Source organism: Thermobia domestica, chromosome 9, assembly GCF_964235325.1.
Source record: "Thermobia domestica chromosome 9, izTheDome1.hap1.1, whole genome shotgun sequence".
NCBI classification, from domain to species: Eukaryota; Metazoa; Arthropoda; class Insecta; order Zygentoma; family Lepismatidae; genus Thermobia; species Thermobia domestica.
Window position 1 is genome coordinate 220,327,368 of NC_137462.1, and position 72,089 is coordinate 220,399,456.

Sequence of the window (72,089 nt, forward strand, 5' to 3'; positions counted from 1 at the left end):
CTTCTCGCGCTACTGCGAATCTTGACAATGTCACAGGCGCTACTTAGAAATATTGTACTAGCACATTAACTGCTCACTTTACCAAGTAGAGAAAAGAATTACGAACAAATACGTGAAAACTACATCTTTCTATGTCAACTGGTTGTCATGATAGACGCTTTGAAAGGTTTCCATATAAAACAATTAGTAAAACGAGCGTTGAGTCCCGCGTCTAATTTCCAGTGGATTTTGTTTCGATTTGCAAATAGAACTCACAACTTTTATTACAGGATAATCAGGGGTGTAGCCAGCAAGTTGTTCTAGGAGAACATTACTTTCAGGGGGAGGCAAGCTTTTCACATATTAAAAGCAAAACAAATTACCTCTTTCACAACATGAAAGCATTTTAACTTACCATACATACATACATACTATGCGCATATTATATTTTCACAATGCTTCCTTATCAAAAGACGGATCGTGACAGTACTGAAGTTAAAAACCGAAGTGTAAAAGATGAATCAATAAGCTATTCATAAGAAAATAAATGCTGTTTATAGCAGTCTGTTTATTTGACTTTGTGTTTATGTAGGTTAAAATACTAAAGAGGAAAAAAAAACGAAAAAATATTAACTCCGATATTATTATGCAATAATATAGTAGTGAGTTCACAGTGCACCCAGTTAGGGAAATAAGAATATAAAGCATATGATTAATTTTAGTTGATTCAATTAGGTATAGAAACCATATTGATGATGATTGATTTTTTAAAAATAATTTCATATTTTATTATAAAGTCCTTCATTTGCATTAACTGTTAAATAAGTTTATTAAACATATACCAGACGAACCTCATTTTGGAGCTGGAAATAGTTCGGAGAGACAGAGCCCCCTTTTCCCCCGTGGCTACATACCTTTGCAATCTTTGCCATCATCGTAAGAATAAAGCATGGGAAGTTTGTAATTTGTTTTGAAATTTACTTCAAGATAGACCCTTTCTTATTCGACAGAAGGAACGCAGTATGTTTTCTGTTTCTTTTTTTCTTTCACGTTCCACTGCCTTATGTGCGACTTTTAACACCCTCTTTTCTCCTCTATAAGGGAATCAAAAGCATCAGGCGTCTGAATGGTGTCATAAATTATCGTAACCCAAAACAAACTCGAGCATATCGAGTTGCTTAGGAATCAGATGGATTACTTTCGTAACACCTACACGAAGAACAAGCGTGCTACTTGTTATGAAAATGGAGAAGGAAAGAAAGGGGCTAGTTGTGTAGAATTCATCAATGTCTCGTTGCTTTCTTTCGTGGTAGTTCGTTTATTCTCCAAAATTATAGTTGACAATATCTTTAAGCATACCGAGTACAGCAGAAGTTTTATTTTATGTCTTCCTTTTTTTCTTTTTCTTTCAAGTGCTACGAAGTCAAGCTCGAAGAATTATTTTTTGTGCTTACAGTTTTTGGAACCCATAAAAATAAATTTACAAGAGTCAGATTCAGACAAAAACGAAATATTAACTGACATAGATGATAGTGAAAGTAGTGTTGAAGACAAGTGTTTAGCATTTTCACTGGAAAAGTTAACATGTAAGTAATTTAGTTGCTATATATACTTCTAGAATGCACAGTCAAAATTCTTGAGTTTGCTGGAATAGTACATTTACATTGTGAATAATGTTGCGAATGTATGTGTCATAATCAACCACTCTTTCATCCACACCCTCTTCTTCTTCTTCTTCTTCTTCTTCTTCTTCTTCTTCTTCTTTTTTGGTTTCGCGGGTATTTCCGCTTCCAAAGCACAAGCAATTACTATCGCTAAACAAGCTTTTTCAGTGGACATGCTTACGCGATTAAACTCAAAATTGAACTGAAGTTTGTGCAAACAATTGTATCGTGTGTGGCCGAGTGTTTGCGCAAACACGATGTTTGCGCAAACCGTGGACCGTGTGTGGGCCCTATTAGATGTTTTAAGCGTGCACGTTGCCTTCATTTGGATTAAAGGCCTGAACAAAAGTGTTTATTCTGGTTAACTAGCCTCTGTATGCAGATCTTTGCCTTAAAAGACGCTGGTGTGATTCAGTCATGATTAAATACTACCGAGAAATATGAAGAATAAAAAACTACTGACCAGAAGATGATGGTTTTTTTTTTACCTATGTAATTTACTCCAGAAGCCTGGTTCTGGTACAACAGCTGTCCGCCTACACAAAAAACGTGATTATTGTTCAACGTACGTGATAGCACCACATACAGGCCGACACAAACACATTTCTCTTCACAACAGCACAGAACAATTCTCAGAAATCTTTGCACTCATGTGGCCCGGATAGGACCAAATGTACAATATGGATGTATATATTTGTAACTTCACTAAAGTACAATGACAATGCTAAAAACAATGTTCAGTGGACTGTAAGGCTTGATTCGTATACCACATGAATGCAACCAAATATTAATTCACTGTATTTAATGATTACAACTTCAGTTTGCACACAAAAATAATACACGAGAATAAACATATTCACAAAGTCTTTAGTTGTAAATGATTGTGATACGATGGCTTATTGTTTGTGCTATATTGTATGATCTTCGACCATGATATATGGTCCACCAAAAACTGCATGTCTTTTGCCTCCACACTCCCACTGTAGAAAAACGTTAAGCAACTTGAACACTGTTGCCAGCTAAAGGCACACAACACGGTTAAATACACAAATAATCCCAAACACCCGTCATACATTAAGTTGCAGCCTCTCAAATAGTGGATTACCTTCACTATTTTCACCCCAAGTCCCATATGTTTATAACCAAGGTGACCAGACGTCCCGTTTTAGCCGGGACAGTCCCTTATTTTCAACCGTTGTCCCGTTTTTTTCTGATTCTCAAACGTGACGCCTAAATGTCCCGTTTTTAAGCAAACATGACCCAGGTGTCCCGTAATTATTATTCAAAATATAAATGGTCAATGCTAATTCTACACTCTTCCGTACCAACACTCATTGGGAAGATTCAGCCGTGCCTAGAACTTCTGAATATTCAAATGAGAATTGAGTGTTCTGTGGTTCAAGTGGGAATTCTGAGTGTTGAAGTAGTCAAAAGTATTTTTGGGTAGTACTTAAGTTAGAAAGGCTGTGTTATCATTCTTACTTGTGTATTTTGTAAATTGAAAACACTGCTGAGTCCCAATATACAATGTGAAAGTCATATCCCCCACCCCCCGTCGCCGATTCGTATGCGTCCCGTTTTTGAAAGTAAAAGCTCTGGTCACCTTGTTTATAACATAGGGTGCTGGCTTTTTCACGACGCCTGGCACCCAGGCAACTGATCACGTATTAAATGGTGGAATCTTGGGCCGTCCAACTAGCCAGAGCTCGCCTATCACGTATCAAATGGTGAAGACGCCGACGTTTATCGATGCCCAGGCGTCTCTCACGTAACATTAGAAGGTAGCAGTATTGCTAACTGTTATTCAGTATAACTGACGAAAGCTACTCTATAGACTAAATATACTTAACTGACGAAAAATCAACCTATTTTATGAAAGGGATATTGCTTTCCTATTGGTAAAGTAGCTCTTAATTTATACTCAAAATCAATATTAAATTCAGTTTATAGTAATAAGCAAAAAAAAAAAAAAAATGATTGATTGCCATAGGGCAGGTAGTACAGTGCTTGAAAGGAGACAAATATATTCTTAGAAGAATAATACGAAACGTGACTTTATTGCATATGCGTACATAATGTATGACAGTCACCAAAATGATAAGAGAGAAATGAATAACATTTAAAGTAAATGAGAGTGTGAAGAAAATAATAAACAATAATCCAAATGGGAGTCCAGAGACCGGCAAACTGGAATGATTTGAAGTAGTGCCGGTTACATACCATTCAGGAGTTTGCACCAAAGGAGGTAGCATTACAGGTTCACCTTTTCCTTGGATTCCGCAGGAAATGGAACTGCTGGGAACAAGATTCTAAAGGAACTGGAACGACTGGAAGCAGGATTGCTGCATCTCTCCTTGGGTTCTGCAGGAACTGGAACGACTGGAAAGAGGATTGCTGCATCTCTTTTGGTTTGTACAGGAACAGGAAGCAGGACTGACTGCATCTCTTCTTGGGTTCTTCAAAAACTGGTACGACTGCACCAGGATTGCGGCATTTCTTTTGGTTTCTGCAGGAACAGGAAGCAGGATTGGCCGCATTTATTCTTGGGTTCTGCTTTGGTCGACAGTAGCCCTCGTCCGGAAATTGATGTCCATGGCCAGGTGAAGAAAGGGTCCAGGAAGTATGATGAAAAGGAACTCAAAAGACGTAGATTATGAAATGAAAGTACGCTTGCGCATGAGTAACTCTGTCAGATTGAAGGCAAGGCTTTTCGTTATTTTCATATCGCATTATAGGAGGAAAGAAAAAAAGAATTTGGAGAGAGAAGTAAAAAGGAAATGATGAGACATATTTGATACCATGTATGCACCACAAGAATTACTGTTGACAAAGGTCACGGGTGAAAAAAATGTAATCGGCGACAGACAGAAAGAGTGCAATTTGTTTGTAAGAGGCAATAATTATTGCAAGTAAAAATTTAAGGAGAAAGCCGTGATTGAAACTAATCGGGAGTCGAAGGGAGGAACTCGTGGAACGAAGGACAACACAATAAACTGCAAGGAGGAAAAAAGGATGGAAGTAGGAGTGAATATTATTATTATTATTATTATTATTATTATTATTATTATTATTATTATTATTATTATTATTATTATTATTATTATGTCAGTCCCTATAATCTGGTGTAGGTTGTCTTCAACGGAAACAAAATATGTTTTTATACTAGCTATTGGTGTTCGTATCAAATGAGTAACGGGATGAAGAGGCTATTTTGTCCACTAGTCAAAGTAGGTCACACTGCATCATAGAGAATTCAAGGTAAATGACCGTGCGGAAGTATTCGCGGAAATTATACCGTAATTGTGTGCGAGTTAAAGGAGGGTTCAAGGGTGAAAGTTTAGTACTCGTTTGGTTTGTGTGTGAACGGGATACTATGCTGTAAGAGTCTGGAAGAAGAAATTTTGTATTACCTAGAAATCTTTTTTATGTTGTGTTGAAAATAAAGGAAACACCTAAAGTAAGCCGTATGGCTATGCTGAATTAGTGAGTGATTTTGATGTAATGAAGGCAAGGGGTCGTAGGGGAGGAAAGGGCATAGTGGTGGAGTTAGTATTTCGTTAGGATGGGTCACAAGGTAACCGTATATCTAAATCGAAAAAATGGAATTTAGTCACTTTGTATTAAGATGCTATAGATGAAAATGGGAAAGGGTGGGTATGTCCTTTCTTATATAAAGAATGTCTATTGAGCGTGAGTTGAATGAAGTATTCAACAGATTTCGTTCGTGCATCTTAAGGCGCCAATGTTTGAACAGAACCAGCTGTTCAAGAGTAAGGTACAGGAAGGAAATAAGTGAATATAAACAAGTACTTTTCCTTGCATGCTTAGGAAAAGGATGTTGCTATTGTGACCTTACTTAACAGGGGATTTTAAAATAAAGCTCCTTTAGAAATATGAATGCATGGCAGAACGAGAGACAAAGTCGGAAGTTTTGCCAGCTTGAAACGTTAATGAGATGATTGAAAAAAGCGTTTGTATTTTATTTCGAACTCCGGATCAGGTGTTGTTGGAGGCACGTACTGTTTCAAACGAGTCTTTCCTATAAGGGTAGGTTTACCATCTATGTCAACAAGACTTCGTTTGTAGAATTGGTATTGTTGTCTGAAGTGGAATTCATGGTGAGGGGTAAAAAAGATGCTTGTCTACGAGTTATAGGCATATCATAAAAAAAATGAAATATGAAAATAAAAGTCTTGTCTTACAAGTATATGAAATGTACACAAGATAGCCTTAACAACGAGAATTTAAATTCCTCGGGGGGAGCCATAAGACGTTAAGGAAAACATGATTGATTGCCATAGGGCAGGTAGTACACTGCTTGAAAGGAGACAAATAGATTCTTAGAAGAATAATACGAAACGTGACTTTGTTGCATATGTGTACATAATGTATGACAGTCACCAAAATGTTAAGAGAGAAATGAATAACATTTAAAGTAAATGAGAGTATGGAGAAAATAATAAATAATATTTCGATTTACACGGGGTTACATGTTCTCGTTCTTATGTTGAGACTGCCATATGCATATTTCATTGTAATAACGGACAGAGTTCATGGTTGCGTACTTACACTTGGCTGAAGTCCATGATCAGGCACAGTCAATTGACAGCTGAGTCTGCACACCACTAACGCTAAGATTGTAGAACGCCACTGTAAACGATGTTGTGCGAATGCGTTGAGGTTGAGTTGTGACTGCGATGTGAAGTGGTGATTTTTGTAAGATTTCTAGAGTATATATATTTATTTTCCATACTTTCATTTTCTATTTCGGATTTGAAAAAATAGGATTGTTCATTTTCCCTTGTGAAAGTCTTCCGTGTATATTTGCTTTTAACTTTCACTATTTTTACCAGGATGTTTTTCGATACTTTATTTAAAATATTTCACTTTTACTTGTTTATTGTTTGATTTCCCCGAGAGATTAAGAAACTATTTCAGTTTTTAATATCACAAAATAAAAGAATGTCTTAATAGGTAATAATTAGTATGTGAACGTTACTTAAAAAGGGCATAGCAGCCACAAAACTTAACTGGACTGAATGATATTCTAAATCTTTTGATTTTTTGTCAGAAATAAACCAAACGTACTATACTATTTTAACAATATCCTGCTTAGCATGTACCTTGGATTATCCTACAACTTCACAAAACTCAATTTTTGTAAGATTTTAGGTTGGACACACAGATTACTTTTTGTATCAGGATGATAATAATGTGGTATAAAACTTTATTTAATCAATCTTAACTTACATGCAAGAAATCACGGCAATTGCCTGAGTAGTAAGTGAATTACGATAGTAAGTATGAATTGTTCATAACAAAAATGATGCGCAGGTCGCCATATTGAAAAAGGTAGTGTATATCAAAATGCCCAACAATGCCGATCCGGCACCCTCCAAATTTCGAATTTATGGACCTTGAACTATCAGAAACTATAAAAAAAACATTGGGCATACCTCCACGCAAGGTATGGCCCAAATTTGGCCAATTTCTGCTAGACTACATTGCACGGGGCGGCAAATTGCCTAGGGCCGACCCTGATGATATATACGTACAAGACATGAATATAGAATGATATAGTTTGAAGCAATGCGAGGTGTTTCAAAATGAATATTAGGGTTTGAAATTCTGTATTATCTATTACAATTATAAATATTACCAAATTATATCGCAACTCAGTCTTGTAAGCACGCATGAACATGCACTGTTCCTTCTATCTGCCGTTAGAAAGAGCTAGTAACAAAGATGGAGACTAGAGAGCAGAAAACTTTTTGTTTTTTTAATTTTGCACAGACTGACTCTGTATTACAGTGCAACCGTCTGTGGGAAGAATATTAAAGAGACGCTTACAAATACGTTTTTACCGTTTGCAGATGCTAAAGGTCTACAGACTACGGTTTACGTTCCAATATTGTAAATAAAATATTGCTGCATGTCAATGAAGATTTTCTGGATCGTGCCGTCTTTAGTGATAAATTGACACTTCACCTAAGTGCTAATGTGAACATTCATAATATTCGAATCTGGCGGTCAGCAAATCCTCAGTAGATGGTTCAGTTACAACGAGACTCCCTAAATTGAACGTGTTTTGTGCCATATCCCGACGGAAAGTTTATGGGCCTTTCTCGCCTGTCGATACGATATATGCTGTGTGACGAATGATGCTTACATTGAACTCTTGTAGCAAAAACTGTTTGTGGTGCTCTTTTACTTGATGTAATGCTTATATTGTACGTTAAAAATAATACGTACTACAAAGCCTCAAACCCCAGATATTCATTTTGAAACACAATCTATTTCTCAGCAACAGTATTGTATTGTATTGTATTTATTTCTTTTGTATGAACTTACAAGTATGAGGTATGTACTCAATTAAATGTAACATGCGTCATATGTACAAAAAATTTACATGAGTAAAATACAGTAAAATTACCTTGTCATGATATTTACGTACTCCTCAATCGTATAACAAGAATTTTCTAATAGAAATGATTTTAACTTTTGTCTAAACCTTTTCATATTTTCTTCATACTTTATATTAATAGGCAACATGTTGTATAACTTAACACCACCATAACTTACACTTTTTTATACATTGCTGAGCGGTGATTACACAAATGAAAATCATTCTTATTTCGCGTATTATGATTATGTACATCCTTATTTGTTAAGAATGCCGATGAGTGTTCTTTCAAATACAAAGGAGACGATACAAATATAAACTATCCAGTGGAAGTATATTGACCTCCTTAAACAAATGTCTACAAGAAAAACCCGGCTTCTTATCACAAAGCATTCTTATGGCTTTCTTCGGAATTTTGAAAACATTAAATCTCTGACTTGAATTTCCCCAGAACATGATACCATATTGCAAGATAGAGTTAAAACCCGAATGGTACAAGTTTTTAGCTAATTTTAAATTTACCTTCTTTCTAATAATCCTTAGTGCATAACATATTTTATTTAATTTATTAATAACTGACTCTATATGAAATTCCCATGTCATGTTATGATGTATAGTAAGACCTAAAAACGAACAGTGCGTTGTATAGTTAATTTTATTTTGGTTCAGATACAGGTTAGGGTATATAGGTTTACTGTACTTGTTATGAAAATTTATAGCAATGGGTTTTTCAACATTTACAAAAAGATGATTATTCTTCATTCAAAGGGATACTTCATTTAGTGTTTGCCTAGCATTCTGTTCCGATAATTTTTCATTTTTTCCACTCACTAGCAGAGTGGTATCGTCAGCTAAAAGTGTAACATCTGCCGAAGAAATGTTTTTTTTTCAAAATCATTAATATATAAAAGGAAGAGCAATGGCCCTAGAACATATTCTTGTGGAAATTCCGTGTGTTATATATAATTCATCTGTTAAATAGCTTTCTACAATATTATTATTCCTGTGTGTTATTACTACGACCTGCCTACGATTTTTAAAGTACGAGCCAAACTAGTACCTTGCTTTACCACGTATTCCACAGTTCTCCAGTTTGTTCAAAAGTAAACTGTGTTGCACTGTGTCGAAAGCTTTAGATAAATCAAGAAAGATTCCTATACAGTTTTCTTTCTTATCTACAATATTTCTTACTTTCTCAATGAAATTAAATATTGCCTTGTTTGCAGATCGATCTTTAAGGAAGCCATGTTTTGTTCAGATAGCATTTTCTTTCAATAAAAATTAATTACCCGGTGATACATAATTTTTTCCAAAACTTTTCCAACGACAGGTAGGAGAGATATTGGTCTGTAGTTATTTATGTTTTGTTTTCAGCTTTTTTAAACAAGGGCTTAACTTTCGCAATTTTTAACTTTTCTGGATACTCGCCATTTGTAAGTGATCTATTTGCTAAATGACAAAGTGGCTTCCTCACCTGATGGAAACATCTTTTCAATAAACTATCTGAAAATAAATTAAATGAAGTTATTAATTTAATGAATTAAATGAATGAATGAATTAAACGAATTTAATAATTAAAAATAAATTAAATGAATTTTCATCAATTCCATCTGTATTTTCGTTTTTGAGAGATTTTATTATATTTGCTATTTCATCTTCTGACACTGGTTGTAGAAAGATTGTTTTTTCACATTTATTTGAACTTTGTTTAAAATTGTTTGCAGTAACTACTTTGTAGCTATTCTGTTTACATTTATTTACTTTATCACCATCCATAATTTTTAAGCCAATATTTATAAAAGAAATTAAATATTTCTGCTTTTTTCCTTAGGTTTGTTACACTGTTCCCTTCATTTATTATTGTATCTACATACGGTGTCTTTTTGCCACCGTTTAGTTCTTCATTTATAATGTTCCACATGGTTTTAGTTTTATTCTATGCATAAGCAAGTTTAAGTTGCTAGTAGTCTTTTTATTCGTTCTAATTAGTTCCTTGTAACTTTTTTATATTGTTTATAGTAGGAATTTGCACAAACTGTTTTAAAAACCTCACTAAGTGTATGTAAATTTATGTTTGTAGCACTTGTTTTTAGTACTTCAGGAGTAACTCATTGTCCCTTCTTCTGGGATTTTAACACGAGCTTCATTTTAGGAAAAGCTATATCAAAATAATAAGTAAAAGTTTTTATGAATTCATTATATATATCATTTGCGTTGTTTAATGAAAGTATACCTTCCCATTTTATGAGACTAAGTAAATAATTGAAATAATTGATATTCTGATTACTGAATACCCTTGTAACTTTCAAAGTTCTTACACTACATTTCTTACACCTTTGAGTTACAGAGAAGCGTTTATCGCATATTTCAGCAATCTGAGCTTTATGATCAGAAAATCCGGTACTAATCACTTGCGCCTTTGAGCTCAAGTGGTCAGAGTTGTGATATTTTATTTTGAGTAAAATATTTCAATCGCCTTTTCACCTTTACCTCCCTCAGCATATACATATATTTAAAAAAATCCTTTCTTATTCATTGCTATCCTAATAAGAAACATCTATTCTAGTATCAGGTTTCTTACGTATAATAGCATGGCATGAATATTCAGTGACTCGCTCGCACTGTACCATATATTCGTACAATTTGCCCCCTTCCCTTTTAACAAGGGGAATTTTCGGAAACGTTAAAATCTCTCTTTCCTTTATTTTTAATTAAGAGTTTATAAACGAATTTCACACCTCTAACTTAAGCGAGTTCTTGCATTATGCATTTTCTGAATCAATAATGGGAAATCTTAATATTACAAAAATCGGCCCCTTACCCTTTTCAGAAGTGAAATTTTCGCAGACGTTGAAATAGGTATTTAATTCTTATTTAAGAGTTTACATATCAATTTTTACATCTCACATTTAACCAAGTTCTTTCAATGGGCAGTTTCCCAATAAAGAAACGGAATTTTAGATGTTATAGAATCGATCGCAGTTTTCCCTCTCAGCAACGGGATTTTCGAGAAAATTGAAATGCGTTTTCACTTATCTTTTATATGAGTTTGTATACCGTATTTCACATTTTCTACTTAAACGAGTACTTACATTGAACTCTTTCTCAAGAAAGAAAGGGAAATTTATATCTTATAGAATCGACCCTAGTTTTCCTACTTAGGAGCAGAATTTTCGAAAACACTGAAACACATATTCTCTTATTCTTATTTAAGTGTTCATAAATTGAATTTCACATCTCAAACTTAAGCAAATTTCCACATTCAGCAGTTTGTGAATATGAATTGAAATATCAAAATGTCCCCCTTTCCCCATTTAGATCAGAAATTTTCAATTTTAAACACTTCTCTTATTTTTACTTAAGAGCTTATACATCAAATTTCTCATTTTAAACTTAAGTGAATCCTCACGGTAGGCACTTTCTGAATAAAAAATGTAGAATTTAAATATTATATAGATGACCCAACTTTTCAGGACTAAAAGGGGAATTTTCGAAAACACTGAAATACATGTTTCCTTACTTTCAATGAGGAGTTCATATGTCTAATGTTTGTGATTCGTGAGATACGCTATTCTTGGTGGAAGGCTTGAACACTTTTTTATTCTCTTCCGAAATATTTCCTAAATTCTTCCTTATACTATACTTCCGTGCCAAAAGGACTATTCTATCTAAAATTCACATCAATACCTATAGTATTATGGCTTAAGCGATTATGATTCACCCATTTCTACTCTTTTATATAGTAGTACAGATAAAATGTATATTATGGAGTTCTGACTGCTATTTTATATTTTAAAAAATGTCGTGGAAGAAATATAATCGCATGGAGGTAAATCGCAGAAGTGCGAAGGCCATTCAACATCTCAGAAACGTGAGACTCTTCATTGGAAACAAGGAAATACGTGCTTCCGCGTTTTTGAAACTTATCTTCTAAGGACGAAATGGATATCATTTCTATAATATTCAAATTTCTTTCTTTACGCACAAAATGTCGAATGTAAAGATTTGCCTTAAGTGAAGGTGTGGAACTTGGTATTTACGCATTTAATTAAACGTATCGAATTATATTTCAGCATCCCCTCCAAAAAAATACGCACCTAAAGGGTCATTTCTATATCCAAATTTTCTTTCTTAATTTTATTTTAAAAGTGGCTAATGTAAGAATTCGGTTTAACATGGAATGTAAATTTCGGAAAATAAATTTTCAATTAAAAGTAAGGAAATAAGTGTTTCAGTGCTTCTAAAAATTCGTTGTTGTTGTTGTTGTTGAGTTGAGTTTAACGTTCCGTTCAGTTGTCACGTTTGGCCTAATCCTCCTTTCGCCCAAAAAATGTTCTCGTTTGGCCGAATATAGAAGATTACCACCCGTTTTACTGGAAATAAATAGCACTATATTTGAATTTAAACATACAAGATAACAACTAGCTGTAAATACTAGCACAAAATGCTAAATTTCAACATTGCTTAGTTTCGTATATAGGAGAAACAGATCACTTTATAATTAGCTGAGTAACCAATTAACCAAGACCAACAAGAAACCAATCAGTACGTAGAAAACTATAAGCAAGTCAAAGCCTTCCCCCACACGCAGTACCGACCCACTGGAGAGATACTTTCAAAGATATAAGAAGAAACCGGCTTACTATATATTGGCAGAAAGAAGATTGCAGCAGAGAAGTTTCTAGCGGCAGAATTGCAATGAAGACGCAGAGAATATCAAGAAGACGCCTTGACACACTGGTAAATTTTGCTGTGATAGCTGAAGTGTTGTCACCAACAACAGAGTTTGTTCTCAGCATAAGAGGCAATCTTGACTCTGAAAAGAGAGCATATTCAGAAAAGACTATTATAATAAAGACTTCAATATACAACACACTTACACACACCACTTCGTGTGGGAATTGGAATTGTTTCCCGTCGACTGGACCCCCTATTGTGAACCATGGTTCACTCTCGCCATAAAGGTTGAACAGCACTTAGCTACACTCGACTGACATTAATGCAATACTGTCTCATCAAAATAGCATTAGAGAGGCAAAAGACACTAAACTCCAAGACCCTTAGAGGGACCAAAAATTCCAATTTACTGCATATACTCAATAAGTGTGTAGAAGAATTATGTGGCCCTTTTCAGGATCAAAATAGTGAAATAGAAATCATGCTGCGACTGAGGAAGAGGACTCCAAGAGGAAAACGAGCCGAATGTACAGTATTCTGTTGAAAGGGGTAGAGTAGTGTAACAGATCGTCGATCCAGAAGGAGCAGAAGAGTTTGACTCACCGCTAAGGCTGTCAAGTGTTAACAGAAGATATCAGACTACTGGAGACGTGATGGACCTTCTAGCAAAGAAAATTAACCAAAATAAGGTGAAGGTGGAGAAGATTGGACACTGACAATTTATTTCGCCAGTGAAGCCACGAGAAATATCTTTCTACTTATCTTCTCTGCAAGAGAATTTGATTTATGTGCGTACATCAGTCGGAGTGATGATGACGCCACCATCTCAGAAGAAGATGCTTAACAAGAAAACGGAGACCAGCAAGATCAAGAACAACAGCCATCCAACACTTGTGAGAAACCTATTACATACACAGGGGAGAAATCTACTTCGTATACAGGTGGAAAACCGTTAGGTGAGAGACCCACACAAGTTAAATGACAAAACGACCCAGAAAACCACACTTAGCTAGAGAATCAGCAAGTTACAGCATGAGAGACGGAAGATTGCTTCACTTCGGCGAAGCCGTGGAAACAGAGAAACAGAAAACAACAAACAAAGAGGATGATACTCTTGAGTACACAATGAAGAAAGAAAACAACAAAGATGCTCCGGCCTTTCCCAGGACCTAACACATACAACAGCAGTGGACATTTAAAAACAAAAAGAGAAAGATTACCGTCCACCAACCAATATTAAAATACACCTCTGCAAAGAAGTAAAAGTAATATGTCAATAGAAGTTTCAGAACTGGCCAGGAAAACTCTACCAGGAATAAACACAACCACATCCACATGTGTTGTCAAGGGTGTTCCCACGAACCTATTCAGAGAGGAAATCAAGCCAAACCTTCGAAAATAGAAATTGCAGATGAGGAACATCACTCGTATTAGATCAGACGAAGGATCCGCTCCACTGATTAGAGTTTTCACGGATAATTTAACACAATTAAAACAACCTGATATTACTTGGAATCAGAATCCTAGAAAAACACTGCAAATTCGAAGCTTCGAGGACGCTTTTCAGACTAACGCCACGTCAAAACTGCTACCACTTCAAATACAGGTATCCTCAAGTACTGGTGCACAAAATCCAGAACTCATGTGGCAAATCACACAACGAAAATTGCAGAGGACGTAGGAAGAAGAACTATTGAGCCACTTGCATAAACAACCACCGTACTGGCAGTAGCAATTGCCCAGAGAAACCGAAATCTCAACAGACCAGAAGGAATCCAGCAGTGTTAACAAACTGAGATATAGCAACAAGAACAACGGATGGCCCTCTACAAGAACAGCAAACAACAAACCAGGAAACTACAATAGAAGCACCTACTAAGGACCTACAGCACTAGATAAAAGAAGAAATTGAACAAGCCACCAACAAGATTAAAACTTGGATCACATATGCCCTGACCTCAAAAGCAATTCAATAACAACACGAAAACTATCACTAGCAATAGAAACAGCATCGAGAAAGATCTTCAAAAACACAGTCATTGCAATCATAAAAGCAGCGGGACAAGTCTATATAATTCCAACGTTTGCAGAAGTTGTAAAATAAAAACTCAGTTCAGAGGATCAAAGGGAAAAGCAGAAGGAGATATGACACTTATCGAGTAAAAATCCAGATAAGCAGGAGAGAAAATAACGCAGCTGTGACTGATGCACACCGATGATGACCAGGCGAAGCCGTGGACAATGATAACAGGTTTGCATGTTTAAAAATAACAGATTCTCAATAACAAAACATGTTTCAGTACGGACAACATAGATTTATATAATAACAGTATATTAGGTTTATATATTTACACATATTTATTAATTTATTGTTATAGACATATTTACATGGATTTTTGCCTCCCGTTCTAGTGTGGTTTTATATGTAGATTGCTTATTGTATGCAACATGACCGATTAAGGTTATTTCTCTGGACTTCCAGGTTTTTATCCCTCTATGAAAATAAAATACAGTAAATCTTCTCTCGCGCTTTCCTATCTTCTTCTTTACCCTGCTTTCTTTCTATCTACAGTCTATTACAGATGCGCGTGTACATGTCTCCCGTTATGATAGAAACCGCGACATACACTTCCATCCGACAGATGCTTTAGTGTATGAATTGCATGGAGGAGAGCTATGTAGACAGATGGATGAAGCTTTCTTTCTGTCAAGACACAGTCATTCCTGAGGGGTTTCCTTTCTTCTAACTTTTCTCTTTCTGTTTAAAGCTGCAATGATACCCCAGGCACCAAGCATTTACCACATTCTTTAAGAAAGATTATACTTGCTATTTTCCAACAAATCGGTCCTTTTTAAGACCATTTTTAAATATAATCAGTGGCGTATTTATGATTGTTTCGGGGGGGGTTGCTAACTTTCGGGAGGGGGGCTTTGCCTGAAAATGTGAAAATTCTGCAAGATATTTCATATACTTTACTATAGTAAGTAAGATTTCGGGAGGGGCTTAAGCCCGGAAGCCCCCTAAATACGCCACTGAATATAATAGTAATAGAATATTACACATAACAGTACACATCAACATTTTTACACACTTTAAAAAATAATAGTTACCATCAATAATTATTATTGACAGTTTTTAAAACAATCTTATTTTAATAGCAATTTATACAATAACAACATATAATAAATCTTCTTCACAGATTAATAGTACAGGTTAACTACCATGAGCATCATATGTGGTGCTCAACTTTTTTCTCTGTGGGGCCATGAGCACCATATATGATGCTCATGTTTAATATCACAAATTACTAACTTATCCTGGTTCTTGAGCATCATATATGATGTTCATTGTCACAAATTACTGTGAAGGACCATGAACATCACATATGGTGCTCGGCTCCCATTGGTACATTTTCCGAAGAAAAAATATCGCGACAAAAATGTGATATAACTATCCATAATCTAGCCAAAGGTAAGAAGAAATTTATGGCCTCCTGGGACCAGTAACCCTCAAATCACCTTGGCAGTCAAAACCAAATATAACGATCATTTATATAAAAGTGAAAGAACATTAACTTGTAACTACTTGTAGGATAAACCACTTGTAACTTGTTTTTCTGTTATCTCAAATATAACCACTACGCCCGCTGTGAGGGCATGAAGTTTAAGTGAAAAGTATATCTAATATTAATGTTCTCAAAATGGAAACGAAAAATAACCGTAATACAACTGTAGAAACATTTTTGCAAAAGCGTATTACAAACAACAATCCTTAACTTGTATAGGCCTAAGGAAAAATAAAAATAAAAATATGTATAACAAACAATTACATATGAATGAGCTTTTGTAAAAACACTGACTTTACACAACGCCGACGGACAACCCTATTGTTTGTTTATCGCTTGCGCTTGCGCTAAATGTAAAAAGCTTCTAGGGACCTCGTTCGAATTTTCAGCGTTCGGATTATCGACGTCCTACTGTATATATCCCTTGAAATGTATTTAGAAACGCACGAAAACAGCCTAAGCATCACTTTTGAGGATGTTTTTTCATTCTTCATTTGTACGCAGAATTTGAAGAGAAATAATAAAATAACCAAACAACCAGTTATATTTCTGATATTTAAATAATCCGCTTACTGCAGAAAGCAAACATGTACAACATTAGCACACTTCCATTTTTGTGATAATAATGGTGCCTCCATCTATCCCTGTGTCATATACAAATCTTGCATGCGTATTTTAATCACCTATACTTCTGTCATTAACGGAAAAGAAAACATGTTACGGCGGAAATATCATAAAGAATGTTTTCTTTAGTTTTTTTCCTCTCCTGCAAACGGTACGAAATGTGGACATGTTTTCTTTTTGCAGTAAGCGGTTCAAATATAGCTACTTCAGTTTTGGTTATGCATGAACGTCACTAAAGAAGCAAAGGGGAAGATTCATTGTTTCAAATTGATTGTTGTTGGTTGTTTTATAGTTTCCCTTTTTTACTCGAAAAATGCAAATGTTCATTTTTCTACTTCCATCTTAGATAATTTGTTATCAGAACTTAAACATTTGTTCAATTTCAATACGATTGGAAGTTCATAGTAGAGAGCCCAACGGGAAAATGCCCACCCCAAATTTTTTAGTAAAAATCTCGGCAACTTTTTCGAAACAAAGGATTTTTTTCTTCAAAACAATCAATAACAAACTAAAAACAGACGAATGGCGTTGGTTTCGGGTCGAAATTTGAAAGTGGGAGGGTATCATGAAGTTGGTCTCCGCAGCTTTAATTTGCGAATATCTCAGTACGGTTTTCGAAACAAACGATTTTTTCTTCAAAATAATCAATAACAAACGAAAAACAAACAATTGGCTTCGGTTTCCAGTCTAAATTTCATACTAGAGAGCCCAGCGGGAAATTGCCCACGCCCAAATTTTATTTAGTGAAAATCTCCGTAACATTTTCAAAACTAACCATCTTTTCTTCAAAACAACCAATAACGAATGAAAAACTAACGATTGACGTCGGTTTATAGTCGAAATGTGAAAGTCGGAGGGCAGCATCAAGTTGGGGCCCACAACTTTATTTGTGAATATGTCCGTAGTTTTTCGAAACAAACGATTTTTATTCAAAACAATCAATAATAAACAAAAACAATAACGATTGGCTTGGGTTTCGAATCCAAATTTGAAGTGGGGGCAGCGTCAAGTAGGCCCACAACTTTATTTTGTGAATATGTACGTACGTTTTTCGAAACAAACGATTTCTTCTTCAAATCGATCTATAACAAACGAAACACAAAGGATTGGCTTTGGTTTCGAATCGAAATTTATATGAGAGGGGAGGTGTAAAGGTTACCCCCAACTGTATTTTTTGAATATTTCTGTACGCTTTTCGAAACAAACGATTCTTTCCTCAAAACAATCAAGAACAAATGAAAAACAGGCGATTGGCTTGCGTTTCGTGTCGAATTTTCGTACTAGAGAACGCAACGGAAAACTTTCCAACCCCCAAATTTCATTGAGTGACAATATCGGCAACTTTTTCGAAACAAACGATTTTTCCTCAAAACAATCAGCAATAAACGAAAAACAAACGATTGGCGTTGGTGAACTTTCCCCCAACTTTATTTTTTAAATTTATCCGTGCGTTTTTCGAAACAAACGATTTTTTTGTTTTTCAGAACAATTTATAACAAACGAAAAGCAAGCGATTGGGTACGGTTTCGAATCAAAATTTAAAAGTGGGAGGTTAGTGTCAACTTGCCCCCCCCAACAACATTATTTTTGAATATTTCTGTACGTTTTTCGAAACAAACGATTTTTTCTACAAAACAATCAATAACAAACGAGAAACAAACAATTGCCTTTGGTTTCGAGTCGAAATTTCACACTAGAGAGTCCTACGGGAATTTGAATACTTCAAATTTTATTTAGTGAAAATCGCCGCAACTTTTACGAAACAAATAATGTTTTTCTTCAAAACAATTAATAAAAAACGAAAAACAAATGATTGGCTTCGGTTTCGAATCACAATTTGAAAGTGTGGGGGCTAGTGTGAGGTTGGCCCCCAACTTTATTTTTTGAATATTTCTGCACGTTATTCGAAAAAAATCATTTTTTCTCTAAAACAATCAATAAGAGACCAGAAAGAAACCATTGGCTTCGGTTTCGAGTGCGTATTTCATACCAGAGAGCCAAGCCGGAAATTGCCTAACTTAAAATTTTATTTAGTGAAAATGTTCGTAACTTTTTGAAAGAAACGATTGTTTCTTCAAAACAATAATAGGAAACAAACGATTGGCTGCGGTTTCGAATAGAACTTTGAAAGTGGGTGGGGCTAGTGTGAAATTGGCCCCCAACTTTATTTTTTGAATATTTCTCTACGTTTTTCGAAACAAACGATTTTTTCTTCAAAAAAATCAATAACAAACGAAAAACAAACGATCGGCTTTGGTTTCGAGTCGAAATTTCATACAAGAGAGCCCAACGGGAAATTTCCTAATTTTATTTAGTAAAAATCTTCGGATTTTTTCGAAACGAACGATTTTTTCTTCAAATCAATCAATAACAAACGAGAAACAAATGATTGGGTTCTGTTTCGAGTCGAAATTTCATACTAGAGAGCCTAGCGGGTAATGTCCCACACCCAAATTTTATTTAATGAAAATCTCCATAACTTTTTCGAAACTAACCATTTATTCTCCAAAACAATCAATAACGAACGAAAAACAAACGATTGGTGTTGGTTTCGAGTCGATTTTGAAAGTGCGAAGGCAGTGTGAAGTCAGGCCCGCCAACTTTATTTGTGAATATGTCCGTAGTTTTCCGAAACAAACAATGTTTTTAAAAAAACAATCAATAACAAACTAAAAACAAACAATTGGTTTTGGTTTTGAATCGAATTTTTATACTAGGGAGCCCGCCGCTAAGTTGCCCATCTCTAAAATTATATTTATTGAAAATCTCGGTAAGTTTTTCGGAAAAAGTAATGTTTTCTTCGAAACAATCAATAACAAACGAAAAACAAACGAATGGCGTTGGTTTCGAGTCGAAATTTGAAAGTGGGGGCAGCGTGAAGTTTGGCCCCCAACTTTATTTGTGAATATGTCCGCAGTTTTTCGAAACTAACCGTTTCCTTCAAAACAACCAATAACAAACGAAAAACTAACGATTGGCGTCGGTTTCGGGTCGAAATTTGAAAGTGCGAGGGCAGAGTGAAGTTGGGCCCCCCAAACTTTATTTTGTGAATTTGTCCGTACGTTTTTCGAAGCAAACTATTTTTTCTTCAAAACGGTCAACAACAAACGAAAAACAAACGATTGTCTTCGGTTTCGAGTCGAAATTACGTACTAGAGAGCCCAAGGGGAAATTTCCCACCCCCAATATTATTTAGTGAAAATCTCGGCAACTTTTTTGAAACAAACGATTTTTTCTTCTAAAAAGAATCAATAACAAAGGAAAAACAAACGGTTGGCGTTGGTGAGGTTGCCCCCAACTTTATGTTGTGAATTTGTCGGTGCGTTTCTCGAAAGAAACCATTTTTTCTTCAGAACAATTAATAACAAACGAGAAGCAAACGATTGGCTTCGGTTTCGAATCGAAATTCAAAATTTGGAGGCTGGTGTGAAGCAACCCCCTTAACAAACCTATTTTGTGAATATTTCTGTCTGTTTTCCGAAACAAGCGTTTTTTTCTTCGTAACAATGAATAACGAACGAAAAACAAACAATTGGCTTCGGATTCGAGTCAAACTTCCATACTAGAATGCCCAACAGGAAATATCCCACCCCGAAATTTTTTTAAGTGAAAATCTCGGCAACTTTTTCGATACAAACGATTTCTTCTTCAAAACAATCAATAACAAACGATTGCCTTGGGTCTCGCGTCGAAATTTCATACTAGAAAGCCCCTCGGGAAATTTCCACCCCAAAATTTATTTTATAAAAACTCCCCAACATTTTTGAAACAAACGATTTGGTCTTCAAAACCATCAATAACGAACGAAAAACAAACGATTGGCGTTGGTTTTGAGTCGAAATTTCAAACTAAGGAGCCCGGTGAAGTTCCCCACACCAAAAATTATATATAATGATAATATCCTTAACCTTTTCGAAAGAAACGATTTATTCTACAAAACAATCAATAACAAACGAGAAACAAACGATTGGCTTCGGTTTCAAATCAAAATTTAAAAACGGAGGCTAGTGTGAACTTGCCCCCAACAACCGAAATTTATTTGTTGAATATTTCTGTACGTTTTCTGAAACAAACGATTTTCTCTTCAGATCAATCAATAATAAACGAAAAAGGAACGGTAAGCTTCGGTTTCGAGTTGGAATTTCATACTAGAGAGCCCAACGGGAAAATGCCCACCCCAATTTTTTAAAGTAAAAATCTCGGCAACTTTTTTCGAAACAAAGGATTTTTTCTTCAAAACAATCAATAACAAACAAAAAACAAACAAATGGCGTTGGTTTCGGGTCGAAATTTGAAAGTGGGAAGATATCATGAAGTTCGCCTCAGCAACTTTAATTTGCGAATATTTCTGTACGGTTTTCGAAACGAACGATTTTTTCTTCGAAACAATCTATAACAAACGAAAAATAAACAATTGGCTTCGGTTTCCAGTCGAAATTTCATACTAGAAAGCCCAGCGGGAAATTGCCCGCACCCAAATTTTATTTAGTGAAAATCTCCGTAACGTTCTCGAAACTAACCATCTTTTCTTCAAAACAATCAATAACGAATGAAAAACTAATGATTGGCGTCGGTTTATAGTCGAAATGTGAAAGTCGGAGGGCAGCATCAAGTTGGGGCCCACAACTTTATTTGTGAATATGCCCGTAGCTTTTCGAAACAAACGATTTTTATTGAAAACAATCAATAATAAACAAAAACAATAACGATTGGCTTGGGTTTCGAATTAAAATTTGAAGTGGGGGCAGCGTCAAGTAGGCCCCAACTTTATTTTGTGAATATGTCCGTACGTTTTTCGAAACAAACGATTTTTTCTTCAAATCGATCTATAACAAACGAAACACAAAGGATTGGCTTTGGTTTCGAATCAAAATTTTCTTATGAGAAGGGATAGTGTAAAAGTTGCCCCCAACTGTATTTTTTGAATATTTCTGTACGCTTTTCGAAACAAACGATTCTTTCTTCAAAACAATCAAGAACAAATGAAAAACAAGCGATTGGCTTGGGTTTCGTGTCGAATTTTCGTACTAGAGAACGCAACGGAAAACTTCCCAACCCCCAAATTTCATTGAGTGACAATATCGGCAACTTTTTCGAAACAAACGAATTTTCTCAAAACAATCAGCAATAAACGAAAAGCAAACGATTGTAGTCGGTGAACTTTCCCCCAAGTTTATTTTCTAAATTTGTCCGTGCGGTTTTGAAACAAACTATTTTTCTTCAAAACAATTAATAACAAACGAAAAGGAAACGAATGGGTTCCGTTTCGAATCAAAATTTAAAAGTGGGAGGTTAGTGTCAACTTGCCCCCCAAAAAACTTAATTTTGAATATTTCTGTACGTTTTTCGATACAAACGATTTTTTCTTCAAAACGATTAATAACAAACGAAAAACAAACGATTGATTTTGGTTTTGAGTCGAAATTTGATACTAGAGAACCCTATGGGAATTTGAATACCTCAAATTTTATTTAGTGAAAATCTCCGCAACTCTTTCGAAACAAATAATTTTTTCCTTCAAAACAATCAATAAGAAACGAAAAGCAAACGAATGGCGTTGGTTTCGAGTCGAAATTTGAAAGTGAGGGTAGCGTGAAGTTGGACCCGAACTTTATTTTGCGAATATGTCTGTCCGTTTTTCGAAACTAACCATTTTTTCTTCAAACTAAACAATAACGAATGAAAAACAAATGATTTGCGTCGGTTTAGACTCGAAATTTGAAAGTGGGAGGGCAGCGTCAAGTTGGGCCCCCCAATTTATTTGTGAATATGTCCGTACGTTTTTCGAAACAAATGATTTTTTCTTTAAAAGGCTCGGCAACTTTTTCGAAAGAATTGATTTTTCTCAAAACAATCAAAAACCAAAGAAAAACAAACGATTGACGTTGGTGAAGTTGCCCCCAAAATTAATTTTGTGAATTTGTCCGTGCGTATTTCGAAACAAAGGATTTTTTCTTCAGAACATATAATAACACACGAAAATCAAAGGATTAGGTTTGGTTTCGAATCGAAATTTAAAAGTGGGAGGCTAGTGTCAAGTTGTCCCCCCAAGAACCTTATTTTGTGAATATTTCTGTAAGTTTTTCGAAGCAAACGATCTTTTTTTCATAACAATTAATAACAAACGAAAAACACACGAGTGTTTTTGGTCTCGAGTCGAAATTTCATACTAAAGAGCCCTACGGGAAAGTGCCCATCCCCAAAATTTTATTTAGAGAAAATCTCCGGAGCTTTTTCGAAACAAACGATTTTTTCTTCATAACAATCAATAGCGAACGGAAAACGAACAATTGGCGTTGGCATCGAGTCGAATTTTGAAAGTGGGGGTAGCGTGAAGTTGGTCCCTCAACATTATTCTGTGTTTATGTCCGTACGTTTTTCGAAACAAATGATTTCTTCTTGAAAACAATCAATAACAAACGAAAAACAAACGATTGGCTTCGGTTTCCAATCGAAATTTAAAAGTGGAAGGCTAGTGTGAAGTTCCCCCCACCAAATTTAGTTTTTGAATATTGCTGTACGTTTTTGGAAAGTAAGGATTTTTCCTTTAAAACAATCAATAATAAACGAAAAACAAACGATTGGCATCGGTTTAGATTCGAAATTTCATAGTAGAGAGCCCAACAGGAATTTGCCTACCTCAAATTTTATTTAGTAAAAATCTCTGGAACTTTTTCGAAATAAAAGATTTTTTCTTCAAAACAATTATTAACAAACGAAAAACAAACGAATGGCTTTCGTTTCGAGTCGAAATTTGAAAGTGGGGGTAGTGTGAAGTTGGCACCCGAACTTTATTTTGCGAATATTTCTGTACGTTTTTCTAAAGAAACGATTTCTTCTTGAAAACAATTAATAACAAACGAAAATCATATGATTGGTTTCGGTTTGAAGCCGAAATTTCACACTTGAGAGCCCAAACGGAAATTTCTTACCCCCAAATTTTATTTAGTGAAAATATCGGCAACTATTTGGAAGCAACGTTTTTTTCTTCAAAACAATCAATAACAAATGAAAAACAAATGATTGGCGTTGGTGTCGAGTCGAAATTTGAAAGTGCGGAGGGGGGGGGGGCAGCGTGAACCTGGCCCTAACTTTTTTTTTTTTACGAATATATATTGTTTGTCCGTTTTTCGTGTTGTTTCATATTTTATTTAACTGTTAATTTTTATTTAAGAAATAGATTTTGAGACGAAACTTGTGCAGAACGACATAATGCGTTGTTGCCAAATTTGTACGTTTGCTGTAGTAGTCACAATAAGAAATAGTGTTACAGTTCGAGAAGAGGAATTGCGGCGGTATATGGAAAAAGGGCATATACGCAAAAATACCATTTCTAGAAAATCGCTGTCAAAGTTTTCATTTTTGAATACGTAAATGCATGGTACTTATTTCACTGGGTACCTATGATAAAAATAAACTTTGGATTTTAACGTATGGAATTATAGACATTTATACTTGCTGTGTTGAAAAAATATTTCAGAATGATGTAATCTAAAAGATACCTTATATGCCCTTTTTCCATAGATACAAATGTAATAACCAAATTACTTACATTATACAATGTTTATTACCAAATTTGCATACAATAAACATGGCATCAAATTGCAAATGCTTCCAGAAGGTGAAGTCTAACGATCATATAATTTTTCCAGCCACTCTTTGTCTTCGTCCTTCAGAAATCTGTATAGAGCTCTTACATCTTTGATTTTTAGGCGGTTGAGCTCTGGATACAGCATCCTTTCAAGGTCAAGATGTATACCGTCTCGCGGTGCCCTCTGATTCCAAAAAATGAATGGCTTATACACAGGGAGGTAATTTTCGGAACAGAGCAGAGAGCCAGATTGGTTCGCCTTTATCATGACATATTTCATAATCGTAAATGTATGGCGGTTGGAGACAGGTTTGGATAGGAACAAATGACTTAATCCGTTCTCCCATTCTTTCAATAGATCTCTATCCATTAGAAATTAAAACGGACTGGGGTTGCGTCTGCAGCAGACCATCTCAGTAAGATATGGTTTCGCTGCTCCTATGACTTCCTTTTTGCTGATGTGCTTCCTAATAAGTCCAAAATTGCGATCGCATTGTGAAAATGAGTGTCCACGTACTGGAAATACTTGTATTATTTCAAGATCATTGATCTTGGCAAACCACGCTAAGAATTTGAGAATGGTGAGGTTCCGATTTTGACCTCCAGCTGCATCACAAAACAATACAATCGTCTTGACATTGGAGTATTCTTGAAGTTTCTTCACTAAACAGTCATACAAAAGAGAAGCCACTGAATTAACATTCTTCTTACCATCAGTTTCCATGAAACAATAACAGTACGATGTATCATTATTGAAAGCATGCACATTGAAACAATTGAGCCACATTAGTCGTTTGTAAAACTGTGCGTTTACGTTTAGGCGTGGAACAGGAACATTTTGAGCATAATCAAATTCTATCACTAAATAAGACATATCCTGTTTTGCCTTCTGCACATAATGATTCCTTATTTCTTTTCGTCTTGCTGCCTTGCGTTTATGAAGTGCATATGATAATGCACATTCAGCACCGGGATTGTCTTTCAACGTCAGTTCACATGCGCACAGTAATCACAAGTGTCGGTTTGGGTCTAACAAAGGCATATGAAAAATCAGTGGAAAAGTAGCGGAAATATGTTTTGTAGTTCATACGCAGATTAGTGCTAGATTTCTCTTTGTAATACTCGCGGAAAAGCTCATAAAGTTTCTTTATCGATAGATTAGGATTCTCAAAGTATTTTAGATTAGTCTTATGTGAGCAATAATGACTGCAGTCACTGGGTATAGTATTTAAATGTTCTGCCATTAGCTCCAACACATTGTTTTGCAGTTTGTGAGGCCTATTCGCGTGAGACCTCTTACTTCCCTGAAGTCTGCATTTGCCAGTAGTTGACTTTGAATAACACGCAGCCGCTTCACGGACACTAGTAACAATTTTAGTATGAACTGCTGACATACCGACATTTTTCTACAACGAATACGACCAAGTGTGCAAACGTTCCTTCTTGGGGTTCACAGTCCTCTTTCAAGACGACGTTTTGCTTCGTTCCATACAGTTAGCTAAAAACGAGTCCTGGCATGATTTCTCCTGTTGATTGTAAAATACTGCAAATATTTCGTTTTGTGTACACACAGAAAACTGTTCCCAACATGATTTAAGACAACAGTTAGAACAGTACCTGAAACTTTTGCTGCTGATACGTTTCCCTCCAGCATTGACATACTCTTCGCCTCGAAGATGCTTACGCTTAATATCTTCTCTCTTCTTGTTTCTTCCTGAATATATATTTTCTTACCCTTCTTTTTGCTTTCCGCAATACTAGAAACATTGCTGTTACTGGCGTTCATGTTTAGGTTTAAGATATATTCACCACGAAACACAATGGACTGCAGTACGAATCTATTACCGCCAAAATACAGCTCTGCAGACGACACAAAAACAGGAGTACCAACCTCAATTTTTTAAATATCTTGATGAAAATTTCACCACATATTCTTGAAAGACTGGAAAATTCGATAAAATGATCTCCGGAAAAAGGGCATATAGCAATATATGCCCTTTTTCCATATACCGCCTCTGCGGTAAGGGTCGAAAACTAATTTCTTCAGTAAGTATCCAAGCAGAATTCCATGATTACTCCTTTTATTATCTGGCATCAGTAAACACTCGACACTATCTTGCAACGCCGCACTATTCAAGCAGCGTCTAGCACAGCACCGAGAACACCTAGTGATCCACCTTAATTTTGTATTTAATTTTTCTTAAGTTTTGTTCTGCTAATGAGGCCAAAGGTTGGAAAATTAGGAAAACAATTTGTGTAAATTATTCTAGATTTTAAGGAAGAAAAAGATGTGGACGCTTTCTTATAACGTTCCCTAAATTGACTTTGATATGGTTTACTTACTTATCAAATTTACAAAAGTTAGAGGATTTCTAATAATTAGTAAAAACTTGTTATTAAGCTTTAGTCTTGTAAGAGTGTTCAGCTTTTGTACATATTCATGAGATATGTTTTATCAATTCTAAGTACTTCAACTACTAGGAAATACATAAAAAAGGTTGTTTATATTGTAGTGCGTAAAATACGCTCAACATATGAAATGTATTTATTGGTATTTCACATCATTAGAATAGATTGTTACGTAGTCAGATATATGATAGAATGATTCCTGATGTTATTGATATAACAAAACAACTTACAATATAACAGTAATCATGTCACCATTAGTAGCATTCTACAAATTGTAGCATTCGATATTGTTTATGTTTATATATATGCATATATATATATATATATATATATATATATATATATATATATATATATATATATATATATATATCGATACATAAATAATAATAATAAGAAGAATAAACCGAATGTAATTGATCCCATATGTATATTTTTAAGTACTAAATATACTTGTATTTTTTCTTTTTTCTTTTTAATAATTTTTTCTTTTTTAAAAATGTTTAAAATATTAAAATTACTGTAATAAAACATAAAATATAGGCTAGGACTAAGGGGGACGCCAAAAAGTCACTTTGTCCGGGTGAAAATTTTGCCTTGGTCCGCCCCTGATGCTATTGTCAATAAGATTTATTATATATCGCATATTATCTATTATTCTTACTTGCCTTGTAACCTTTAACTGCGACTTGTCCTGTTATGTTTTACTGTATATTTTGTTTCAATAATCATGTCATATGTTGTAAGTAATCAATTATGTTATGTATTGAATGTCATGTTATGTACCTAGTAGCCTATAATCAATGTTTGATTTCAGCCTTTTGCATTTCAGGTTAAAAATCTATTGCCAATATTCGGTTATCGGCCGATAACTTCATTCGAGGTCCCTTCGTTGCTTCTCTGCAATAATCCATTTCTCTCCATGAACCGGAAACGTGATTTGAACTGGGGTAAAACCTCAATGACGAACCCAACGGCCTATAGATGAACACTGTTAGGTAAATCTATATTTATAAGCGTTGCGCATCATGTGTACCTTTGTTACTTTGGAGAAGGGGTAGTACAATATATTTATATCAAGTTAATATTATGGACGACAATGTATAAAAAATGGACGAAATAAAATAAACATACTTTCTTATAGCAGTGCTATTAAACCGTGGGTACGCGTACCCCTGGGGAAACCCGAAGATGTTTCTGGAGGTACGAAATTCTGAAATAAGCATACCCACGTTAATAATTTTGGATGTGCAGTTTATCGCCTTGTAAAAAGTCTTTTGATTGGCACAATGGTTGTCCTTTTATTGGGTCTGTATTTGTCCCCCTTTTTAATCAACAGAACATGTGTATTAAGTTTAATAAGTTCATTTCGATTTAATTTCTTTCAAATAGTTTCAGGGGTACACAATTGGATGGCGAACTGTGTCTAGGGGTACGCGAGAAAAAAGGTTGAATATAGCATGTAAGCGTCAAATGTCATATTCTATGTACCTGATGCTTAGTCAGTTTGTGAATGCTATTTACCACAGCAGAAGTTTCAGTACTGGCGAAGCAGACACATAAGGGTACCATTAAATAATTGTCATTTGCTATTGCTCTGTACCTTTCCGATTTCCGATAGTGTATTTGACTCAGCACCCTTAGTATTCTTCCTATCGTTTGAGAAGTTATCATCTGTTTAAATAATGTATGTAGTTGAAACAGTGTAGTGTAGTCCGCAATGTTACTGAAGACAAACCTAGTAATATTTGAAAGAGATTCAATAATTATGCCTTTATTCCACTTAGGACAGCAAAACTAATCAATTCTTGTTTATTGAATATTATATTTAAAAAGGAAAAGTATGCTCTAACACTTACCCATGTAGTTATGAAATCCTTTCTAGAACATTATCTCAGCTTCCAAAATCATAAAACGAGAATATTTTCAAGAATGAGGATAGCAATTGAGAATCTGATTCTACTTCAAAGTAGTGGATTTAAGTAGAATTTCACAGTTGTAAGTAGTCGCTGAGAGTAAGTGAATGTACGAGTAAGTTTTTGCTGACTAAATGAAAATCATGTATTGTATGCAATTGTTAGACTATGTATCATTTTTGTTTCTCAGTATATATTTTTGCATTTATTTTAGACACAAGACAAAAATATAACAAAAGAAATATATAGAGGTAAAATATGGAACTTACAAAACAAATAGACATAAACAAATAGTGCGATGAGCAATGAAAATGATCTCACGGAGAGTTAAAACAGGAAGAACGCTTCGCTCGTGGGAAGCCCCATTTGTCTCGACAGCGGAAAACGAACTTCAGGAATGATCAAATTAATCTTCATTTTCACAGGAGGACGAGGGAAGCGTGCGCAGTAAAATTGAACAAATGTTCAACTCCTCCATTTCATTTATCAATAGAAAATGGCATGAGAGAGGATTTTCCACAGGAGATGCGCATGTTGAATAAAACGCACACGCACTTTACACAAGAACATCAATAACGCTTCTAAAGATCCTAAAGATTTCGTAGATGTTTCCATCCCTCTTTTTAGAACCATGAAGAATCACACAGAAGAAAACAAAATACTTCTGTTGGGAACAGTATGCGTTCTTTTCTTTTTTTCGTTACAACTTATTTACCATTAGATAATTTCAAATCTCCTTCCGCAATCCACAATACTAAGAACGCACATACACCAAATTGACATTTCACACAAAAATGCATCAACTGACATGTGCCAGACAAGTTCCCTGATTTTCATTGAACCTGCTATGCATACGCATAGTTATAAAACTCTAAGCGGCCTTCTGGTGTTTGAGTCAAGAACTTTCCCAGATCCTTCTCAATTCCCATAGGTCTGAACGCAAGGCAGTACATTCTGTCACACAGATTTTACACGCATATTATGTAAGAATAGTAGACCATCTGGACATTGGCATGAAACAAAAGTTAGTACAGAGTCATAAAAAATGAGAGAAAAAAGACTAAAGTAACATAATTATATAAAGAGTGGATTCTCTTTTAAGAAATAGCTCATTTTCTTATCAGCTGCGCTCTGTGCTTTACAATGTATGTTTTTCTTCGTTTAGTAAATGTATTTATAAAAGACAGTACTGTACTTTATTTAGTATTGTAGGCTCAATCGTACTTTTTTTTTCAGTTTTATGGTTTTCTTCAATCAGTCACACTATAACAAGTGTATGGTTTGTGTGATACTCTAATGTGCTTTATTCAATACACAGTATTTCGTGTTGCTGGAATAGCTTCTAGTTGGCTTCTGATTTTGATAAGTTAAATTTATTGAATTATAATATTCCAAGTCTTTTCTAACCATTATAGAAGTCGACGACAGAGATATTATACAATTTACGAGATATGAAATGGTGATTTCTGTTTTAACTGATTCTTTTGTCATGAACAGAACTTGGTTCAGTAGTGATCGGTTAACAGGGAGTCTAGCATATATATATAGCAAACTAGGAGATACAATATCCAAGAATATAGAGGGCACATGATCATCAAGAGAATAAAAATTAAGAGAAATCTCTTCTACATCTTAATCTTTAGTAATGTGTTTTTCTAGACAGAACGGTCAGATTACTAAGTCACTCATGCTGTACTCTGAGGCGTAGGTCTAAATATATATTCAAGTGCTGTATGCACTCCATTCGATTAAAGCTAGTATTACGATGAAAATTGCAATTTATTCAGGTGACTATGAACGGTATTTTTTATTTTTTAAAAAAGAAAATCAATAATGGCTTCGGGATGTGGTGCCCTATCGCTCAATTTATCGGAACTGCAGTTAGCCACTGATCCTCCAAGTTGAGGGTTGTGCCGGGCCAATTATCCAGTATTTAAAACCTGCGTTTGAGCAAAGTACAAAGATAAGCCTCGGATGTGCAGTTTTCTCTGAGCACAACCTTGCTGCGGCCCGTTTCTGATAATTTGATTTGTGATTTGGGAGACACATGGACTCAGAACCATGAGAGAGACAGAGGGACGAGTGAAGCGCATACGCAACCAGCAGAACCGGAGAGAGTGGTGCCCTAAATGGTTACTGGGAGTCTTGGGGAGGGGATGGTCCATGGACATCTTCTTCCATCTGAGGTGAAAACAGTGTTGTAAAGGGTCACTTTTGACACGAACTTAGCTCAGCTCAGAGTGTAAAAAGTGAGTTACCTCAAGCTCAAACTCAAACCTTTTAAAAGAAGCGAGCTCACCTCACGCTAAATTATTAGTTGAGCTACGCTCAACTTTATGCTCACAGTCAGGAAAATTAAAAATAAAACCAATCAACTAAAAATATTTACTACTAGCTAAAATGTTCTTTGCATCAACTGAACAGTATGTAACCTGCAACACAGTAGAGTAGTTTGGGTTCTTTAACTTTAGGAGTTTCTGATATACTCTACATTTTTTAACTTGCAGAACGTGTGATACCCTAGTCCTAACTCGAGTTGAAAATCGAAGAAACGGCTTCGCACCAATTAAATCTGGTGAAGCTCTATCTGCGTACAAGCTTTTGGGCACAAGATGACTCCTCTCTATGCAAAAATCTGATTGCAGACAGACATGCACATACATACTTTTATATATTAATGTACGTGGTGAAAATTAAGAACAGTCCATTATACAAATGGAAGTTTTAAGGTAAAGAGTTTCTTTATAAGAAAGAATGATATACATGGAACTCATTGATAAATGCATGAAATCAGTAATAATAGTAATAAGGTAGAAATGACGTGAAGGATATACACGTGGTCACAATATGTACCTCCATAAGAGAATAAGCCACACAATAATGTGCATATGGATCAAAACTTATTAAGCAACGACCGAATAGTAAACTGCGCAGTGAGACCACATAATATGATATCTTGTCTGCATGTATAACGTCGTTGAAGTATGATACTGGACCATAATAACAGATGAGGACTGATTTTCGTCGAATGGCCAACGGTGTCTGGTGAACGCAGGACTAAGAACATATGACTTTACATCGGCTTCCATTGTACCAGGACCACGAACACCTCAGAGTACAATGGGCGCTGAACGCAGTTGTTACATACATACTGTCCATGTATGAACGCAGTTACATACTGTCCATGTGTTGAATGGCAAACATTCCAGTTTTTGTACGAATGTCAGTTCAATCTTTCGTACAATAATGGTCGTATACATGTTAGACCCTATCATTGCTAACACAATTTGCTAACGTGCATTATGAACGTTAGGTGAGATGGTGTTAGGAGCAATTAGATACCTACTCTTGGTCGCTACTTATCGAAGATAACCTCTTAGTGATCACTACATGAGATCCATTCTAAGGGTGAGATCATATCTACCAACAACTCAGGACGCCATTATTCAGCAACACAATGTCCGATCACATATACAAGAACGTACAAACCTTTTTTGGTGAATGTCTGGTACCACTGCTTCCCTGGACTATACAGTCACCTAACGAATCACTCATCAAAAGTGTGTTAAATGGTTGATCGACACCTTGCTCGTCATAGTGTTCAGGAAACAGTATCGTCGTAGTCTTCAGGAGACTTGTAAATCTGCGTACGAATATCATAGCAAATGATTCCATAGGAGCATACCTAAAGTCAGTTTAAGTATCTGATTCAATGCCGCGACGTATAAAGGTTTTGATTGCAGTGTGTAGGTGTTTCAAGCTGTATTGATTTGTCAAAGTTAGATGTGTTGAACAGCTCGGTAATTGTGTTAATTTCTATATAGTCATATAACGAAATTGTTGTACAAATTTTATTCCACTCGCATGTGTGCGTCTCTATGTTTCTACCTTCAAGAACATGGGTGTGAAAGCTAAATTCCTTGTCTAATACCTTCTATGTTCGATATCTCTTGATTTGCTCGGTTCTTATACTGTTCCTATATCATTCTTTTATCTTTGTTATCGATCCTCAGGTTCGTGTCATTATTTTCCTGTTTATTGACTAATATTTTTCAATTTCTACAAAAGCAAATCTTTCTTACAAGGGATGTTTTTCTCGTGAGACAAGAAATGTGGAACGAGACTATGGGCAATCGATTTGTGTTAGTGAACAAGAAAATCCATAGGCGGGAAAAACGCTCGATCGCAACCGATCTGTACTTATGGAGGGGGAGTAGAGGCCCTGCCAACACAGCAATTATAATTGTGGGTAATTAGACGAAATAAGGAACGAGTTCGGTGAAATTATGCATAGACGCGCAGTTAAACAAATACTACAATGTACTATAAACTACAATACATTCAAAAATACTCTGACAAGTGAGAGCAGAGGCGTAGTATGTAAAGAGTGAGGAAGAGGGTGGGTAAGCATGGAGTATAGCGTATGGGGAAAGTTCCATAGATGGTATGAACACATACGAGCCGGACTTAAGGTGAATAGGATAATAATATATAATGAATATTGTCAAGTACATGTGTGGGGAGTAGAAATGCAAGTGGGGAACGGCCCCTACTTTCCGCAATTGATCTTTCAATGTATTGTGGTGTATTGGACTTTGCAGTGCATTTACACAGGGGCGTATATTGTTGTCTCACTTTTATGTCATCATCATCATAAACATATGAATATGAATGCATAGATATATACAACAGTCTATATACAGTACATTGGATATTATGAGAGGAGGGTTTCCGAACCTTACGGACAATCTCCTCCATAGCTCTCTTTCTTCCATTTCTGCTTCACGGTGTCGTCTACAGGCTGTCTATAGTTCGTGATTGATTACTTGACCATGTATTATTACTATACCATTCCTCTGACGTCTCGCTTCTTCGTTTTCATTAACCATATGACCATTTTATACAATAAAAGACAAATTCTGACTAAAGCATATATTAACTAATAAATAATGGCGTTATAGTTTCACCTCATCAGACAAAGTGAAGGCAAAGTTAATTTGCCGAAACTGTAACGCCATTATTTATTAGTAAATATATGATTCGGTCAGAATTTATCTTTTATTGTATACAAGAAGTTCCAAAGCTAAAATGAGTGGTATTCAGACCACTTTTACTTACGCTTACTCGCCCCCTTCTCCGTCGTTACGTGCTACGCCTCTGTGCTCACTTGCCAGAGTATTGTCAGATGTAATGTCCCATTGTAGTATATGTTTAATTGCGCTTCTATGCATATTTTCATCGCACTCTCTGCATATTTCGTCTCATTATCCACAACGTGTTGTGTTGGCAGTAACAGGCGTTCTCTAAGGTTATTGTCCAAGGAATGGGATAGGTGTTAATTGGTCGTTGCACTGTCCGGGGAGTATGGCGGATGCAATAGTATTTCCCATCCAAGGCGTAGAATGGTGTCCTGGGTCATCTTAGCCACAACGTGTTGTGTTGGCAATGTCCCTACTCCCCCTATAAGTTCGGAACGGTTGCGATCGAGGGTTTTTCCCGCCTATGGATCATCTTGTTCACTAACACAAATCGATTGACCAAGTCTCGTTCCACATTTCGTGTGACACCAGAAAAAGGGTCCCTTGTTAGTGCAAGTTTCTTTATAAACAATCTTACAATTCGTTCTGTTATTTCTCTTCTTCTGAATTCAGTTAAACTTTCTGACAGATCCTGCTTCATTAACCTTCTCCTTGTCTATGACTATGCCTAAGACTTTTTTGGGCATGCATCACATATCATTTTATGGGATTTATATACTTGGATTTGAGATTATGATGTTCGTCTTAAAATATGTTGGGACTTTTCCTGTCATGTAAATTTCATTTAGTAATCTACACAGTTCTGTCGTATTTGCTCCTAATCCTTTCATTAGTTCAACTGGAATGCTATCTATTGTTCTAGATTATTTTTGATTCATCCGTTGTAATTTTTTCTAATTCCCATTGTAAAATTTAGAATTTATGCTCATTCCGTATCAGCTTTCGCAAAATTTGCAGATGACACCGCTCCGCGCGCGCGTAAAAAAAGTTGACAGCTATGTCCATTATCACAATATAAAATGCAAATTTTGCTTTGCCTTGACACAAACCATTACGGAATGAGGACGTTAGACTATCTTACAAGGGAACATTCCGATTTGGTGAATTAAATTGCTAAAAATGATTCCTAGCACTGGATTCAGCACCAAAAGAAACAGAGAAAAAGAGGGTGTTTAGTGGCAGACCGTATACAGGGTGGGAGATAAGTGAAGGCAAAGTGCGAAGATAGAACGTAGAAAATGTCTGGAAATGCCATTGTTATTTTGAAACGAGTAGAGGGATTGAGGTCAAATGTTGGATGTGAGGAATGCGTGCAGAGTTCCACTGAATAGACGTAATGTGAATCATGTGGGATATCTGAAAAGCCGCCATGTTGGAATTAGGCCAAGAATAATATACGGGAAAGGGATCATGTGACATATGGCTCTTGACGCACATCGTCTACTGAAATCAATAGTGGCCAATACAGTTTGAGACCTCTGTTTAATTGCAAATGTTATGGAACTTAAGAATGATTGTGTACTTGACACAACAATGGAGATAACAGTGTGCACATTTGAAAAACGATGAAGATGGACATTCGGGCTCGTGACAACTATCGCTGTTATTGAAATTGAAGCAGTAGTCGACAGGTGTCATGAATGCGCCAGGTGCTGTTTGCAAATATCCAGTTTTGTAGAAAGTTGGAACCTTGGTGATGTAACCTGGAAATGGGTGAGTGATTTCAGGTTAATGAAGTTGTCTTGTTGTCATATTTTAAAGTCAAATAACATAAAAACAGTGTCTGTTATATATTTTACAAAATTCTTATAAGAACGGAAGACAAGCACATCCAACGGTTGAATGAGTGATGTGCAACCATCAGGGATAAGGAGTCGTGTAAGTTCAACATTGTACGATTTCTGCACTAACTCTTCATCTTTATTGGTTCTCCATGAATCAGTGAGAAGCAACAGTTTTATCTGCTCTATAGAAGGCCAGAACACGTCAGTCATGAACTCTTTCAAGTTGTTCTTGGTCATATTTGCACTTTTACCAGCATATGAACGAATATTGAATGGATCGGAACGTTTGTTGGCTGGAAAGTGGCCTCATTCACGTTTCTGGTTGTTCTTTATTCACGTCACCTTTACGACAGTATTGCTACATTTGCATAGCGTGGAACGCCTCCTGTTGCAGAGGTTTCAAACTATTGGAAACTATTGATTTCAATAGACGGGGTGCATCAAGAGCCATATGCCACATGATCCCTTTGCCGTATATTCTTCTTGCGCTAATTCTAACATGGTGATTTTTTAGATGTCCCCCATGATTTACATTACGCCTATTCAGTGCAGCTCTACATGCATTCTTCATATCCAACATTTGGCCAGAATCCCTCTACTCGTTTCAAAATTAACATGGTATTTCTAGACATATTGTATGTTCTATCTTCACACTTTGCCCTCACTTATCTCACCAAATCGGAATGTTCCCTTGTTAGATAGACGTAGTAAATTGTGTGCTTTATACATAGTGCTTCGTAATTTGACCCTGTTTCACAAGAACTTTGGATCGCTATCTTCAATAATGATCATTTTCTGAAATAAGATAGATAAATACATAGCTCTTATCTACATCTAGGCTTTCTACGCATTCCCTTTGTTCATTTTTTCTGCGTTATCGTGGACTTACTCTGTGCTTCTTTTGATTTCGTTGTTTCTTTTTTATTCCTTCAGTTCATGAATGTATTGTATTCATTACTTTGTGATTTGTATTCTCTCCTCTTCTCCACTAAAAAAAATGTACAATATTTTTCTCTTTTATCTACGGCTTGTATCATATTCGATACTCATAATAGTTTTCTGGTATTAAGACTTCTTTTTTTATTATTTAATTGTTGATTTCTGTTTCTATCTGGTGACAGTTGATGGTTTTCTCTGTCTGTCCGTCCGTTGTTTTCTCTCGGTTTCAAAACAATAGTTATCTATAACAACTTGAACCTGTTGTATCGTAATTTAACTCTAATCACTATTAACATATAATCTACATCGATATTTGCTTGTATCATTGCAGTTTCTGCCAAGATGCAATATATTTCGTATGTATTACCATCAGGGTTGGAAAAAAATACGTTTTTTAAAAAAATAACAAAACATGTGTTTAAAACATGAAAAAATCGTTTAAAATGTTTTAAACATGTTTTAAAACACACACAAAAAATATGTTTTAAACATTTCAAACAGTTTGAAACACGATTTTAAACATATATTTAAAAATCGGGTAATAACTTATTTATTAAGATTTCTTTCTCTTTACTAGCAATTAGTGATGTTATTCTAATTCTTTAAGAACCGATTCTGTATATAGGCCTATAACTCTCTTAGGAAACAAACCGTACAAGATAGACAAAAACAGTTTTTTACTGGATACCACAAGTGACAAGAAGCGACCTACACAGCAAGGTGGTGTGACGAAATTAGGTACTACTGCAAATATCTAGGAAACAAATTACCCAACATAGATGGTTATCAAAAAGTATTGGAAAGACCTTAATCCAGCAGTGGATCGGCAAGTGTTGATAATAGGTATGCGTTTCAAATATACGTAGGCCTAAATAACCCTCATCACTACACTCATGTGATCTCAGTTTTCATTCTTGATATCTGAGCATTTGAGATTAAGAAATAAATCGCTTATATTTCGTTTCTCGGAATCAAATGTTTAACCCTTTAGCTGTGAGAATTTCTAGCAAGAAAGATAGTTAAACTAAAATTTACTGTTCCTGAGCATAACTGGGTAAAATTTACTGTTATGTCTGGTTATAACAAACGGTTCTGCGAACTCAGAATATTTAACAACCGGTTCTAGCGAATCGATCGGAACCGGCTGAATAACACCACCGCTTGTAACCGACCTTTTCATTTATTTTATCCCTGTTAAGACTACAATGTGTTGGGTACAGAATATTTCAGTATAGATTAGTAATTCTCAACTTACTTCATATCATGACCCCCTTTTATTACACCCTCTTGCCAGTATCTCTCATAAGTAGTTTCTTGGTTGTAATAAGCTTTTTAGGTAGATTTTAGAATCTACCTGCTATGGAGATTTCACACCATCTACCAATATACATGGTGAAATAAAAGTCCTCATCACCCTTGTGTGTTGAAAACGGGTTGGGGGAGAATGATGAAACTTGAAAGAGGTCTGACACATCAGATGGTGCTATCAAGCATTATGGCGGCCATCTTTGATTGCAATTCGAAATTTCAGATGCAAAGGGAGTCATTTTACATGTTAAGTTACAATTTTACCAGAAATACGCTTGTGCGGTTATTTTAGCCCTAAGAGAAGTCATTTCAAAGTTACTGTTTCTGAAAGTTTCCTAGTTATGTCCTTAGGAGCTAAACTCACGTATCGTGAGGCGAGTGAGATTTTAGTTGCAAAATTTGATTACTATTTCAGAATACTGATGCTAATAAAATTATTTTTAAAATAATAAACTTTCGAAAAGTAATATTTGGAGCACACTTCGCGTTGTGTTAACTTTAGAATATTTTCTGCAAGCCTATGTAATTGGTTCCTTTTTCCCAAGCCAATAATTTATTGAAGAAAAGTAATGTTTGGGGCGTTCAGAGCACAATGGATCCAAGTCCATTTTCAATAACGTTCAGTTTTACTCAGGAAATGAATTCTATTTCAAAACGTAATATCTTCGCAGTCAAGAGTCCGAAATAAATGTAACTAAAACCACGTAAAATGACGTAGGATAGTTTAATATGACAGCTGCTAGACAGGGGTATCAGTGGAGCAGGAGGCAGCCGCTTCCAACCCCACCCTGAATCTCAGATTTTGGGGACAGTAAGGCAGTTTTAGAAACCTTTTGATAAGCAAAGTACAACAGAACAAGTTTGAGGTCCTTACCAGGGTTATCAACCTTTCGATTCTGTCGGGACTGTACCAATTTCTGACTTATTTGTCCCGCGTCCCGACCGGACATTCGTCGGGACGCATATTGTCCCAATTTCTTGATTTATAAAAAAATAACATTTTACTGGGCCATTTTTACAAAGAAATAACATTCTTTTACATGCAGTTTTATGTAAAGAATCACTTGTAACAAATGTGTGTTTTAATTTGACTCATAAAGAATAGCAGCTCGTCTTTAATTTATAGTTATTCCCTAATTGTTTTGAGTTAATAATCCAGCCGATTATGAGGATAGTATATTCCATGCAGCACTAAAAGTATTGTTTTTACAACCTCTTTTAAACGTTGTTTATGTTAAATAAATTACAATTACTTTGATTTGAATTTTTTGCATGATAATAGCCAAAGAATAAGACTTCATTTCAGTAATACTTTTTGTATCACTTTCCTTAACAATGTTATGCACTCATTTCTGATAAAAAAAAAAAAAAACTACACAGTTTTCTCTCAAAACTTTGTTTATATTAAATAAATTGCAATTGTTTGGTTTGAATTTGTTGCATATATTGCTTATACTTACAAGTAAACCTTACGTTTGAGTGAATCGAGTTGCTGACTGAGACACATATGAGAAAGTAGTACTAAATATGGTCAGTATTTCAGTGAAGTTGTAGGTGCGAAGCTCCAGGGGTTTAGGAGATACAGCTACCAGAACATCACATGGAAGTACAGAATAGTCTTCATACAGTTGGAGGTAAAAGCTCTGTAAGATCTCTTGTAACGACAAAAGGTGAATAACAAATATATGGGTACATATTAGGACTAGGGAGAAGTCATATAGTAAGAGTATACCTAACGGCAACCATCTTTAAATCCGCCATTTTGAATTAAGGTTAAGTTTGTAAAATAGGAATAGGGTCATGTGATACATGATTTAAGGCGCAAATTTAATCAGAAGAACAATGGCGACGTTAATTTTGATTTATTTTGCAATTGGTAAAAAGTTACAAGGAAATCAAATATTGTTGCAGCATACCTATTAGTCCTTTATCCCACCTTGTAAATTTTGTGTTAATGATAATAATTAAATAAAAAGCAGGTGGATAAATATTAGGTCTATGGTAAGAGTTGCCTTGATGGTGGCCATGTTCAAATCGATTGCCTTTGTCAGGTGTGCTCACTGTGAGCAGAGCATTTGTGCAAATCATGCACTCTTCTGAACTACATATTGATTATACTAATTAAGGACTTTTCTGGAAGAAAGACCCAAGTTCAATTATGACTCAATTCCACTTTGGTCATTTTTCCTTAAATTAGCAACTTGTTTATGCGATAACAAATGCTGGTTAATGATAAAACAAAAATGGTTATACCGTTGGATTTATGGTAAAATTTGCTATTTATAAGGTGTCACTGTTACGCGTTTTGTTTAAAACTTTTGTCTGTTTCAAAATGCCGGATTTGAACATGGCCGTCATCAAGGCAACTCTTACCATAGACCTAATATTTATCCACCTGCTTTTTATTTAATTATTATCATTAACTCAAAATTTACAAGGTGGGGTAAAGGACTAATACATATGTTGCAACAATATTTGATTTCCCTGTAACTTTTTACCAATTGCGCGTAAATCAAAATTAACGTCACCATTGTTCTTCTGATTAAATTTGCGCTTTAAATCATGTATCACATGACCCTATTCCTATTTTAAAAACTTAACCTTAATTCAAAATGGCGGATTTCAAGATGGCCGCCGTCAGGTATACCCTTACTATATGACTTCCCCCTAGTCCTAATGTGTACCCATATATTTGTTATTCACCTTTTGTCGTTACAAGAGGTCTTAAGGGGCTATTACCTCCAACTGTATGAAGACTATTCTGTACTTCCATGTGATGTTCTGGTAGCTGTATCTCCTAAACCCCTGGAGCTTTGCACCTACAACTTCACTGAAATACTGACCACATTTAGTACTACTTTCTCATATGTGTCTCAGTCAGCAACTCGATTCACCCAAACGTAAGGTTTACTTGTTACTGATGAGCAGTGGATGGGAAAATAAAAAATAAATAAATAAATAAATAAATAAATAAAATAAGGTGCCGCATTAATTCAGGTTAGTGTTATTCAGCTGATTATTTATATTGTTTTCAACGACTCCCCGTATGTGTAGTTTTCTCCGGGAGGACGGGAGCGGGTTCCAACACCGATTGTTCCGTCCCGATTTTTCTTAAGAGAAGTTGACAACCCTGGTCCTTACAACGAATAAATACGGAAGAAATATAGATGATCAAAACTGGAACGTTGCTTAGGCCCAATTTCCAGATTTTTAAGCAGGCCCGAAACTCGAATGTAGATCCACCTTTGAAATCCTCGGCCAAAAAATAAACAAGAGAGCAATTTAGACCTATAGTTCCTTACGGTTAATTGAAATGGTGATCAAAGTCTGCTCCCAACATCTGAAATTGAGGTTAGGGGGCGGATGACCTCTAAACGGACGTTCCTCTCTAGCGGCAATCATATAAAACTCTACATTGCACCTTGTCATGTAGTTTTTCTTTCTTTCATTTTGGATTCTTTCTTTCTCTAAAGATGTATATATAAAGACTGAGAACCAACACTGTATCAACGAATGTCTGCGATATTTCAGAAGCACAATTTAGCAAAGAACCGTTTGTTTGTTTTCTGAATACAACACGAAAACTTCTTTACATGATAATTTTTTTTTTATTTTTTAATATCAGTTCTATAAGAAGTCCTAATTTGTACTACGACACTTTCTTGCAACTTAACTGATAAGCATTTAAACAGCATAATAAACGCCAAAAAGTGAAGAAAGAGACAGAAGAAATTGTAGATCACCACATTGATCTGCTGTAGCCACGAGAAATCAAAACATTCACATGGGAAGAAAATAGAATGAGCACTTTTTGACCATTTTCTTTCTCTGGCAGATATTTTTACAAAAATGAAATAAAATAAAAATAAATATATGTTTAAAACAAGTCATAAAAATACACGTGTTTAAAACAAATGTTTGAAACGTATATAAAATTTGCTTAAAACAAAATAAATTGTTTAAAACAAGTTTTAATCATTTGTTTTAAACATTTAAAAAAAACAACCCTGATTATCACCTTCTGGTTTGTTTCACATATATACACAATGCGGCAATTAGAAAACGAGACTGTAGCATTAATTTTGATACGTAAGTTTTTCATAGTGGTGAATCTTGCGTGGGACCTTGGAAACAATTTTAGAAATTTTCACCTTGGCTTTTCGCTAGTGTGGAGAGTGACAATGCTAAGTATAGAATAGCATAGGGAGTGAATTTCAAGCTCTGTGCGCGCTAAGGAAAAACTCCGACGGGAACATTTGAAATGTTGAAAAAGTTTGTGGTAGCTAATTGCCTTTTCTCGTTGCCGTAGTTTTGAATGACGTAAGAGGTTCAATATTACAGGGAGTTTATATAAGATGACTAAGTCCAGGTCTAAGTAGATCTTTGAGAACATCTAGAGTTTGAGATATCATATTAAATTATCGAAATGCAAGTCTCAAGAATAAGAAGTCTGATCACCAAATAATAACGGAGAATTTAAAGAAACGAAAATTATTTGAACGTTTAATAACTCATTCTATTGTAGAGAAGGGGAAACAAAAAAAAAGTACATGATTGTTAGGAATTGCTGGCCAGTGATGAAAAGCATTCAGATTTCCTTCAGAACATTATTGCACATAACAGAACACTACATTTGTAGGCGATATGAAAACCAAACATCAAAATGTTGAGTTCCTGATGTACCCCATTGAACCCTGCCCGCGCTGAAAGAAACAAAGTTAAAAATGTAAATAATCGTGACACTTAACGACACCAAAGGAAGAATTGCTTACCGGGAATTTGTATCCAGTGATCAGAATGTTAAAGAAGCTTTTCATATGAAAGTTCCGAAATTTCTGCTGCGAAAAATCACACACCGAGACCGAGGTATCGAACAGTCCTCTACTGAAATATTATTGCATGACAATGCTCCAACATACATCGCTATCATTCCAAATGAGCTTTTAGTCTAATAGAATGATAGCGTGATACCATATCCCGCATATTTGCCAGATCTGTGTCCCTGTTAACTACTTTTTTCAAAAAAAAAATTTTTATTTATTTAAATTCTGTTAGGTTAAATTTTTTATTCACTAAATCTGTTAGATTAGAGGTTTTGATCAGTTTCTAAACTCTTTTAGGTCTTTTTTTGTTCACTTCAATCATAGGTTGGTGGGCGACATGCAAATTTTGAAACTTCTCCCTCCTTTAGGAGAGCTGTTTTAGGTAGCTCTTCAAAATTCCAATTCATACTAATAACGACCTGATCCAATATACTTATAAACTTCTGTTACTCTTTTTTTACTTTCACGACTGGTACACTTAAAACTCTTTCATAACAACATATTTCACAATTATCAGTATTTCTCAATTCTAATAAATTGTAATGTCACCAGATCCGTTCTTACATTAAACTAAACTTTTGTCCGATTACAAATCTACAACTAACCTTTAATCCGTTATTCAAATCAGCAACAAAAACTGTATCTAGCAACATAAACCTCTTTTCCTTCTTTTTCTTCCTTAGCTAATACCTCATTATTTTCTAAACACTTCTAACCTATTTTTGTAAACTAATTTCCTACTCAACATCTGTGATGGATATTTCAACAACTAATAAACGTGAATAAATTACAATCAACAAATTTACTGATGGTGATTATATTCGATATACTGTTAAAGTAACAGAAGGTTATTATGAATCCATATCTTAAATCGAATTTCCGAGAAGGTACGTAAATTAAAATAATTAATTACTTAATTACTTAAAAAATCAAGTCTATATTCAACATTCCTTACGGACACATGATCGATGTGTCGTAACCATTACAGAATGTTTGCACCATATATTCATTTTATTGAATGAAAATACAAATTCCTAAAATTCAGTGGTATATATGAAAGACCGGAATGGGAGCAATTCCTGGCACTTCGGGCAAAATTTCCGTGTAACGTTTGTATGCTGCATACAAAAACTAAATTTACATATATTTTGCATATCTATTTTTTTGCTAAATTTGCCTGCATGTTAATGACTTAATTTACATATCAATATTTTAATTATCTTTATATACATTTAAATCAAGGGTTAGTTGTGGAAGCAATATTTTAAATTTAGGTAGTTTTATGTATGTGTAATTTTGTTTTTATGTATATGAGAATTTGAGCAGGATATAAATAAGCCACTGTTTTATTAATCATGAAGCGTGATTGCAAATTGGAGGTAATGTTAGAGTGATTTTCTAACTATTAATCATTGTATTAAAACACATATGAAGCTTCAAGATCTCTCTTAGAAAACACAGCGCAGGAGATGCAGAGGAAAAAGAGAAGTTTTAAAGGCAGAATCTTTGTCTTCTACGATAACAGTACTCTTGGATTGAATCACATGTATCAGAGTTGCTATCTGTAATAAGCAATTTATACGTACTTATGGCAGCATCATGATATATAAAGGAATGTAGAAAGGAAGATTGACAATATAACTATAGGAGGATACATTTGTACGTGGAGTCTCGATGTTGCATGCATCTATTGTTAAAAGAGTACTAGAAAACTTCGGGGATATTTGTGAAAACCCTGACTACAATGGAGTGTGATTTCTGAACGAACTGCCCAGTTCTCGCAGTTGATAGGCAGAAGCGTCTGTGGGCAACGAATTTTACCGCCAGCAAGAGCGGATTTATAATTTTAAACGACAAGGCTCTTGTGTTGAATAGTTGAGAGAGGGAGCTATTACTCCTAGAAGTCTTCACCCCTGTTTTGTATATAGGCTTCCACAAATAATTCTTTATTGATGTGAAAATTTTCTTGAAGTTCACGTTATCGTGACTTGTAGTATAGATTAGGTCGTATCTTGTTGTGTATTTATATTTTAAAATAAAAAGCATATTTCAATCAGTGGTTGTTTACTCCAGCAGTCCTCATGGGGAGGAATCATGATATTGGCAACAGCGGAGGACCATCCTCTCTGAGCAGAAAAGTTTACTGGGTAGAAAGCAGACACCGAATGGTAAAATGTTATTAATACTAATGAAAATCCCGATTGACAACACTCCATACCTTATCCAGTTATGTAAATATGCACGTAGTTAATTTTATTTATGTGTTCAAAGTAATTAAATGTTTCAATTACGATTAAAAAGCGAAATCTATCAAAGTAACAACCAGTGCATCCCCTCATTCAGGTGGGAAACCTTGGAAATACTCACACCAGGCGGCAGCACTGTGTGGAGACTGCAGAAAAAGTGCTGTTACAAAGTTTGGAAATATGTACATAGTGTTTTCCTATCAATTTCAGTGTTGTTTCACAGACTTATTTGACGTCTTATATATGATTTAAGAGACTGATCTTTGGAGAAAACAGTGGAAGTGTTAGAATTTAAATCCAGTCTCACGCTGGCAAGTTATTAACATGGAAACATCCAAAAGTGTTGTAAGTAGGTCAAAAAGGGCAAACACCTGCAGTTAACAAGCCAACTCACCGCACTCTTCCCCATCATAAGAATTGACAGAACTTTGGGGCGAGCCCGAGTTTTTCGAGTGACAAGGGTTCATCATAAACACAATGACTGGGAAGGAGGAGGGTAGTCGCTGTTTTGTCTTGGTAACGCGAAGTGGAGCGTACGAGTTTGCGGTTGTGTCGGTACCAATAGACACCATGTGCTGTGTAAAAGCACAAACTAAGTCTTTATAGATTAACTTTCTATAATATAAAATTTTGTTTAATTTCCGTGTTGGTGACGTGAGTGTCAGAACAATTCCAACCGACATTTTACACAAAAGTACTAGTGAAGTGATAACACAGTTTAGGTTTGTAAAATCACAAGAAACTACAACTTTTAAAATATGACATAACGTTATTAGTACTAGGGGGTCAAATAGAAGAAAAGTGTCATCTTCCTTTGCACTATAAAGGGTGATGAAGTTAGATAGGTGTTAGTTAGCCAATTAACGCAGGTTGGATCGGATGAGATAGGGTAACACGCGACAAGAAAAGCGACACAAAACGGAAGTTGTCCGCAAAAGTTCAGTAAGAGAAAAAGTGTACAATTTTCCAAAGCCATAGCACCGAGCTGCAAGGACTCATTTTCGCAGCAAGACGTCGGAGCTGCTCATGCGAATGTCTTCGAGTTCTTCGAGACATCTCCAATCAACCGGCCGTGTCTCGCCAAACAGAAGAGGCGAGGCCGACGTGGGATAACGGAACATGGGACCATCACAGGAACACTAGGGAACAAAGCCAGGATCAGGAACTGCAACAACGGGAGTCAAAATTGAATAATGTGCACACACAAAGAAGTATGCTGTAACAAAGAAGTATTGTAGTATCCAAAATATCTAGTATAAATCCAGATACGACCAGTTTTGGCTGAATATCATTTTCGTATTGATGTATGTGTTCTGCATGTATATACATTCAGAAAATACATCGTCAGCGATAAATCACATAAAAGATTACATATACACACACGGAGGTCTGTACAATTTACTATTTGGTTCAATATTCGTGAGGTGCCTGACATTTAAATACAATATCTTGCAAACGGTACAAGCTTACGGTAAACTCGCTACACAAATGAATTTCCGAGAAAGTTGTATATGAATGTGATGTATCACTTCCACTTAATCCCATTTGAAAAAACCGAAAGTTGAATTCAATATGGTGGAGTCAAGATGACCGCAGGGGTGGGTAACATGTATCAGAGAAGCAGTACTTGATCCAATTTGTTCTACATATGCCAACATTCATGTCCAGTTACATCTAAAGCAACTAAAGGGAATTTTTTGGCCGAGCATTACAATAGTGTATGAATTCCTGATGTATGAAGCCTCATAAATATTCAAATTACCAGTATAAACTACTAAAATTAGTACAATACACAATGGACCGAGAAAAACTGCATTTTAATCAATTTTACAGGAATCCCGAGGGGACGCTTCGCGAATGTATCGCGAATACCCATCACTGATCACAAAAATGCCAGAAAAAAAAACCTCACAAGAGAAGGAGAAAGCCGAAATTTAGCCGTTTCTATTATTCCCTATATCTCCGTAGCCATTGTAGCTAGAGCATCCAAATTGTTTCAGTTTGTTTTTCTAATGGTCTTCTACAATTTAAACCTAGTGAATTTTTGAGTTAAATAGTTTTCTTGTTATTTTCATTTATATTCAGTATTGATTGCGCGTGACGTCAGTTTTTTTAGCTACAGATTCTTTACAAGATTGAATTAGGAAAATATTTTCCCTGAACGTTTTTCGTCATTTTAGGCTCTTTCAAAAAATGTATACTTATATTAGTGTAGGAATGATAGTGCTTGAGTTGTTAGCGACTTTATTCTGTAGTGTGCGAAACTGATCACGACGCGGCCCAAGAGTTACCTTCTCACAAACTGTAGATATTAGCAGCTGATGATGATTAATATATATATTCATGTCTGCCTGCAAGTATATAATCCTGATAATTAAGTCTGTCTATAATCTAATTAAAATATCCATTTTTAATATCAATTCAGGAGCTTTCGGAAAATAACCCTTCTCGAAACACAAAATTTTATAATAAAATATTTTTATGCTGTGTTGGCAACACTGCTTTACCTATGGCAACATTGTTTATGGTTTTCGAAAGGGCATTTTGTTCTCATTATATCGTGCTACTTTTGTTTTGATTGCTTTAACGGTTTTCAAGATATTTACTTTAAACGTACATAATTGCATGATATAATTCTTTGGATATTCAAATTTTGAATCCCCGTAGCTCCTAGCCTTGTGGTCCATAGCACCTTAAATTTTGCTAATGTTCATTTCTCATGATGCTTTATCAGATGTGCTATGTGGCAATCTGATTTTAGCGACAACTTGTGGGACCCTCCCGTGTTAGTACGAAATATCAGCATTTTGTATCTATTCGTTTAAAAGTTACAAGAGGTATCAAGATAAATGGTCAATTATATATATAACTCTAAAAAATATTATTTCTGAGGTTGGGGATAAAATTTGTTCATAAAAGAAGTTCACGAATTTAAATTAACAATATAATAACAGCTTTAATGAGTAGAAAAGAAACAAAAAATGTTTCAATAAACAAATCAAGTATGACGAAAACTAACACTGAATCTGTAATTTTATGATAACAGACATGAAGAATAAGGCATAAGGCCTTAGCATCAAAATCAACTTAAGTTCAGTAAACTACATTTTGGTTTTCTTTCTTGACCTATAGCTCGAATGAATTATCGTAAGTAACCTGACACACATAAACAAACTAATGAAACCAATATCCATAACCAATCCTAGGTGAAATTTATATTTTTTTATTCTTAGATAATGAGCTGTTATAATTTTGTACAATACAAAATTGGGTAATGTACAACATTACATTTGAAAATACTTAATTACGTGACAGTGGATAATAAACATACGATTAACGTTGATCAACTGATACTTTATGTCTAATATTATTTGCAAGATATGGTTATTAGCCGAAACTTATTCTTCGTGACAAGAGTATAATATCTGTTCCGTTTTATTGACGGATTCCATATCTTTAACTGAAAAAAAAGACTGATCGTAAGATTATTTACGTTTCTCTAATCACTGATTAACCTTTGAACTCTCTACGTAAAATACTTTTATTGAGACATGACAACAGATCGTTCATTAAACTCCTATTAGCATATTGGAACAAATTAAATAAGTTACCAACTCCTAGGTGAATGACTTTACAAACATAGTGATTTTATACAAAAATACATAGTGTATTTTTAAACAATACACTAATCGCACTTCTAGAAAATATATCCAGCTTTGTTTCTAATTATCTTACTTTCAAAGAGTGCTTGTCAATAGCGTTGATGACGCAATTTCACGTCATGCAAGTTTAAATATTCTAAATTAAGTACTTAGATTGCCTTCTTTTATCAAAAATTTGCAATTCGAGCTATTAAAAATCTACATGTCATTTTGTTTAAATTTAGTTTCTTTTTCTTTATCCACTTATACACAATTATGAATCATAATTGACAAAAGAAAAAAATTATGGGAATTAATTTATCTTTAATGAGAACGATGTAGTCACTAATATCACATAACATATATAAAAATAAAATTACGAAAATGTCTTTGCTAGCTAAAGTTCGAATTGAAGCACCTATTCTCAATGCGATGATATCATGTTTGGAAATATCAACTATTTCCGGCTTTAATTTCAGTAGAGAACGTCTTGCATCTTTATTTAATGCTGAGAATCGGCCTTTCAACGCAATAAAATAATATAGATGGATCCTACCTTTCGTTGTTGTCACTGCGCTGACCACTTTCGTTGTTGCCACTGCGCTGACCACACAAACACAGAGGTCCTTACGTTTCCGTGTTTCGTGCCTGCGCGACGAATGTCCTGGGTCCTGAGTTCTCTCCTAGAACTTCTCCTGTGCCTTCGTCTAAAACTGCCAGGGGCGACTCGCTTTGGTCTGTCCATCTCTACCAAAACAGAGCTTTCGTCGATCGATCACTTCAACTATGCACTTCTTTACACCAGCATTTTTCACTGCACCACCATCACTGCTTCAAGTTCGGGTGTAATGTTACGCGGATTAATTTTATTTTGTCTTGAACTGTTTTTAAGAAGTGTTCATTATAAATGCTAGGTAATGGTGTATGATTAAGAATAGTCTAAGTGCTTTCCGGAAGGACTCAATCAATTTTTAAGTTTGTTTTTCTGACTACTAATCTCCCTTAAACATGTTCGTTGTCTGGAGTGTTTGCAAATATATGTTTATGCGTGAAAATGTCTCACTCACACAAAATGTATGTGAATCCTTCAAAGTGTTTCGAAGTTTAGCGTTCCGGATGAAGAAAATTTACGTATAAATGTCTATACTTTAGTGCTGTCGAAAATCGACACTGGGCTGTTAGATTAGCGGCTCATCGTTGTAGTTGATGTGTGTTGTATATATTTGAGTGTACCTAGGTAGTGTGTGGAATTTTTGTGTATGACCGACTTTGTATCGCACTTGTTCCCGATCTCCGACTAACTACTACTGACTTGGAATTTTGAATTCTCAACTCGCCGATTTTTTAGAACATGCCCCTAACTGCGTTTTTGATTTCCTCCTTTTTCTCTCATTCGTCAACTAATTTTGGTGTCCTCAATTTTATTTTATTCGTATCTGCCCATATACTGTGCTCTAGCGTCGTCTCTCCAAAGTACGTGATTTCTTTAAATTTCGCAAGTTGTATTTAATTTTTTATGGAAGTTCATTTGGAGACTTTGAGTCTGGTTCGTGCTCTTGGACCAACTTACAAACCTGTGCGAAAATTTTATCTAGGTTCTACTTGGAGAGATCCTAACGGAGGTGTGTGTTTCACAGATTCATAGAAATTAATTTGTAATACAATTCTATTCAGTTTGACCAGACTTTAATATTTGTCTCCTCTTTCACAGAGAGATGTTAAAAACTCTTCTGTTTCTTTCCTTGGGTTCATGAAGGGTCCCCTGTATGTGTGGTCTTATGTGGCTTCAAACGTTCAGCGAGTATTGTTATTGGGACAAAAGAAGGGTAGTTTAAATGTCCTTGCCGCAACGACAGGTATACAGAATAAAAGAAGCATCTTACATTTGGATATGGAAAGAAAATAAAGAATGTTATTACAGTTCCCTTTGCTTTTTAAATATACAAAACTTAAAATGACATGAGCTAAAGATGTTTTATTCATATGCATAATTCAATTAAAATAATCTATTTAAAATTAAATAAAAATGAATAGGAGGCAACTGTCACATTAATAAGCGAGAAACGCTGAAGTTGTGTATCATGCAAATATTAGCAAGGATTGGCATACTCTGTGATACCACAAGGTTAACTGTTGCCAAGCCCACACAAAGCTGTATTTACTCAAACAGCACTACATGAAGTCATTAAATAGTTCAAATCTACTTGTTACAGGAAATATACATGAAAATGGTAACGGAAAAAATCATGCGCAAAGAGGGCGCTGTAATAATGTAACGTAAATTAGTCGTGAGTGGGAACCCTTCATCCATTATGTAGATATTCATGAAACTACAAGCTTATGTTTATTCAAATAGGAATATATCATTAATTTGTTAATTCAGAACATATAAGGTTCAACCAAAGTGAGTAAACCTTCATATCGGACTTCCGAAGAGAAATTAATACAAAACCAATGACCGTGTTTGTATAAATAGAATTCCCAGTTACGACCCCTTTTCGGTTTTATTCGAAATAGGAAAAGAAAAGGAAAGGGAGAAGAAGATAAGATAGGAGGAGAGAAAGAAAGGTAAGGAAGTGAGAAAAGGAGAGAAAAACTATTACTGGATATTTTTGAGGAATACAGTGAAGGAAAAATTAATGATTGTTGAATCGAGAATTCTTTACAAGTACTATTGGGTGAGGATCTATTACGAAGGTGATCAGAAATAGACACAGGTTCACTCATACACCCCAGACCAAGATCCAGGTGGCCTCGACTACCGGATTATTCCAATCCGACCCTGAGAGAGATTAGAAAGTTTAATTTAATGGTTTATCGGTTATTTCCAAAAAAAAGAAAAAAAACTCCACTAGTGTCCAGTACTTGATGTACAAATCCTGAGATCGATCGTATATTTAAATTGGTCGAAGAAAAAAAGTATTGAACTAACACATATTCTTTGTAGATTATGGAATCGGAGATTCCATAAAGATGATCGTTTGTTCCGACTCTTTCTGTTCTCCTTGCTTCTCCTATTGAGCCGATTTAAGCTGTTAGTATTCATCTTTAGTAAATGTGATTGTTAACTACTGTTTACCACAGACAATTACACATATATTATGGAAATTAGTACACTGAATTAATATCAGCATCACAAGTTAGAACTAAATCTACTATTCAATCGCACAAACATTCACACAGGACAATGTATAAACCGGGTCATATACAGTTAAGGTAAACTAATCTAGCTACTTTTTATAAACATTTATTTACATCTATTTTTAAAATATTGAAATAAAAGAAAGAAAGAAAAACAGAAAAAAATTATGGATACATGAATTGTTAAAATTTATGTCATTAACATGCACAGAAATGCATTATTACGCAGTAGTATCATGCACAGGGACGGCGTTAAGGGTGGGCGGGGGTGGGCAACCGCCCACCCGATGGATGGCCCTCGACCACCCATCCGCCCACCCCAACAGAACAGGGGTGTCATTAAGGGGGAACAGGAGGGGGCAATTTCCCCCACAAGCGTTTGAGGAATACATATACTTTATCGATTGTCTACTAATACACTAGTACAAACTGTGAAAGTCTTATGTTGTTGGTGTTCTTGCCCCCTCAGCGAAGTCTGAAATGACACCCCTGCAACAGAAGTAGAATAATGAAGGTGACCAGTACCGGATTTAGGTTTGATGGGGCCCTAAGCTATTGAAGTTAATGGGGCCCTTTTATTTCTAGCTTTCTTTTTCAGCGACAAAATTTCGCCTTTTCTGTTTGAATATATGCTATATGGTAATTTATGGATCTAATACATATCTAAATACGTTTTCGTGAATATTTCGTTAACTTAACTTACTCTCTTAAATACATTATAGAAAAACTGTAAAATTTGTAAAATTAGCATTAGTTTAATTTGGTACCAATAAAGCCCCTTGCCGGTCTTCTCTGTTTTCTTTTTGCACCAACTATGATCAACGCTCCACGCCATGCTTCTACATGTGGATACCGCATCATTTCTCATTTCAAGTTGTTTCTATTCAGTTGGGTAAAGTTTGAAACGTTTCCAGGGATCCGTGTAAGTAAATACAGTCTAAATATCATCCAGGGTTGGTAATTACTGCCTGAAGCTCAACTAATCGTGTGAGCTTTTTCCAGGTCAGGTTACTAGAGTAACTCAAAATGGAATGCAACCCTCAAAGATTACACAAGGTGTAATACGACACAAATTCGCTGGAAGCAGAGGCGAACCTAGAAGGTTAAAACTAGAGAAGGGGCAACTAAAACCCAGATTATGATAAATATATCGTGAGTTTACTATAAACTTTCAAAAATATGTAACTAATGGCTTCAATTGCTTTTGTCACTCGAGAAACTGGGGTCTTAGACCTCTCTAGCCCCTGGCTAGATACGTCTCTGGCTGAAAATCATAAAAATATCGTTAAAAAACCTAACTGTTGCACTAAAATTATTATAAGACCTATAAATGTAGGTAGCATCTTTTTACTGCGACGTGAAAAGATGTTGGTACCTTGCCTTGCTATGTAGTAACTAGTGCCGATAACCTAATGCACTCAGCCTGCTGCATACTAACTTACACAAGGTAAATTCGGGCAGTTCTGAACGTAACAATACATAAAATACTGTTAATATATACAAACGAACGACTCATATGCCTAGAACGAATGGATGAAATCATTACGATTCGTGCTCTTATTCTTTCCTTTAGTCAGGGGCGGATCCATTCTGAATGTTTGTAGGGGGGCAGTCGTTCGAAGTCAATAAGTTTTATTTTACTTTTATAATACAAAGGTGGAAAGTCTTAGGATAGGTTTTATTTTTAAAATAAAAACATATTCAATTCTGGGAGGCGATCGCTCCCTGGATCCGTCCCTGCCTTTAGTGATCCATTATTGCACTCTATAGATCACTATATGAGCTCCTCCGTGGTTAAGCGGTTAGCGTACGCACCTTTCGCGTGGGAAGTCCGGGTTCGATTCCCGGTGGGAGCTCATGTGGTTCGGATTCCACGTTAATCAGTAGGTCCCGTCTCATGTAGCCTCGCTGGTGAAAGGGACGTTAAACTCAAAATCAACTCAACACTATAGGATCACTATGAAAATCAGTGCCAAGTTCTGAAAGTTATGAAAATACTTCTGCACACTATTTTTCATACTTACGTACAGCGAAATAAAATAGCTATAATTTCGCGATGTAAAGATTATTGCCGCTTAGGGCTGTAATTCCTTTATATTTTACTATTATTTCGCGAGCTTGTCGTTTCATGCCTTCTTCTTATGCATCCACTGTTACCAGACTTAATTTCTTGTCGAATTCCAAATAGTACGGGAAAGAGTAGCACTAGAGTTCTATCCGCATACAAGATACTGTATCACTTATGCTGTGAAGTCTTATTAAAGTAGCTAAGTGTAATGGCTGGAAAACAGGGTCCCGATTACAATTGGGGCTCTGAAACAAAATCCCCATTACAAGCGGAGCTGGTAAACGAGGTTTCCATTATAAGCGGGGCTGGGCAACAGAAATCCCATTGCAGGCGGGTTGGAAAACATTCTCATGGAAAACTTGCTTCATGAGAGCTTAATACATAACAGTACAGAACACCGTTGTTGTATGTGAGTAGTTAGGGGTGGTTACTTCTGGCGCATTTCCCCCTCCACCCCCTAACTGCTAAAAAATTTATGAAGCCGCCACTGTGCACTTTAACACAGAAGGATACCCCAAAGTGAGACTGAATATGCTTTTATGACATTTAAAATCATAAAAACTTATATCTAAACCTAAACCTAAAACTAACTTATACCTACTTACATCTACAACTCTTCTAACTTATAATGACCCCATGGTAGAGTATTTATCCCATTCTTTAAAACACATCTCTTATCATCCACACAACTTAAAGCTAACTTATTTACTTCTATACTGTACAAATCGTGCTTATAACTTCTAATCAAATTCATCTTCTTATAATATTCTTTTTGATTGAACAAGCAGTCTTTATAATCGTTAAATGATAGTTCTTTACTTACAACATTTTTCTTAATTCCTTTTGCTTTCTTACAACATTTATCTTTTTCGAATCTGATTGAATACATTTTTGATCTTAAACCCACAAACTCTTCTATGATTGTGCCTTTAATCTCATCCTTCATCTTACCAAGTATTTTCTTATTGACTTGTGGTATCTTATATCTGTTATTTATAGAGTAATCACTCGTGTCGAAGTAATCAATGTAATTTTTCATGTCCTCGTACACATCTTTTGTTTGGATATGGTATATATAACTATCAGTATCTGTATAACATACTTCTATTTTGTCTTGATATTTTGGTTTCATCACATTATAATGGAAATCGTACATTAAATATTTTGACAAATCTAGAATTGACATACCAACATAAATCGGTTTGTTAAATTGCACTTTGACCTTGTTCATATGAACTGCTACTAAATTTTCCGTAAAAACTGTAGTACTCTTATAATTCGGTTTTGCTACAAGTTTCTCGTATTTTTTCTCATCACTTACAAGTTTGATATTAACTCTCTTTCTAATATTCTCCATAGTCTTTCCAAAAACTGAATTGTTCATGAGCTTGTAGAAGTCTTTTTCAAAGTCATTTGTTGCTCTAGTTCTCATCTGCGTGTTTAAATCTATATAGTTCTTTAACCAATCTGATTGCTCGAACTCTATTACTCGATGTATCTTCTTAAGTTTTAATCCAAGTGATAGACACTGTTTTAAATTTCGATAGTGAATCACATATTTCTCTTTATCATATAGAGTTGTTAATAGCTTTGATTGTTTTGAACCAGGCGGACATATGTTTTGAGGAGCTAATGGGTAGTCTTTGTGATAGTCATGTAATTCTTTAGGATATTCAAGATCAACTTCTAATATGTAACCAGTATCAGAATCATCAGGTATATTTGTGAAATCTATTTCTTCAATCTCATCTTCACTTAACCATCTAAATCCCTTATACGGCAGATATTGACTCATTGCCCATCCATACAAGTTATTGGCATCTAGATACATTAAGTAAGAATCTTCTTTGTTCTTATCATAATCTTCCATATACTTATTGTTTGCTTTTACATACCTTTTTGAGCATTGACTAATTCCACCTCTTATACCTTTTTCTACCATTAATACCATATCATAATCCCACAACAATTCTAACTTTATATTCGTCATCTTTAACATTGCATCCCAAGCTAAACCTGGTGCCGTCATATACCAAGCAGGATCAAGATCATAAGCTTTAAGGCATGTTTCTCTAAAGTTCTCAAACACATCTGCTAACAATAATACATCTGTTTTCAAATATAAATCATGGTATTGTCCGAGATTCTTAATGTCAAATGTTTTCCATACTTTCTTTGCATGTTCATAATCCTCATCACTTATATGTGTGTTCATAAGCTTGTTGAAGAATGCTTCCTTTAGCGGTAATTTTCTTTCTCTAAACCTATCCCAATTGTTAACATGATCATATGGGTAAACACCTTTTCTTATTACAAGTCGAAACTGTTCTTGATTAGGATAAAAGTGTTGGGTATGTATCATTTGTTCGCGTTTCAAATTCGATGACAATTTGTCTAGACTAGAAGCCATAAATCTAAATGAATCTACAAATTTCAATTTAATAGTTCCAACCTTTTTACTGAATGATATGTATCTTTCCTCGTTATTGGGTATTAGATCTATTTCTTCTTTATTACATCCAAGCTCTTTTATAAACAAGTGTGAGTCATATCCTGTCAAGTTATGTATGATCACTGGTACAAACTTTGGTACTTTGACTTTTAAATTGCAGTTATTACATAGTGGTGCTACAAATTTTCCTGTTATATGATCGTGGTGCTTAACTTTATAATTTTCTTTAGTATACTCCTGCTTACAGTAATAACAACATTTAGATTCATTGAACTCTTTTCTCTGACTTTTTGTTAATGGTAATTCGTTATTTTGTTTGTATATGTTCGATATGTGTTTAGCTTCTTTTGTTAACAGTCTTATAAATTTCTTAGCAGCGTTCTTACCTCTATACAAAACAGGATTAGTTTTACTTCCATCGCTCTTTACTACATAATAACATAATAATACAGATGGCTTATGTTGTTGATATTTTTTCGTATATGGCTCGTTATCTGGATAACATTCTTTACAACCCATAACTTTATGTAACAAGCATTCAAAATCAGCATAAATCACAAATGGCATTTTCATTATGTATTGGTAGTTTTTAAATTCAACGCATTTACCTTCTTCGGGCATTATTATTTTTACTGGTTCATTTAACGAACAATCTTGCTTATGTTTATTTAAAGCGTTTTGAGAGTAAAGGTATAACAAACATCTGTCACATAAATATTTTCGAGCTCTCTTTTTTGTTATTTGAGTACTAACTAATCTACTTAGGTCTTTAATCCAACAATAGTGCGTTTTAACTTGATCTTCATTTTGTTCTTTTATATATAATAAATTGACATGATTTTCTTGCTTGTTTTTTGTGTGATGTAGTATATAGATTGAATAGTCTTTATCATATGCATAAACATTTATAGAAATATTAAGTAATTTTTCAGCTCTTGGAATATCGCATAGTTTTACAGGAAAATGAATATTTTTTAATTTTTCTTGTAAGTATTTGACAGCTTGCTTGTACTTGGAAGGTCGTTGCGGATCTTTATTAACTGGGTATAGTGCAGAACAAATTGAATATAAGAAACATTTTTCATCTTCATTCTTTACATTAATTACTGCCTTTTTGTTTTGAATTAGTTTAGGTAATTCTATGTATGTTGATCCTCTATATGGTGTATATTTGACGATTGCTAGTTGTAAAAAGTTAATGTTTATAAGAGCCCAACCAGAACCTCTAGCTTGGAACTCATCCATTCTTGTTCTTCATATTTGTTTCATCTGAGTTATTTCTTCCTTTAGATTACTTGATCGGTATATTTCCTGGTTTTCAGTGTTAAAATAGAAGTTTTCAGTTTCTTCACCTTTCTTATATGTACAACTTATATAAAGATTAGCTTTCAATGAACTATGTTTACTTAAGCTAATTTGTAATCTGTTTGATATAGCTTTAGATGTTGCAGTAATATATTGTTCAAGTGGATCTTGTGGTTTGTAATCTGTTGTAAATCTCCATGTTTCTAATCTTGATTTTAATGCAATGTTCTGGAGTTTTACATCGATTGGTTGTGATTCAACTTTGATTCTTGGTTCTTCAATTACTTCTTGTTTAAAGGGGAATATATCTCTAATCTGCCTCCTGCTTTGTTCATCGTCATGTTGTTTAAGAAGGTCTATCAGTTCTGCTTTTCTTAATCGGGAATATCTTCTGATTCCCTTCTCTTTACATTGTCGTCTTAACTCTACTACGGTAAATTTATTATAATTACTCATCTTATTTATTATATAGAAAATCTTCGTTAGTACTCTTCAGCAGGTTATTTCAGTTCATTTTCATTTGTCCTAGTACAACGCTTAACATTGTACACTCCTGCCATTGTCTACATATCACGCGTTGTATTAGAACACGGCTTTTGTGGGATTAACCCATCAAAGTCACATATACACATTTAAAACTGAATCATTTTTGTAAGCTTACTCATCATCATCATCATCATAATCATCACTACCATATTTGTATTCATCATCACTACTCAAATAAGATGTTTTTTGTTGCATTACTAATAACTCTTTTTCCTTTAACAGTATTTGCTTCTCTAGTAGTGTTGCTAAGAGTTTAAGATCATGATGAATTAGTTCAAGTCTATCATGTAATAAATCAAAATGTGCTTCCATATTTGTTATATAGGAAACCAACAAAAAAATGAAATAAATTTAAAAATCTAAGAATAAAAACAAACATGACTAGTGCTAAGGAAATATTATCTTACAAACCTATATTTGATTGTGTATGTAAATATTTAGATATTGGTGGTTATAATGATAAAGACAAAATAAATTTTAGCGTGTCCATAGGTATGTTAGATCATTTGTTCAAGAAAGCCACTACAGAAAAGAACTCATTTCTCATACAAAACATTCTCTATGCAAACGTTATGAACTTATCCGATGAGATATTAGATTCACTAACTAATGAGCAATGGTTATCTATAGGTTATGATGATTTTGAGGAGGAATATAACTATAATCACATTACAGAAGACTTCATACGCAAATATCAGGAGAAAGTTAATTTGATTGAAATATGTTTATGGAAAAATTTATCGGAAGAGTTTATAAGAGAATTTGCAGATAAAGTTGATTGGGAGATTATTTCAGGAAGCCAAGACTTATCAGAAGACTTTATAAGAGAATTTGCAGATAGAGTTGATTGGAAAGAAGTATCGTATCACCAAAAGCTATCTGAAGAATTTATTAATGAGTTTATAGATAAAGTTGATTTTGATGCTATATCTTACAAAAACGAACTCTCTGAAGCCTTTATACGAGAACATGCAGATAGAGTTAATTGGTGGTACATATCTGGAACTCGTCAATTATCAGAAAACTTTATAAGAGATTACGCTGACAAAGTAGATTGGGAAATGATTTCAATGTCTCAAAATTTAACAGAAGAATTTATTGTAGAGTTCAAAGACAGAGTTCGTTGGCATAACATTTCAATTTATCAAGACCTCTCTGTAGATTTTATATATATATTTAGACATTACTTAGATTGGAGAGCCATAATAAGAAAATATCATAATAATCCTGATTTAGGTAGTATGCTGAATTTAGCGTTCGATGTTGCAGCAGAGGGTTAATGCATAACTAATTATCTTTTATGGCTATTATACCATAAAAGTTGTATGTTTGAAAGGGAGCCAGTGCTGGTGGCCCCCAGTTGTAACCAAAACTTATTACCTTACCTCTACAAATCTCTTATACTTAAAAACAAATCAATAACAAACTCATCATCTTCTCCATCTGTATTCTTTAGATCTACGTGACAACGATGCGAAATAACACAATCATACTTTTCTTTTACTTTGTTTAGGAGGTTAATCGAGTTTGGGTCTTTGGTTTTAAACAATATAGTCATGTCTGGATATTTTTCTTGTAAGCATTGTAATCTTGTCTTTACGTTTCACTCTTGAATTCTTCCAACCCAATACCTGTAACTCTCATAGCTCTTTACTTGTTCTCTTTTGTCTGTTTCATACTTTTCTAATATCTTTTGTAGTTGAATAGGGGAGAGATTCTTTTTAACAATAACTAGTTTGTGTACTTTCCCTGGATCTTCTGTATGTTCTGCAGCTATCTCTCTAAGTCTTGTGTTTTCTATTCTTAAATCGTTCATTTGTTGTTCTATCTCTTCTACTCTTGATTGTAACTCTTTTTGGTCTTCTTGAATCTCTTTAAAATTAGAAACGAAATAGTCTTCGATAATATCATAGCACTTATCATAGAAGTCTTGTGATACCCATAAAGCAATAGAGAGAAATATCTTTTTGTAGACCTATGTTCCTGAGATAATAACATTGGTTTCTGTATCCCCTCCACCTTTCACTAGATACTTAGAGCGACTCCTATGATTAGAGGAGTCGGTTATTTTTTGATCGTAGTATCTTATCAACTCTTGTGATTCTTTATTTTTCAACCAATTATCAAACCTCTTACCACCGCTCTGACACAACTTAGTAGCATTGAAGTATCCAGTGTTCTTATCTATAATCAACTTGAAATCACCGAAGATACCATACCAATAGTTATCTTTGATCTGTTCATAGCAAATATCATTTAAACTAAGAGGACTATCCATAGTACCCATATTTATTATATAGAAAATCTTTATTTTTAACTTCATTTTCGTGGGGTCCACCAGCACTGGACCCCTTTCAAACATGCATACGTCGTTTCTTTGAAGTGGTCTTGTGTCATGATGGTGTATTTTGCAACCGGAAAATCTTCCGTTCGGGAGTTTGTTTATGTTTCTTTGTTAAACGCGGGTGCTCCATTGCTCCCCCGAATTAGTTTTGCTAGCTTGGATGTAAGCTAGCTAATTGTTATCATAATATTCAAGTAGTTTCTTACTTCTTACTAATCTTAAAGTCATCCCTACGAATTCGGTGCGATCACTTTATATAAGAAATTAACTCTTTAGATTGTTTATTTCGTTACCAGCTAGTTTTACTGTGTAAGATGAGTTTCTGAAGTTCCTAGAATCCGAGGAACTTTGAATTTTGTCAAATCAGCCTTTTACTAAATATGTGGAAGAGCGACCGCCGGAATTCCGGCAGTCGGTTTTCTCATCGTAATACCTTATTAGTTCTTTTGATTCTTTATTTCTCAACCAGTTATCAAGCCTTTCTCCACCTTTGATTGTGTACATAGAGCGGTTGGTAGAATCGTCCCCATCGCCTTTTTTGATAATTTCTACAGCTCGAATACAAGCGCTGGAAATATATGCTATGAGGGGTAGCGTTTCGATACCCTTATCTCATTTAAACATTTATATTTACACTACACTAAGGAATACAGACCAGACTCGTTGATGAAGATTGTATGAGGATGTACACTTGACAATGTCCTGGAAAACGGGACCTTGATTTGTTTGTATGTAACTTTGTCTTGGAGCGACCCCTCGTATATGAGGAGTCGCTTATTTTTTGATAATTTCCACAGCTAGAATTAGATACGTAAAGCAATCACTCATATATGGGGAGTTGCTTATTTTTTGTGTTGTTAATTTTTGATAATTTCATCTCCTATAATACGAGTGCTGGAAATATATGCTGTGAGTTCTTTTGATTCTTTATTTCTTAACCAGTTATCAAGCCTTTCTCCACCTTTGACTGTGTACATGGAGCGGTTGGTAGAATGGTCCCCATCGCTTTTTTTCTGATAATCTCCACAGTCGAAATACCGATCCCGGAAATATGTTATGGGGGTATCGTTTCGTTACCCCCTTATCTCATTCGAACTATCCTTTTATGGTTATTATTCCATAAAAGACAAACATTTATATTTACACTACAACATTACTTTTATCTATCCAACTATTATGCGAATCATCAAACCCTAGCCATTTAACGTATACTTTGTCATCTTTCTTTCTCAACACTTTCTCCACCAAGTATTCATCTTTATGTTTCGTCTTTAATAGTTCTGGTTCGTAAAATCTACCTTGCACATCCTCTTCTTCTAAATCTTTAATTCTATATGTAGGCGGATTAGATGGAATAACTTCACTAATAACAAATACTTCTGTTGACCAATTAGGTGTATATCCTTTCTCAAATAACCCTTTCGACTTACTTATACGAACATGATCACCTAACTTGTATTTGGGCTTAACACGCTTATATTCTTTTTGATACACTTTCTCCAATATTGTTTGCTCATTCTTCTTATTAACTTCTACAGGCTTTAAACCAATTGTTCTATGAATTTGATGATTATACTCTTTAACTAGTGTTGGTAATATCTCTACCCATTTGTAGTTCCCTTGTGTTGTGAACCTTTTCCACATGTTCTGCTTAAGCGTTCTATTGAATCTTTCAACCACAGAAGCTTTCTTACCACTATAGGTTGAGTAGTGATTAATCTTATTTTCATCCATCAACTTCTTAAACTCTTTATTGTAAAACTCTTTACCTTGATCTGTTTGTAAGTTACTAGGTTTTCTCGTTCTTAATATGGATTCGAATGCTTCTGTAACATTCTTCCCACTCTTATCTTTAACAGGAACAGCAAACGCATATTTCGAGAACACATCTATAATCGTTAGCAAATACTTATAACCTTTATTGATTTTGGAAACGCCTTTTAATACTCCGCTATCCATTTCTACAAGATCAGCTTGCCAAAGATCATCGATACCTTTTATAACTACACTTAATCTGTCAAAGTTTTTTCTAGATGGTTTGTGAATTTCTTCTACAATGTCTTCTCTAACACCTTTACCTTCTTCTAGTCAATCAGGCTTCCTAACGAATTGAGTTTTAGTAACACCACATACAGAACAAATACCTTTCTTTAGATATCTTCCATTCTTTGTTTGTTCAATTCTAATGGTATCTTTCTTCGTATCTGTCGATTTCTTACACTTAACACAATACATCCTGTTTATTATATAGAAAATCAATAACTATCGCTGTTTAATATTATGCTATCAACATTCTCACCATCATCATCACTATCTTCGTCTTCTGTTTCTACATGCATAAGAAGCAATAGTAATTTACCATGTTTCAGATCAGAACCTTTAGATGGTCTAATTGCCAAATTATTATTTGTATTAAAGTGCAATGGAAAAGTTTCAACTAGAGAATCATTTAAATATAGATCTATATAATACGTATTGTAAGATGACTCTATATGCATTAACCTACCTTTATAAAGAAATTTGTATGTGATAGAGAGATTATGTATTAAAAAGAACGGAGTTTCAACATTTTCTGATATCAATCGACTATGAAGCTCTATAACATAACTCCGTTTAATGAAGTTAAGCTCTTCTTTCAACATAGCAATATCTTTTCTCACAACTGCATTATCTAACTCTGGTGTCATTTTAACATTACCAAAGATATCCATATTTATTATATAGCAAACGTCTTTAGGAAAGCTCTCTTTCTATGTATATCACAACAAACAATAATTGTCCTTCTTCCATAGCAGAATTTTTATTTGGTTTAATCGTAATTATATCGTTCTTCTTAAAGTCAAAAGGTATCTCTTTAATCAAAGTATCACCCAAATATATATCTAGAAAGTATTTATCCAAACTTAAGTCCATGTGCATTATTTTCCCATTATAGAGAAATTTGTAACCGTTAGAGAGATTAAATATTCTAAAGATTGGCTCCTTAACGTTTTTAGCTCTTAGTCGATATAGTAGAGGCATGGTTTCTTTTTGCATAACCAATTTAGTAGTATCCATCCAAATCTTTTGAAAATCTTCTTTCTTTATGTATGTGTCTTGTAACGTTTCTAATGCATCTTCAAATCGTTTTCTATCGTTCTCTAATTGGGCTTCTATTGACCTAAGTTGACTTACGCTAACAACATCATTTAAATTCTCCAACAATTTTAATTTTTCTTCGCTAATATCAACATCACCTTTTCTATCTTTAACATTGCCAAATATATCTATACTCATTTATTATACAGAAAATGTCCATCCTAGTTTTACAAAACATTTCTTTAACATCTCTATTTGTCTAGGTGAGCGTTTAAAATCAATATCAACATGAACATCATGCTTTTTCAACAGATAGTGCAATACACATTTCAGGTTAATAAACAATGCTCTTTCCGGATACAGCTCCCTAAAGACCTCGTGTAAGTTTTCGAACTCATTTATAAGTGTTTCCTCCATATGTTGTAATTTTAATGGTTTTTGATCGGTAAGGTGAAAGTGTATTAAATAGACGTCATCATAATATTTTGTGTATTTGTTTTTCTTTAGTACTTCTAGAACATCTTTTGTTGATATTAAATCTCTTGGTATATCTCTAAGTTTATCATTCAACACCTTGAGCACCTCTTCAGGAATAATTCTATCCTGTATAGCTTGCAAACGAGATAACTGTAACTTAAATCTTTTTATAGTATCGTACCAGGGTTTTCTCGCACAAGCAGCTTTCGTTTCTTCACAAGTACTGTAAACCCAACCACTCTCTACAGAACAATTATCACAAATGTAACTACTCATACCTTTTGTTAATGACTTACTACCACAATAACTGCATTGTAATGGTCTAGAGCTATAATTCGACAACAAGTCCTTTAAGGTAATTATTGGGCGTAACTTTTCCATCTCTTCTTCCATGTACAAAAATTTCGGTATTAACCTTTTCCATAGATCAATAACATTATATACGTTGTTTTTATCGTTTAAGTCTATCTCGCTAACATCCTGAAAATACTGATAAAAATTATATCTATCTAGTGCATCTAGTTCATCCTCATGCTTCTCAAAATAATCTAAAAATCTATTGTGTATAGCTTCCATATTTATCTTAAAGAAAAACTTTTATGGATACAAACCATAAAAGCACTTATTCATTTTTAATCATATACATAACATAGCTAAAAGAATACCCTTGATTTAGAAGATTTAAAACCTTAACACAAAGATGGCCACATATAACTGAATTAAAGTCTTGTATTCGTTCGTCATTGTAAAAGAAGTTTTCGGTACCAAGATATTGCACCAGTTGTTTAGAAGGAACACCGCCATAAGAATCGAACACGTACTTTATGTTTTTATCTTTCCAATAGCATATCCAATGAGTACCAATGTTTTCTGATTTATCAAGGTTAACTACGCCACACTCATGTACATAAGGTTTTTGTGGAAGTTCATCACTCATAAATACACCTCTAAATCGTTTTATCTTTAATTCTTTAGCCAACCTCTCTATATCGAAGTTGGTCAATGGTTTTAGTATTTTGACTTCTTTGGTTTACCTGCTCCCTGCTTTTCTTCCATAGCCATATTGTGTCTTTTTTGTTCTTCAAGTTCTTGTTTATTCTTCTTAGCATCCAATACAGTTTTAGTAATCGCTGCTGCACCACCTGCTAATGAGCCAACTGCTCCTAAAGCTGCTAGAATGGCTGGAATTGTAAAGATAAAACCGCCAATATGCTCTTTCTTAATCTTTTTCATTTGTGCAGTAGTTAAAGTTAAATCCATTCCTTTACCTTCTTTAATTTTCTTGGCTTTATCGTTAAGTTGTTTCTTTGTTAATACATGATCAATATTTAGATCCTTTAGTTCGTTATAAGGAACACTAAACATACAACCTTTAATGGAGCACATCTTCTCTATTTATCTAAGAGAAAATCTTGGTTTGCAAAAGTACAGTTGTTGTTGCTCCACCAAAATCAATTAAGGAATCATTCTCATCTGTTATCCTTATCTCAAAATTGTCAACCTTGTCTTTGGATATAGGGAAAAATAATGGATAAGTAGGCTCGTAAATAATACTATGTTTGAACTCAGCATCCGTTTTGAATGATGCTATAATTCCTGTTTCTCTATGTGTGTATTCTGTATCTTTAACAAACATGCCACCAGCTATATTACAGTGAACATTTATAGTATCGAATGGGTGAAACTTTGGCAACTTACTTCCAATATGTGTTTTGTTCTTTTCTAAAACTTCAAAAACATTATACCCGAGGACAGTGCCTATACTCCCAATTGTAACATCATTACTATCAGTTTCAATTTTAACTCTATTTCTTAAATGATCTTCTGATAATGTTATGTTGATGGATTGAGATTTTAAATATTCATTAAGACTGTTTAAGCTGTATTGCCCTTCTGGTATAAAAACTTGTCTATCACCATATGAGAAACTGTTTTTTCGTGTTGTTATGTTTGGAGTTAGATATGTACTGTAAAACCCAACTAGTCCTATACTTAAATAGTTGCTCTTGTTGTCTAATTCGTAATGGAGTTTCTTCTTTAAAACAGAAGTATCACTCGTTAGCTTAAATACCTTAGCCATTTATTATATAATAAATGAATGAGTTTGATTTACCTAGAGATATTCCAAGAGAGAAAGTAATCAAGTTAATAGAAGATGTCATTCGAAAGTTAGAATGCAGTTTAAAGAAGAAAAAGAGAAAACTACGAATTGTTAAATATGCATACTACACTTTGATCACGTTGTCGGTTATACTTTCTGCAACAACTGGGTTTATTAATATTTTTATACCTGTAACAATTTACTCAATATTAACAACGTCTCTTGCAACTGGAAGTGCTATAATAACAGGTTTGTCTTCGAAGTTAAACATAAGCAAAAGAAAAGACGAATATAAAACCATTGTCACTTGTATTAACTCATTTAAAGAACAGTTAGAGATGATAATAACATTGAATGGCGAAATGGACAACGAATATATAAAAGATACGTTGCTTAAGATCAGAGAACAACTTAAAGATATAAGATCATAAAAGGTGCCTCGCTGTATTCGGAGGTCCACCTTTGTAAAGATGGCGGAAAGATTACAAGATGCGAAGGAAACAGTTGAAACGTTTACAAGACTTTCAGGCCCTTCACATGTGAATGGCCAAGGATTAGAGTTCTTTAACAAATCAAAAGGTACAAACAAGCTTGGGAGCTCCGATCGGTGCTACCAAAAATATACACGTTGAAGACCTGGAAACAAACCAAGGGGGTGTCCAGAATACGGACACCCTTCCAAATGAACAACCTCACACAACTTTCATCAACGAACCGGGTCTGTACTAGTACTATGAGCAGAAAATTAATCATCGGATTTTTAAAGGAGAGCAAAAGGCTCACCCCTGATTTTCTCTATAATAAATGAGTAAGAAAACTATTAATTGGGATGTAAAAGAGATGATAAAAGAAACAACAGCTAAGAAAAGAAATGGAGAACTTATACCTGATGATATTCGTTGTCTTATCGTAAGCTCGTCGGGGTCTGGTAAAACGTTTTTGTTATTTAACTTCTTATTACAGCCAGGTTGGTTAAACAATAATTACTTCTACATATATTCTAAAAGCATGAATCAGCCAAAGTATGAGCAGTTAAAAGATCGATTTGAGAAAGCAGAACTAAAGTTTAAGAAACAAATAGCAACGTTCTTAAGCGGTAATGATTCTATTGTGCCTATTGATGAATGTGAAGAATACTCTGTTGTTGTGTTTGACGATTACATTTTGGAGAATCAAGATACTGTTAGAAATTACTTTACAAGAGGTAGGCATAGACATTTAGACTGTTTCTATCTTGCACAAACATATTCAAAAGTACCTAAGCAGCTTATAAGAGATAACGTTAACTTCCTATGCATATTCAGACAAGATGATACTAATCTTAAACATGTGTATAATGAGTTTGTTGGAGGAGATATGTCTTATGATAAATTTAAAGAGTTGTGTTCAAAATGTTGGCAAGAAGATTATGGTTTCATAGTAATTGATATGACAAGGAAGGTAAACAATGGTAAGTATAGGAACAAGATAAAACACTTCTTAAACGTTTGATGTTTATTGACGTTTTACGTTTTAACGTTTGACGTTCTTTGACGTTTATTGACGTTCTTTGACGTTTATTGACGTTTGTTCGTTTTCTATGCAATAAATGGATGAGAAAGAAATTGATAAGAATATTAAGTTGAAGGAGTTCTTGATAAAGGGCTTCAAATCTTGGAAGAAAGAAAGAGCAGGTATATACGATAAATTTAAGACACAAGAACAGCCTGTAATTGATGCTATTCAAAACTTGGGAAGTGAGATGAAAGAAGTAGCAGAACAAAATAAAAATCTAATAACTGAACTTGTTCCAGTTGCACATAAGACGGCTTCAATAGATCCCAGTCTACTAGAAACACCTAAAAAGATAACTTACGATAGTTCTCCAAGTAGTAGTGATACGCCTATAACGGGAGAAATAAAACAAATGAGGAAACAAATTAAAGACAGAGTGGAAGGAGTAGAACCTTTAACAACAGCCCAATCATTTGGTAAGATTGCAACGAAATATTATAGTAAAAGAAATGACACTGTGTTTGGAATAAGAACTGTAGAAGAAGATGGAAAAATAATAAACAAGATAGGAAATTTGGAAGTTAAAGTGAATGGCGATGATTTGATAATTAATGGTAAAACTTATAAAGGAACAGAAGGTCTATGGGAATTGTTAACGACGAATACTAGTAAAACCATTGAAGATTATGATGATGACGATTTTGAACAGTACAAGGAAATAATTATAGAATCAGATGCTGCCTTCCAAAAATATAATCGAGATAAAAAGGTAGCATCTAGTAGAGGTTCTAAGTACATTAATATTATCAAGCCTATTTGGGATAATTATATTAAACCAACTTTACCCCCAACTCCTAAAAAGAACACGACACCTAAAAGGACTGGTGAAGGAATTAAACAATATACAGAGATACCTAAAGAATATATATGGGTGGATGATGTGAGAAAGTTAATTGATCGGTTAATAGTTATAGATGGAGAAGAAAAGGCTGGAAATGATAACTTTTACAATGAGAAAGTAGGTATAGTGAGTATGATTAACAATAAGCTTTCACAGTTTATTCCTAATGATCCAAAAGGTATAGGTTATTTGATTAAGATCTTAAACACATTACCACCACGATTCTGGAATGATGAGAAGCTTGGGAAAGGGTTAGTAAATGATTTGATTAATAAACTCCCATTTGAGTTACATATTCCAGGTTTTAGATTTTGCGGGCCTGGGACTAAGCTTCAAGAAAGGTTAGAGAGAGGTGATGAAGGTATTAACCCATTAGATGAGGCTTGTAAAGAACACGATATATACTACAGAGACAATAAGGATACAGAGTCGAGACATATTGCAGATAAGGAACTGGAAACTAAAGCATGGAAAAGAGCATTTAGTAGTGATGCGCCAATTGGTGAACGATTAGCTGCTTTTGGGATTGGTACTGCTATGAATGCTAAGGTTAAGTTGGGATGGGGATTATAAGTTTTTGATTGTTAATAGGCCCTTCACATGTGAAGGACCAATGATTCTTTTATGGGTATATCCCATCAAAGCGTTGTTTCAAGATTTTCTTTATAATAAATGGATAGTGTTGAAAGTTACGAGTTACAAAGCTTTAAAGCTAACACAAGAACATTTAATAATTTGAATGAAGCTAACAAAGATATTGAGTTTGATTTCAATGTGGGGGATGGTTTCATACATCCAAACAAAGCAGACTGTCTTATGACTTTTGAAGTTGTTGGTGCATCAGTTGGAGGAACATTTGGAGCAAACGATACTATAAAACTTGTAGATAACTTCTTCCCATTCTTCTTTTCTCAAATTGAGGTTAGAAAGCATGGAGTTGTTATAGATAAAATCGAACTACCAGGGATAACATCTACAGCTGTCGGAACATTAAAGATTTCCAAGCCAGAAGTTGAATATTTAAAACAAGCAGGATTTGAAACAGATGATAAACTTGGTCTAAGAAAGGACTTTAGTGTTTTGTATCCATTAAGATTAATTCCAGGCTTCTTAAGTGATTATAAAGAGGTTATGTGGAAAGGTGGATTGAGAATAACATTTACAAAAGCTAACAACAATAACGATGTCTTGTACAAATGGACTGGATCGGGAGAAGCTCCTCATAATGGAAAAATAACAATAAAAAGTATGGAGATAAGAATGCCTATTGTTGAATACGAATCTAATTATGAAAACAAGTTAAAGTTGAGCATTCTTAAAGAACCAAAAATCATGTTTTCATTCCATACTTATCAATGTGTTCAAAAGGCTGTTGTAGGTTCTTTCTTGGAGTTTGATGTTACTACTCAATTTAATTCTAGACAATTTGATATGCCTGATTTCGTAGTTGTAATGTTCCAAACTGATAGAAGTGGTAAACAAACAGCAGATGCAAGTAAGTTTGATCATTGTAAGGTAAAGAATATCTATCTTAAGAATGGGAGGAATGAGGTATTTCCAAAAGAATCAAGAAACTTAGATATTGCTAATAAGGATTATTTCAAGATGTACGAAGATTATACTGCGTTTAAGAGAATAACATGTGGCAACACCGAAATGTACTATGACCCTAAAGAGTTTATAGATAACAGGCCAATGTATGTGATTAATTGTAGTAAGAGGAAGAATGTATCGATAAATGAGAGAACGAACATAAAGATTGTTGTAGACTTTGCAGAAGCTGTGGCTGCTGATACCATATGTTATGCGATTTTAATTGGGCGAAAGAACTTTACATATGATCCTAAGAATGAGAAAGTAGTAGAAGAGTTTTAGATAGTTAGCAAAATATCAACGGACATATAGAGATGTTAAGAGTGAGTGTTTTGCTCACCCCACGGTTCAAGAATCTAAGGTCCATCAGCACTGGCCCTTTATCAGTTAGCCATAAGCGACTTTAAAGGGCATCGAAAAGATACCCTTGCATCCTCAAACTGTTTTCATTAACGATTGTTTTATGGAAGTTTTTCCATCAAACGAAATTGATAAAAGTGATTAAATATTTTTTAGTGGAGATAAAAATTGAAGGTTGATTTTCTATATAATAAATACGATGGCAAAACACGTTGATTTTTTAAACAAGCTTGGAAGTCTCGAACAAAAAGAGGTTATTGGATTAAGAGAATTAGAATTAAATACAGAATATAAGATTGTGAAAATGGAAAAGATTAAAACTAAGTTTGGGAAGAGCATATTAGCTGAGTGTGAGAAGTTCAAGGTTTTTCTTCCACCTAGATTTACAAAACACTTAACAGATAAAATGATTGATGAGATCGCTAAAGATGGAATAAAAATCAAATACACTGGTCTAAAAGGTAACTATCCAACTGTTGAGTTCTGTATGTAAATCCAAAAATGAACGAAAATGAACAAAAATATGTTGTCAGAAGTAAAAAATGGAGTGTTTAGAAATGGATCCCCAAAAGAAGTTCATTCTTACTAATGACTTCAATGTAATTGTGAAAAATGTGCAAACCGAAGTTCAAGTAGTTTTTGATATTAACGGTTGTCTATTCAGCTTGAATTACGATCAGTGGACAGAGTTCAAGAAGTCATTGTTTCCTATAGAGAACGAGGTTAACAGAAGATTCCATTATCAGTATCCGAACTTGTAATTTTAAGTATGTTCTAAGTGTTTTATGGTAATAAAGCCATAAAACTGAGATCTTTGGATATACACAATGCATAAGGAGAAGCAGTACTTTTGAATGTCATTCGAATTTTAAATATCCATACATAAATAAGAGATTTATTTGAGTTTTTTAAATTATATCCTCAGAGTTATGCAATTTATAAGACATTCGATAGATAGGAAATTTATTTCTCTGTCGAATGTCGTTTGAATTTTGAAAATCGGTTAATAAACAACGGAGATATAACAAACTTGGAATAGTATCCTTAGAGGTATGCAACCCACAATACCTTCAAAAGATGGCAAATTTATTTCTCTGTCGAATGTCGTTTGAATTTTGAAAATCGGTTAATTAGGGGCCGAGGTATTAAATAATAACGTTATTTTGGGGGTAAAACTATCAGTGTTGCCAACTCATTTTTAACAATTATCATATTTATTACTAATGGGGTGAATTCATCCCTATATGTTTTAAAGCGATATCTTGAAAAATTAAAATCCTGGAACGTTTCGAAAAAATATATGGAGTTGGATACACTGCATGGTAAAAAGCCATCTAGTGAGGACAGCTTGTACAATTTGTGAGTTATGAATTTCTTTCTTTTATTTGAGGAAATCATGTTGAGGAAATCATGTTGAGCTATATTTACCAGCTAGATGGCTATGATCAAGAAGTTACTCACCTACTCAATAGATGGTGTCTCATATCATGTAGTTTATCACTGAGTGTTGATGGGAAGGAAGGTGAGAAAGAGACTCGAGAGATATTTTTTGTGGATTCAGTGACGCAGTCTAACAGCTATTATACAACGTCATCAGTACAGCTCCCTCTGATGGAGACA